This window comes from Physcomitrium patens, chromosome 13, assembly GCF_059467195.1.
Source record: "Physcomitrium patens ecotype Gransden chromosome 13, ASM5946719v1, whole genome shotgun sequence".
In the NCBI taxonomy this organism is placed as follows: domain Eukaryota; kingdom Viridiplantae; phylum Streptophyta; class Bryopsida; order Funariales; family Funariaceae; genus Physcomitrium; species Physcomitrium patens.
Genome location: NC_143422.1, coordinates 9,046,339 through 9,118,427, shown reverse-complemented (window position 1 = coordinate 9,118,427; position 72,089 = coordinate 9,046,339). Strand labels below are relative to the sequence as shown.

At 34.9% G+C, this 72,089-nt stretch overlaps 5 protein-coding genes and 1 long non-coding RNA gene across 10 annotated transcripts; 4 read left to right on the top strand and 2 right to left on the bottom strand.

Annotated features, from left to right (window-relative positions):
- Positions 1 to 14,089: 14,089 nt before the first annotated feature.
- Positions 14,090 to 18,261, top strand: LOC112290777 (protein DA1-related 1). 5 transcript variants are annotated; one of them, XM_090255300.1, is made up of 11 exons: positions 14,195 to 14,405; positions 14,630 to 14,856; positions 15,063 to 15,269; positions 15,373 to 15,583; positions 15,710 to 15,993; positions 16,125 to 16,208; positions 16,298 to 16,417; positions 16,625 to 16,840; positions 16,994 to 17,053; positions 17,161 to 17,243; positions 17,381 to 18,261. In XM_090255300.1, the coding sequence occupies exons 3-11, from the start codon at positions 15,081 to 15,083 to the stop codon at positions 17,718 to 17,720; spliced, it is 1,587 nt and encodes a 528-aa protein (XP_090111426.1). In that variant the 5' UTR covers positions 14,195 to 14,405; positions 14,630 to 14,856; positions 15,063 to 15,080; the 3' UTR covers positions 17,721 to 18,261. The 5 variants fall into 5 exon arrangements, with proteins under 5 accessions (XP_024393216.1, XP_090111426.1, XP_073394461.1 ...); XM_073538360.2 differs by having other exon boundaries at positions 14,264 to 14,405; positions 15,043 to 15,269; XM_024537448.3 differs by having other exon boundaries at positions 14,090 to 14,856.
- A 20,305-nt stretch (positions 18,262 to 38,566) lies between these two features.
- Positions 38,567 to 41,436, bottom strand: LOC112290260 (uncharacterized). Its single transcript, XM_024536372.3, has 6 exons — positions 41,238 to 41,436; positions 40,947 to 41,120; positions 40,172 to 40,293; positions 39,702 to 39,819; positions 39,374 to 39,584; positions 38,567 to 39,178 (listed from the first exon to the last, which is right to left on the bottom strand). The coding sequence occupies exons 1-6, from the start codon at positions 41,434 to 41,436 to the stop codon at positions 39,046 to 39,048; spliced, it is 957 nt and encodes a 318-aa protein (XP_024392140.2). The 3' UTR covers positions 38,567 to 39,045.
- Positions 41,437 to 51,825: 10,389 nt separating this feature from the next.
- Positions 51,826 to 53,121, top strand: LOC112290443 (uncharacterized). The gene is made up of 4 exons (XM_024536662.3): positions 51,826 to 51,866; positions 52,014 to 52,117; positions 52,348 to 52,504; positions 52,743 to 53,121. The coding sequence occupies exons 1-4, from the start codon at positions 51,845 to 51,847 to the stop codon at positions 52,778 to 52,780; spliced, it is 321 nt and encodes a 106-aa protein (XP_024392430.2). The 5' UTR covers positions 51,826 to 51,844; the 3' UTR covers positions 52,781 to 53,121.
- An 840-nt stretch (positions 53,122 to 53,961) lies between these two features.
- Positions 53,962 to 56,166, top strand: LOC112290442 (uncharacterized). The gene is made up of 6 exons (XM_024536661.3): positions 53,962 to 54,176; positions 54,499 to 54,546; positions 54,893 to 54,979; positions 55,104 to 55,184; positions 55,384 to 55,546; positions 55,862 to 56,166. Exons 1-6 carry the CDS (start codon positions 54,015 to 54,017, stop codon positions 55,927 to 55,929), a joined length of 609 nt encoding a protein of 202 aa, XP_024392429.1. The 5' UTR covers positions 53,962 to 54,014; the 3' UTR covers positions 55,930 to 56,166.
- Positions 56,167 to 58,174: 2,008 nt separating this feature from the next.
- On the top strand, positions 58,175 to 61,587 carry LOC112290441 (mannan endo-1,4-beta-mannosidase 4). The gene is made up of 5 exons (XM_024536659.3): positions 58,175 to 59,554; positions 59,671 to 59,868; positions 59,990 to 60,112; positions 60,250 to 60,473; positions 60,609 to 61,587. The coding sequence occupies exons 1-5, from the start codon at positions 59,144 to 59,146 to the stop codon at positions 60,964 to 60,966; spliced, it is 1,314 nt and encodes a 437-aa protein (XP_024392427.1). The 5' UTR covers positions 58,175 to 59,143; the 3' UTR covers positions 60,967 to 61,587.
- Positions 61,588 to 64,260: 2,673 nt separating this feature from the next.
- On the bottom strand, positions 64,261 to 65,580 carry LOC141046134 (uncharacterized). Its single transcript, XR_012218838.2, has 2 exons — positions 65,308 to 65,580; positions 64,261 to 65,055 (listed from the first exon to the last, which is right to left on the bottom strand). It is a non-coding gene; the product is annotated as an uncharacterized LOC141046134 (long non-coding RNA).
- Between the last annotated feature and the right edge of the window lie 6,509 nt (positions 65,581 to 72,089).

Genomic DNA, 72,089 nt, shown 5'->3' with positions numbered 1-72,089 from the left:
TCTTCTTTGTTATCAAGTCTTTCTTTTCTTTTGTCTTGAGTAGTATCAAACAAATTTTTCTTCTTAGTGTCATTATGGCAGAGCTTGTTGAAATGAAGAGTGCAATGACACAAATGCAAGAGCAAATGAGGGAGTTAATGCTTGCGATGCATCCTCTCAATTCACCAACACAGGAAAGAACAAGAATAGCAGAAAGTGGGGATATAGAAATGATCGGAGCTGCTTCAACATCTACAATAAATCACATTCCTTCTCCAATTGTACAACACCCTGTAAGCACTAGAGAACCAAGAATTGCCTTATCCGAGAAATTTGATGGTACGAGATCAAAGTTTCGAGGGTTCATCAATCAAGTACAATTGGCAATTAAACTTCAATCGCAAAGCTATCCAACTCCAGGATCACAAGTCAGGTTTGTTGGCACTCTACTTTCTGGTTCTGCATTATCGTGGTTTTCGTCTTTATTTGAACAACGAAATCTAATATTAGATAATTTGGAAGCTTTTTTGGTGGAGTTTTGATCTATATATGGTGAACACAATGCAATTCATGTTGCAACAAATAAGATCCGAATTCTGCGACAAAAAAATCGCTCAGTAACAATATATGCTTCACAATTTTGACAACTTGCAATTGACATCAAGTGGGATGATGTTGCATTCATCAGTCAATTTCTTTATGGATTGCAATACGAAGTAAAGGAACTGATGCTCAATTTACCTGATCCTCAAACTTTGAGTCAAGCAATCGATTTTGCGGTAAAATGTGATAATCGACTTTTTGAATTTCGATCTGAGAATCATTCACGGGAACCTCAACGTTATTACTCATTGGCAACATCAACATCTTTGCCAAACGTACATTCAAAAGTAGAAGACATGCAAATTGACGTAGTACGTTTTAAACCCCTAACTGACCAAGAAAAGATTCGTCGTCGTCAAGAAGGATTATGTTTATATTGCGGAGAACCTAAGCACAGTGCTCAACATTGTCCAAAGAAACGACGCAACTATAAAATGAGGGGTACGATGGTCAAAGAAGACAACATGTCAGAAAACGGATTCGTCCAGCTACAATAGGGACTGTGTAGCTGGAACCTTGTACAATTCCTAATGAAGGTCCTATCCTCTCCTCAGAACCCTCTCCTAGTTTTATAATAGACTTATATTTAAGACCTAAGAATTACAAAGCCTCTGCTTTATTAGATTCGGGAGCCTCAGCATGTTTTTTAGATGAACAATTTGTTAAAAGTCGTAAAATACCCTTTGTATAGAAACCTAAACCAGTACATGTAGAAGTCATAGATGGTCGTCCCTTGTCTTCTCGAGATGTCACCCATGAAACTTATCCTATAAAAGTAACAATAGACGGTCATGATAGCTACATAGCTTTTAATATAATTAAATCCCCGTCCAATCCAGTTATTTTAGGTTTATCCTGGTTAGAAAAATATAACCCTCGAATAGATTGGAATTTGCATAAACTTGACTTCTCCCAGAGCGTTATTAATAGTTCTACCAACCAAGTAAAAAATTATAAGTCTAGTATAGTAAAACCCGTATTGATGGGTGCAAAAGTATTTATACACACAGCAAAAGAAGGATCAACTTTTGCTATTTATGCTGCACCTATTTTTGAAAACGTAAAGACTTCAAGTGGCAATCCAAGTCAATATCAAGAGTATCAAGACATTTTTGAGAAAAAAGAATGCAGATATTCTTCCTGAGCATTGCTCATATGATTGTTCAATCGACCTCAAGGAAGAAACTCAGCCACCATTTGGACCAATTTACAGTTTATCGCAAGATGAGATGGCTGAACTCAAGACATATATTGACGAGAATTTAGCGAAGAATTTCATACGCCATTCAAAATCTCCAGTAGGAGCTCCAATTCTATTCGTGAAGAAAAAAGATGGATCTTTACGAATGTGTGTTGATTATCGAGGACTCAACAAGATCACAATCAAGAACAGGTATCCATTACCTTTGATATGAGGACTCCTTGACCAGTTGAATCAAGCTAAGATCTATACAAAAATAGATCCAAGAGGAGCATATAATCTAGTACGGATCAAAGAAGGAGATGAATGGAAGACTACGTTTCGAACCAGGTATGGACATTTCGAATATAATGTCATGCCCTTTGGACTCATGAATGCACCAGCTGCTTTTCAACATCTCATGAATGATGTATTTCGTGAATTCTTAGACAATTTTGTCGTCCGCTATCTAGACGATATCTTGATCTATTCTAAGAACGTTGAAGAACATGAAATACATGTTCGTCAAGTATTACAAAAACTTAGAGATGCAAGATTGTACGCCAAGATGGAAAAGTGTGTATTTCACACTACTCAAGTTGACTTTTTAGGATACATCATTTCAAATGATGGTCTCATGATGGATTCTAAGAAAGTCCAAACAATAATGGATTGAAAGATTCCAAGGACCGTAAGAGATGTCCAATGTTTCTTGGGATTTGCCAATTACTATCGGATCTTCATCAAAGATTTCTCACGAGTTGCAGCTCCACTTACACGCTTGACTAGTAGAGATAAATTCCAATGGAATCAAGAAGCGGAAGCAGCATTTGAAGCCTTGAAGACATTGTTTGTCTCTGCACCAGTCTTATATCGTGTTGACTTTTCCAAGGCATTTTTTATGGAAACAGATGCATCAGATTTTGCCTTGGGTGCAGTTTTATCACAAATGGGAACAAATGACAAACTTCATCTAATAGCTTTTCATTCAAGAAAATTCTCAGCAGCCGAGATCAATTATGAGATCCACGATAAAGAACTTCTTGCGATCATGGATTCCTTTCAAGAATGGCATCATTATCTAGAAGGCGCTTCTAATCCAGTCACTGTGTATACAGATCATAAGAACCTCGAGTATTTCATATCAGCACGCATGTTGAATCGTCGTCAAGCTTGTTGGAGTATGTCTTTGTCAAGATTCGAGTTCATTATCACTTATCGGCCAGGAAAACAACAAGGTTTATCCGATGCCCTATCTAGACGTTCTTATTTTACACCAAAAGAAGGAGATGCAACTTTTGAGCAACAAAGAACGGTCCTCTTGAAACCGGAGCAATTTCATCTCCGAGCAATGAAATCAACATTGACTGTTGATTCAACTTTTCTCAAGCAAATCCAGTCCAGTATGTCCTCAGACCCTCTTGTTCATGATATCAAGTATAATTCTTCCAAGTCTCATGATCCTTCTAAGTTTGAGTTCAAGAATAATCTATTATATTTTGAAGGATGCCTATATGTTCTAGAAGGAGAAGCACGTTTACGTGTTCTTCAAGCGCATCATGACTTTCCAGCAGAAGGGCACTTTGGATATAATAAGACTTTGGAACTCATATCAAGAGATTTTTGGTGGCCACAAATGTGGAAGTCAGTCAAAGACTTTGTACAATCATGTGATATTTGTTCAAGATCAAAAATTCCTCGTCATCGACTTTACGGACTTCTTCAGCCATTACCTATACCAGAACAACCATGGTCTTCTGTTTCTATGGATTTCATCACAGATCTTCCAAGCTCAAGATCTTATGATTCTATATTTGTGATAGTAGATCGTTTCACCAAGATGGCATATTTTGTGCCATGTACAAAATCTATCACAGGTAAAGAAACAGCTAAGCTGTTCATTGATAATATCTATCGCTATCATGGATTACCTAAAGATATCATATCAGATAGAGGAACTCAATTTGTGTCAAGATTTTGGAGGACCATTTTCAAGATTTTAAAAGTGGACATAAAGCTATCTTCGGCTTTCCATCCTCAAATTGATGGACAAACAGAGCGCGTAAGCCAAGTCTTGGAGCAATATTTAAGGTGTACTATCAACTACCAACAAGATGATTGGACAACCCTTCTGCCTTTGGCAGAGTTTGCTTATAATAATACTGTACATTCTTCCACGCAACAAACACCTTTCTTTGCCAATTATGGCTATCATCCACGACTTCATACTTTTGATTTTTCAAAAGTTGATAATCCTGCAGTAGAAGATATGACAAATCGGTTGTCAGAGTTACATGCAATAATGAAGACGCAATTGAAAGAAGCTCAAGAACTGTCAAGGACAAGAACTCGATGAAAAAACAGTTCAGACAAGTAAGCCTTCACTCAAAGAAAAGTAACAAAATATGAATAATAAGTATGTATATTGAAAAGCGAAACTAGAATGGCTATTGCCAAAAGAGAAGAAAATTAGAGACCCTTGAAACTAGACTAGAAGCAAGAAAGGAGTTGACAAGAATGAAGAAGCCTTCACTCTTGTCTCTATATATACTATCTAACTAGGGGCTACGTGGCGACGTTCTATAGGACCTCCAATATATGTTGACTTTGTAGGACACATGCCTTGACTTACAAGGCAAGTTTTTCTACGTGTGTGCCACATAGTTAGCTTGATGTTTTAGCTAACAACATGTGTGGCACATGGCCAACTTGTTGACCACGTTTCTAATCCAAAAAGTCAATTAAAGACACCTATGAAGTCAAAGCAGTATCTAGGAAGTTTCAAGGAAGCTTCTATATTAAATATTATACAATTAACTTACTTTTATCTACTTTTACTTACTTCTACCTATTTCTATATGTAATTATTAGCTTACATGATTATGGCCGTGACATTAGCCCCCCTTCTAGAGACGAGTTCCACGAGGAGCGGTCATCATATGTTGAAGAAATCTATGATGCGACTTATTGTATTCGCCACATACTCTGATCTCTGTTCTCTTCAAAGAAGATTGATAGGGCCTCTCAACCATCGGTAGTGTCCCATACCAGGGCGGGAAGACCACCCAGTTATTTGATGATTATTGAGGCCTTCGTAACTTCCTTCGAATAGAATATTCGGAACACCATCAGGAGTTGTTCCTACCTCTAACAAAATCACCAAACATCGAGAGTCCCTTCGCAAATCGTGATACCAAACGCGTTGTATCCCACCATTTGTTCGAGGAAGAACATGTCATTCTTGAAGATCTTCTTCTCGATTGCGTCGTCTTGAAGGTTGTGACAATCGTAATGTCTCATCCGGCGGGTCAGCAAACGAAGGTTCTTGAGTTGAATCCGCTGGTTGCTGGCTCTCCATCTAATTAGCGTCACAAATGCAAAGAAGTTACAAACAAGGATAGGAAATTGAATGTTATCTTGCCTCAATCTTGTCTCTTTTATAAGAGAGATTTTCATCTTGGTTTTGATGGATGTCGTTGATGAAAAACTTTGACTTTAGCTGATGTATTTCTTAGATTCCTGGATGGCTCCCATGTGCGTTCACTAATATCATATCCGTACCAATGAACAAGATATTCCAACTTATTTCGGCACCGCCTTGAGTCTAATATCTCTTCCACTTCAAATTCTTCATTATTATCTACTTCTATAGGAGGCGGTGGCATTTGTCTTCTTCCTTGTATATCCACTGTCTTATATGGTTCAAGAAGAGAGACGTGGGATACAGGATGGATCTTAATTGACTCCGGTAGATGTAACTGATATGCAACTGGGTTGATCTGTTCAGAAACAGAAAAGGGGCCAAGCCTATGATAGTCCAACTTCTCACAAGGTCGAGTAGTCTTGATATTGCGACGAAGTAGCCATACCTTATCACCCACGTAGATTTGTGGTTGCTCCTTACGATATAGATCTGCGTTAATCTTTTGTCGTTCTTGAGCTACCTTCAATTCCGTCTTGATTATTGCATGTAACTCTGACAACCAATTTGCCATATCTTCTACTGCAGGATTATCAACTTTTGAAAAATCAAAAGTATCAAGTCGTAGATGATAGCCATAATTGGCAAAGAAAGGTGTTTGTTGCGTGGAGGAATGTACCGTATTATTATAAGCAAACTCTGTCAATGGCAGAAGGATTGTCCAATCATCTTGTTGGTAGTTGATAGTACACCTTAAATATTGCTCCAAGACTTGGCTTACGCGCTCTGTTTGTCCATCAATTTGAGGATGGAAAGCCGAAGATAGCTTTATGTCCACTTTTAAAATCTTGAAAATGGTCCTCCAAAATCTTGACACAAATTGAGTTCCTCTATCTGATATGATATCTTTAGGTAATCCATGATAGCGATAGATATTATCAATGAACAGCTTAGCTGTTTCTTTACCTGTGATAGATTTTGTACATGGCACAAAATATGCCATCTTGGTGAAACGATCTACTATCACAAATATAGAATCATAAGATCTTGAGCTTGGAAGATCTGTGATGAAATCCATAGAAACAGAAGACCATGGTTGTTCTGGTATAGGTAATGGCTGAAGAAGTCCGTAAAGTCGATGACGAGGAATTTTTGATCTTGAACAAATATCACATGATTGTACAAAGTCTTTGACTGACTTCCACATTTGTGGCCACCAAAAATCTCTTGATATGAGTTCCAAAGTCTTATTATATCCAAAGTGCCCTTCTGCTGGAAAGTCATGATGCGCTTGAAGAACACGTAAACGTGCTTCTCCTTCTAGAACATATAGGCATCCTTCAAAATATAATAGATTATTCTTGAACTCAAACTTAGAAGGATCATGAGACTTGGAAGAATTATACTTGATATCATGAACAAGAGGGTCTGAGGACATACTGGACTGGATTTGCTTGAGAAAAGTTGAATCAACAGTCAATGTTGATTTCATTGCTCGGAGATGAAATTGCTCCGGTTTCAAGAGGACCGTTCTTTGTTGCTCAAAAGTTGCATCTCCTTCTTTTGGTGTAAAATAAGAACGTCTAGATAGGGCATCGGATAAACCTTGTTGTTTTCCTGGCCGATAAGTGATAATGAACTCGAATCTTGACAAAGACATACTCCAACAAGCTTGACGACGATTCAACATGCGTGCTGATATGAAATACTCGAGGTTCTTATGATCTGTATACACAGTGACTGGATTAGAAGCGCCTTCTAGATAATGATGCCATTCTTGAAAGGAATCCATGATCGCAAGAAGTTCTTTATCGTGGATCTCATAATTGATCTCGGCTGCTGAGAATTTTCTTGAATGAAAAGCTATTAGATGAAGTTTGTCATTTGTTCCCATTTGTGATAAAACTGCACCCAAGGCAAAATCTGATGCATCTGTTTCCATAAAAAATGCCTTGGAAAAGTCAACACGATATAAGACTGGTGCAGAGACAAACAATGTCTTCAAGGCTTCAAATGCTGCTTCCGCTTCTTGATTCCATTGGAATTTATCTCTACTAGTCAAGCGTGTAAGTGGAGCTGCAACTCGTGAGAAATCTTTGATGAAGATCCGATAGTAATTGGCAAATCCCAAGAAACATTGGACATCTCTTACGGTCCTTGGAATCTTTCAATCCATTATTGTTTGGACTTTCTTAGAATCCATCATGAGACCATCATTTGAAATGATGTATCCTAAAAAGTCAACTTGAGTAGTGTGAAATACACACTTTTCCATCTTGGCGTACAATCTTGCATCTCTAAGTTTTTGTAATACTTGACGAACATGTATTTCATGTTCTTCAACGTTCTTAGAATAGATCAAGATATCGTCTAGATAGCGGACGACAAAATTGTCTAAGAATTCACGAAATACATCATTCATGAGATGTTGAAAAGCAGCTGGTGCATTCATGAGTCCAAAGGGCATGACATTATATTCGAAATGTCCATACCTGGTTCGAAACGTAGTCTTCCATTCATCTCCTTCTTTGATCCGTACTAGATTATATGCTCCTCTTGGATCTATTTTTGTATAGATCTTAGCTTGATTCAACTGGTCAAGGAGTCCTCATATCAAAGGTAATGGATACCTGTTCTTGATTGTGATCTTGTTGAGTCCTCGATAATCAACACACATTCGTAAAGATCCATCTTTTTTCTTCACGAATAGAATTGGAGCTCCTACTGGAGATTTTGAATGGCGTATGAAATTCTTCGCTAAATTCTCGTCAATATATGTCTTGAGTTCAGCCATCTCATCTTGCGATAAACTGTAAATTGGTCCAAATGGTGGCTGAGTTTCTTCCTTGAGGTCGATTGAACAATCATATGAGCAATGCTCAGGAAGAATATCTGCATTCTTTTTTCTCAAAAATGTCTTGATACTCTTGATATTGACTTGGATTGCCACTTGAAGTCTTTACGTTTTCAAAAATAGGTGCAGCATAAATAGCAAAAGTTGATCCTTCTTTTGCTGTGTATATAAATACTTTTGCACCCATCAATACGGGTTTTACTATACTAGACTTATAATTTTTTACTTGGTTGGTAGAACTATTAATAACGCTCTGGGAGAAGTCAAGTTTATGCAAATTCCAATCTATTCGAGGGTTATATTTTTCTAACCAGGATAAACCTAAAATAACTGGATTGGACGGGGATTTAATTATATTAAAAGCTATGTAGCTATCATGACCGTCTATTGTTACTTTTATAGGATAAGTTTCATGGGTGACATCTCGAGAAGACAAGGGACGACCATCTATGACTTCTACATGTACTGGTTTAGGTTTCTATACAAAGGGTATTTTACGACTTTTAACAAATTGTTCATCTAAAAAACATGCTGAGGCTCCCGAATCTAATAAAGCAGAGGCTTTGTAATTCTTAGGTCTTAAATATAAGTCTATTATAAAACTAGGAGAGGGTTCTGAGGAGAGGATAGGACCTTCATTAGGAATTGTACAAGGTTCCAGCTACACAGTCCCTATTGTAGCTGGACGAATCCGTTTTCCGACATGTTGTCTTCTTTGACCATCGTACCCCTCATTTTATAGTTGCGTCGTTTCTTTGGACAATGTTGAGCACTGTGCTTAGGTTCTCCGCAATATAAACATAATCCTTCTTGACGACGACGAATCTTTTCTTGGTCAGTTAGGGGTTTAAAACGTACTACGTCAATTTGCATGTCTTCTACTTTTGAATGTACGTTTGGCAAAGATGTTGATGTTGCCAATGAGTAATAACGTTGAGGTTCCCGTGAATGATTCTCAGATCGAAATTCAAAAAGTCGATTATCACATTTTACCGCAAAATCGATTGCTTGACTCAAAGTTTGAGGATCAGGTAAATTGAGCATCAGTTCCTTTACTTCGTATTGCAATCCATAAAGAAATTGACTGATGAATGCAACATCATCCCACTTGATGTCAATTGCAAGTTGTCAAAATTGTGAAGCATATATTGTTACTGAGCGATTTTTTTGTCGCAGAATTCGGATCTTATTTGTTGCAACATGAATTGCATTGTGTTCACCATATATAGATCAAAACTCCACCAAAAAAGCTTCCAAATTATCTAATATTAGATTTCGTTGTTCAAATAAAGACGAAAACCACGATAATGCAGAACCAGAAAGTAGAGTGCCAACAAACCTGACTTGTGATCCTGGAGTTGGATAGCTTTGCGATTGAAGTTTAATTGCCAATTGTACTTGATTGATGAACCCTCGAAACTTTGATCTCGTACCATCAAATTTCTCGGATAAGGCAATTCTTGGTTCTCTAGTGCTTACAGGGTGTTGTACAATTGGAGAAGGAATGTGATTTATTGTAGATGTTGAAGCAGCTCCGATCATTTCTATATCCCCACTTTCTGCTATTCTTGTTCTTTCCTGTGTTGGTGAATTGAGAGGATGCATCGCAAGCATTAACTCCCTCATTTGCTCTTGCATTTGTGTCATTGCACTCTTCATTTCAACAAGCTCTGCCATAATGACACTAAGAAGAAAAATTTGTTTGATACTACTCAAGACAAAAGAAAAGAAAGACTTGATAACAAAGAAGATACTAAGAACAATATCAGTTTAGAAGTGGGTAATCCGCAAACTTCTAATACGCTTATGTCTTGTCAAGAGAAAGGGGTAATCCACTCTTACTCAAGAAAAACAAAGCTCTGAATTGTAAGTGTACTCTTGTCAATCTGTCAAGGACAAGAACTCGATGAAAAACAATTCCAACAAGTGAGCCTTCACTCAAAGAGAGGTAAATAAACAAATATATATATTGAAAGAGAAAATGGAATGGCTATTGCCAAAAGACAAGAAAACTAGAGACCCTTGAAACTAGACTAGAAGCAAGAAAGGAGTTGACAAGAGTGAAGAGAGCTTCACTCTTGCCTCTATATATTTTATCTAACTAGAAGCCACGTGGCGATATTCTATAAGACCTCTAATATGTGTTGACTTTCTAGGCCACATGTCTTTGCTTGCAAGGCAAGTTTTCTATGAGTGGACTACGTAGTTAGCTTGTCCTTCAAGTTACCAACATGTGTGGCACATGGCTAACTTGTTGACCAAGTTTCTAACCTAAAAGTCAACTATGGACTCCTATAAGGTCAAAGCAGCATCTATGAAGCTTCTAGAAAGCTTCTCTAGAAGATATTGCACAATTAACCTACTTTTATCTACTTTTACATACTTTTATCGACTCTTGTAGGTAATTATATGTATATCCGTGACACGATTACATCTATCGAAGGCTATGAAGATCCACCATGTATTTTATGTGTCCCTTCTTGAGCCATATAAAACAATGAATATTTTGGGAATAAGACAAATGCCACCTCTTCCTATAGAAATAGATAGTAATCAAGAGTTCAAGGTGGAAGAAGTCTTAAACTCAAGGCTGCGTCAAAATAGGTTGGAATATCTTGTTCATTGGTACGGATATGATATTACTGAATGCACATGGGAGCCATCAAAGAATCTTACAAATACAGCAAAGAAAGTTGAAGCTTTTCATCAACAAAATCCATCAAAACCAAGATGAAGAATAACAAATCTTTGCTATAAAAGAAATAAGATCAAAGGAAGATAACATTTTATCTTCTATCTTTCTTTGTAGCTTGTGTGTATTTGTAACGTTAAGGAGATGGAGAGCCAACAACTAGCAAATTCAACTCAAGAGCTTTCATTTGCAAATTTATCATATGAAACATTGCAATTGTCACAACCTTCAAGATGATGGAATCGAGATGAAGATCCTCAAGAATGATATGTCCTTCCTTGAATAGATGGCAAAATACAATGTATTTGGAATCATGACCTTTGAAGAGACTCCCGTTCTTTGGTGATTTTATTAGAAGTAGAAACAACTCCTGACGGTGTTTTAAATGTTTTATTTGAAGGAAGTTACGAAGGCCTCAACAACGGCCAAATAACAGGGTGGTCTTCTCGCCTTGGTATGGGACTCTATCGATGGTTGAAAGGACCTATCAACCATCTTCAAAGAGACCAAAGATCGGAGTATGTGGCAAATATAATTGGCTGTAACTTGGACTTTCTCAACATATGAAGATTGCTCCTCGTGGAACTTGTTTCTAGAAAGGGAGGGAGGATAATATTACTAACATATACATTTACTTCAATAACTATTTATATGATTATGTAGAAGTAGGTAAATATAGATTAATTTTATAAAGTCTTTTAGTGAAGCTTCCTAGAAGCTTTATAGACACAGTTTTGACTTTAGATGTGTTTGTAGGTTAGAAACTTGGCCAACAAATTAACCACATGTTGGTTGCTTGTGGAACAAATTAATTCCATATAATATCTTGTGGAACAAGCTAACCAAGTAGTACATACATAGATAACTTGCCTTGCAAGTTAAGACATGTGGCTAGCAAAGTCAACATGTCCTATATGACATCGCCATGTAGCTCCTAGTCAAGAGTATATATGAAGCAAAAGTGAAGCTTTCTTCACTCTTGTCAATGCCATTCTAGTCCTTAGTCTTATTTCAAGACTTTCTAATCTTCTTGTTTTTGCCAATAGCCATTCTAGTTAATATTATATTATCTTTTGAATGTCTTTTTAGTTCTCTTCAGTGACACAAGAGTGTATTGAGGATTCTCTTTCTTTGAGATTCATGTCCCTGATAATTATACAATTGTAAAGACAAAGTTTCAATAGAATCTTGATATTTTGTTTCTCAAATATGTTGTGATTGATCTTGGATATTTTTAGAATATTATTATAGAATTTATTTAAACAAAACTTAGATGTTGTATAAGTTTATATATATATATATATATATATATATATAAATTTTTTTAGTGTACATTATTACTTTATGTAGAGTTTCATCATTTTTTCGGATTAAATATATAATTCTTGTTTGGACAAAGAATATATATATATATATATATATATATATATATATATAAGATATTTGATTCACATAATTTTCTAATTTTCTAATCACAAAAAGTCTAAAATTTATTTTATTAAATAATTTAAAATACAACAGGTTTAAAATTATGAAAATATATTTAAATTAATAATTCTATTGTATTACTTGAAGAATAGAATAAAAAATAAACAAATAATTTATAGATTTTAAATCATATTTCAATAAACAAAAGATAACCTCTTAACTAATTGATATGTATAAGAAAGATATATAGTAAGCAACAATAAACAGCACTAGTAGCTAAAAAAATAAGATATTTCATAAATCCATTTGAACAAATAAAAATTTAGTATATTGTCAACAATATTATTCCTCAAAATATCAATAGCAACATGCATATTCTATCTTTTGTTGACTTTTCCATCCTACATAGTCATTAAAAATATTTTTCAAATATAATTATAGATATCCAAGTCAATTACATACTCCTTTACTTAAAAAACGTGTATACTTTACAATACAACTTTAATCTTTTTTGAAATTGTCTACTTTAGAAAATAACCTTTTCATTTTCCCTTTGACATAGTACTCATTAGAAGAAGAAGAACTAGAAGAAGGAAGGAAAAAAAAAAAAAAAAAAAAAAAAAAAAACTTTTAAACATATTATTATTATTTGTTATCTGCCAATAAATTAACATATTAACAACACACATCATCAAAAAATCACAATGTAAGAAAAAATGGACAATATTTTTTTTTAAAATGAAACAAATTATTAACTACTATTACTACTTCTACTGTGTACTTTTATGTAAAATTTGTATGCTCAACAACATCCGACTCTGCTAAAGCTCCATGCAATGATATGAAATCCGAAATTAGGGTTTCATGCAAATCAGAAAAATCAAGGGTGAGCGAACACATTTCACCGGAATCGGGAAAGCTTCCCTGCAAAAATGCTGGGCGCGGGCCCGCCTTAATCGTCGTCGTGGTGGTGATCCTGCGCGGACGACTCGTTCCATCGCCCGCGGCGAGGACGAAGGAGAAGAAGGAGAAGAAGCAGAAGCAAGCTTGCCCGCAACAAATTCCCCGCACCCACAAACACAAATCCATTATCCCCCCTCCTCCTCCTCATGGGCCTGGGTCTGCATCTCTGGGACCAACGGGACTTGGGTCCATGCAATTATTCTTCTTCTTCTGCTTCTGCTCATTCACGACCTGGTCACCAATTTTATTCACACTTATTTCTGTTGATTTTGAAGTTTGCGATCGATGCATTCTACGTGAAAACGACGAGGGGAAGATTAAAAAAAAATTACAAAAATAAAATCTGCACTCTGTTGACACTTTGGTAGTGGAATTCACCCGGTTTTTATTTTTATTTTTGTTCAGTATCAGTTATTTTCCCCTCTCTTTGATGCTGTAGTTGTAGTGTTGGATGTGAAGGTTATTGTCTGACGGATTCAACTGATCGCCCGTCGCCGAGATGTTGCTAGGGTAGAATGGTAAATCCTGCTGCGTGGCCTAGGATTGTGGGTTTCTTGTGACTGTTTTTAAAGGTTTTCGTTTCTTGGGTTTTGGGTTGGCTGCGATTTCACGTAAAGATAATGTTAGATCCGGCTTACGTTACAATCGTTGTGATGGTGGATGCGATCGGCTGTGTTGGAGGAGGGACAAGTGTCAAAGTCCATTTCGCCGGCTGTTGATGAAGAGGCGCATCGGGAGATCATGTCATGCGCATTTGAACGCCTCGTCTCTTGACCGCACCAGACGACTGGAGTGGACAGAGCGGGTTCCATTGGCTGAGATGCGTCCGTCTGTACTGCATGAAAGAAACGACAAGGGGTGCTGATCGCTAGTCATGTCCTTCTCACGTAATTTACGTCACGAAGGTGGTGGTGACAGGATTTAAGAAAGGCGAGAAAATGTGCCCCCTACTCCCTGACATTCTCGCAGAAAGAAATGGTGGTGAGAGATTGTAAACATCTCTGAGGCGACTCGCAAAAAGCATACCTACGCTTTACAATCATAGGCAGCGTCCGCCAACTCATTTTCCTCGCTCCGGTGGTGCGGACCTGCGTGTGAAGAAGGAGAAGTCATTTTAAAGTTCGTTCGCATCCTTCCCTCCGGCAAATTGCAACCCAGGACTCCGTTCCTCTCTGCGAATCGCACAATTTCTATAACCAGAAGCCCTGATCCGACACTCTTTGGCACATTCCCTGTTTGATTTCAGCTTGCTGGGTCTTCTTGCGCTTCCGCCTTCTTAGATTAGGTTGGCAATTTGAGAGCGGAAAAAATCGCTGTGTTTCCGATTTAAGAACACAACTACCGGGTCGGCAGGGTTTAGATTTCTAGATTAGAGGAATATTGAGGACATCGAGGTTGAGTATTAGCGCGTCTGATCTGAGTGCACATGATTCCTTCGGCATCAAATAATAGCTCTGTGGTAGAAAAGTTGCAGCTGGGTAAGTGAATTATTGTGGATTTTTTTTGCAGCTCGGGTAGTCAGTTTCTTGCGTCCGCTTTGACCGGAGGAGCCCTCGCGGACGTTCTCTATCCTTTGACCTGGTATTGATTGAATGTGGATATCGCGCTCCACGGTGAAGCGCTCGCTGCGGCGGTCTGATCGCGGCTCTTTCGCGCGCCCAATCTGATGCGGCCATTTGCCGTGTCGACGTTTGTTTAGCTCGATTGGAAGCTGGCTGCCTTCCACGCCTCTCTCGGTTAGTTCTCAGGATACCCTCTACCACGTCTAGTTATTCACACACCGTCACGTCTCCTTTCTAGGTTGTAGACATTGGATATTGTATGAAGCATCGTATGGGATTCGGCAAGTTATGGAGCAAATTAAGCCGAGCCACGATCCATGACTGATATTTTTGTGAGTTATCGATCAATCACCGGCACAGCTCCCCGTTTCGATTTTCAGGAGAAAGAAGGAGCTATCATGAAGTGGTTGGAGAGATTTCTTGGACCTTCTGATCATCGCCGATACGGCGACAACGAGTATTACGAGTATCCTAGAAACGGTGTGATCTCCTCGGGATCATCGTCAAGTGGTTCTGGGACTTGGGACAGTGGCCTAGAATCAGACTACGGCAGTTGTCGCTCATGGCGAGGTCCTTCTATCTTCGAGGTACTCTACCTCACTTTGTTGCTTTGAGAACTTCACAGCTCGACGTTTCTCTACAACGTCACGAAAATTCTAATACATCGTCGAAACATGCAAAATTCTACAGGATCCGTGTGCTGTTGACACGTTTCAGAACGTAGTTCCTGACCGGAGACATTCCTACGGCGGCGGAGGCTACTCGTCACGCGACACAAGCAAGTATGTGAGCCAATATGGTTCCACGACCGAGATTTACCATCCTTCAAGCGGGAGGTTCAGGCAATCCGGCTATGGCTATGGCTATGGTCAGAAAGAGCAGCCCCCAGCTTCCTACACAAGTAAACATTAAACCATGACTTTTCCATCTCTTTCTTTATTGGTGCAATTAGTTCGATAGCTCCAAACCATGGATTCCGGGTTGTGTTGAGGAGTTTTCACTTGCGCTAACGGCATTTAGGGTTTAGGAAGGTACAAGACGGAGGGTTATGACCGTAGCGAGGATCTAGCGAAGGCTTTCGAGGACTCTTTGCACCTTCGGTATCCAGCTTCGTATGTAAATGACGCCCCCATGGTTGCTCCTTTGCCGATTCCAGTCGCGGCCCCAACAACAAAGAACGTGGGATTGTCAACATGTGCTGGTTGTCACAGGACGCTCGGATTCGGAAGATTTCTGACATGTATCAATCAGAATTGGCACCCCGATTGCTTCTGCTGCAAATCTTGCCGCAGTCCGATTGTAACAAAGGAGGTAATCACAAATAGTTGTGGGATTAAATGAAATTCCTGTGACCTTCAATGAGCACGTCGCAAGCTGATAATCGATGATGGAGGAAACGGTCGTTTGATGTATCAAATATTGCGTACACTTGGGTTTTGCAGTTCTCCGTGCACGGAAGCGACCCCTATCATCGAGACTGTTACAAGAAGCTCTTCCATCCGAAGTGCGAGATCTGCTATCAATATGTAATTTAGACCTCACCTTACCACTTCCTTTCCATGCAATTCTCATGCTGAGCAGCGGAATCTCTTCTGATCGAGCTTCTTTGTTGTAGATTTCTTACAATGCCCAAGGGCAGATAGAATACCGTTCACACCCTTTCTGGAACCAGAGGTACTGCCCGTCCCACGAGAGAGATGGAAGCAAATGCTGTTGCAGTTGTGATCGCATTGAGGTACAATACAGCACCTTACCAAGTCTGGATTTATGCAGGAATTATTAGGGCTGGAAAGCAGATTTTATGAATTCATGAATCATCTTTTTGCTGGCTAAGGCCGCAATAGACCCACCGTTCAATAGACCCATCAATTATTTGTTCTGTTTATTTCATTTTCCGCGTAGTCTTTCTTTGATCAGTAACTTTGAAATGCTGAATCTGCAGCCAGTTGATCGACGGTACCAAAGCTTGGGAGATGGGAGGAAGGTGTGCCCGGAATGCATGGAGTCTGCAGTTATGACGACCAAGGATTGCCAACCTCTCTACAAAAATGTGTTGAAGTTCTACAGAGTGAACCTCGGCATGCCTATTGAACAAGATGTTCCGATGCTTCTGGTAGAGCGGGAGGCTCTCAACAAGGCTCGTGAAGTCGAAAATGATGTAAGTCTCTTGTCTCGTTGCAAAAACAGGGTCTAAAGATTCTCTCCCTTTCGTTTTCAATTTCTCGTTATTATAAGTGTCAGATTTAGGATTTTATTTCCCTGTCTCCATTTTTATAACCTGGATTTAACATGTTTCATGGTATGTATGCAGGGACACACTCACACTCCAGAAACTCGAGGCTTGTGTTTATCCGAAGAGAAAATTTTCCCAGTAAGACAACCACATCTCTTCAGATTTCGTCATGATGTATCGTTGGGTTCGAAGCTTATTTTTTTTCAGCTTCTTGTCGATTCCTTATGGTGAGACGTTTTGAGCAGGTCGTGGAAAATGGTGGCGAACCGAGGAAACTCACACGTCATTGCGAGATTACAGCCATTCTTGTTCTTTATGGCCTACCTATGTATGCTTCTATCCTTCGCTCTGATGTTCGAAACGGTGCTCAACACCCTAGACATTGACGAGCTTATTGCAGTGGTACAGCCGAGTCCATTTGAATTTAATTCCCAAGCGTTGACGACGGTTTCCTTGGGTGTGCAGGTTGTTGACAGGGTCCATCTTAGCACACGAATTAATGCACGCGTTTATTCGTCTCAACGGTCAATTTCCGAATCTGGAAAATGACGTGGAGGAAGGTATCTGCCAAGTGATCGCTCACATGTGGTTGAAAGCAGAGCTTGAAAACCTCACGCGACGAACTTCAGGTAGTGATGATTCATCCGTCAGCAAACGCTTGGGCGAATTTTTTCTGCACCAGATTGAGACGGACTCTTCGCAAATCTACGGTGACGGTTTCAGAGCTGCATCTAAAGCGGTTGCTGCATACGGCCTGCCTCGAACCCTCCACCACTTGCGACGCACTGGCGAGATTCTTCGCTAAGATGCGATCGATTTCAGGTTCTGTGAAACAATTTGTACAAATAGCACATTCTTTGTCGTCTCCGATTGCTGACCCTTGCAGCGAATCTTATTCGTGAAGATGATGCAATATCTCATGGAGACTTAGTAATGAACAGTTCGTTCATTTACCAACCAAAGAAATTACTTGTAGAGTGTAAAGTACTGAGGATTAGGGTTAAGCCTCATAGCCTCTATTGATTGCAGATGCGAGACTGTATACGCGAGACTTCGTATCCGAGGAATTTCGGTCTTGCATCTCGTCATGAACAGATTTAACTTGCAAAATGATAAATCAGATTTTGAGTATTTTTGTGCTGACGTTTGTGTGTTGGGGCATATGTTCGACTTCGTTTGGTACTTGAATTGCTTTAGCCGGTGAGTTGTGCTAGGGTAGTTGGATGATGCGGAGAGTGAGTTCACTGAATTAATTTTGGAGAATTCATGATGTTCAAAAATATCAGCGAATCTCTCGCCATTGTAGCCCTCGATCATGACTTAGTAAAAGGGAACTGTTAAACTGACCCACCTTTGCACCAAACAAACTGATTTGTATGTTTGTTCTAAAAGTTAATAAAATTTTGCACCAAAAATTGTTGTTTTACCATAATAGCCAATTTAAGAATTTTCTAATTATATATGGCTTAAAATAATAAATAGTATAAATAAATGAAAAGATGATACAAATTCCAACAATCATGACATGGTAGGTTAATATTTGCAAAATGATGATTTTATAATTTTTTTTATATTAGCTTCAATTATAAAATAAAATTTAAGAATACAATTTTTTTAAAAAAAATTATTGAAAATTATATTTGTAATAGAAAAGAAAATGTATTGAAGTAAATGTCATAGACATACATATTTATCTAGATTAAGGAAGTTAGATAGAAGTAAGTAGAAATAAATAGATTTAATATTATCTTGTAGAAAACTTCTTAAAAACTTTATAGACATGGATTTGATTTTATACATGTTTGTGGGTGATTAGTAGGTTGAAAACTTAGCCAATAACTTGACTATATGTTGCATATATTTGTTACTTGTGATACAAGTTGGTCATATGGTATACATGTAAAAAACTTGTCTTGCAAGTTAGACACGTATTAGATGTTATATAGTGTATTGTGGCATAGTTCCTAATTAGATCGTATATATGGAGGCAAGAGTGAAGCCACTTTTACTCTTTTTCAACACCTCTTTTGTTCTTAGTCTTCTTTTAAGAGTCATTGATCTTCTTATCTTTGGCAGTAGCCATTTTAATTTCAAATTATACCAACTTAAGGTGATTATCTATTCTATTTGACTGACATAAGAGTGTATTGACCTTTTTGTTCTTTTAGATTTGTATCCTTGACAATTTGTCAAGAATATTTATTTATTATTTTAATTTTTTAATTTTTTGGCCATAAATAAAGTAAAACAAAGTAGATTAGTAAAATAAATTTAATATAAATCTTAAGGAGAGAATTAAGAATAGTTTGTAACAAAAATTACCTTAAAAATCAAAAAATTCATACTCAAAGAGGACTAATTGTGAACTAGGATCAAAATTAGACCTCAAGGCATAAAACCACGCTCCTATGACAATTTTGGATTTTTTTTGTTGAATAGAGAGTGGAATTTGAGAGCACACTAAAGCAACTTTCTTTAGGCATTGATTTTTAGTGATTTGAGTTTTTAATAAATTTATAAGAACTTTGCAAAGTCACGGTTGTTTTAAAATAGTATTGATTTTAAAAAATAATATAAATGACTTATACTTTAGAGAATTTTGTGACATTAGTAGTTGATTTAAAGGTGAAAATTTGTAGTTATCTAACCATAGATGTAGTAATAGATTTTTTTAATGTGTGCAGTAAATTTAAGCTTGATTAAATGATTTATTTGAAGGTTGTTGAAATTTAAGTATATTGAGGTCTTAAAAATTGGAATTTAGAAGACCATTGAAGGTTTCTAAGATTTGTAGCAATCCATTAGTTAGATTGAAATAATAAAAAAAAAAACAAAACAAATTGTGGAAAACTTGATTTTCAATAATTTTGCTTAATTTGAGGGCAATTGGATGATAAAATCAAGAGATATTGATGCAAGGAAATTATCATCAGAATTGGAGAAGGACTTTGACTAATATCAAAGTAGATCATGAGGTTTTTCTTTCATTTGGTAAATTTGGTCTTTTTCAAAGTATTTGTACTTTTTTTAATTAAATAATTGAAAGATGTAAAAATTATAAGTTTAAACCAATAATTTAATTATTAATGAATAAGATATTAATTAATTATAGGATTTTATTAAAATTTAATTAATTTTTAATTAATTTTTTATTATAATTTGATTAAGATTTGATTAGGATTTGATTTGGTTAAAATTTGGTTAGAATTAAATTTTAAAATTTAAGATTTGATAAATATATAGGATTTATTCAAAGTGTATTAAAGATTATTTAAGGATTAATTTAAAATTAATTAAAATATGATAAGATTTATCTAGGATTTTTAAAAGTTTAATAGGATATTCTGAAGATAATTTAAAGCTTAGTTGAATTGTAGAAAGATATTAAAAGATATTCCTAAATATCTTATGTATAATTTTGGATTATAAATTAAACTTCAAGCGAAGTTCAAATTCTTCTATAATCAAATGCCTAGTACATTTTTATATTAGTTTTTACATAACATGACAACATTATTTTCATTCAACTTATACATTTGTTAAAGTTCTTTGTTTTAGATATGGAAGGAAAAATTATAGATGCTATACTTGACAAAAGTGAAAATAAGTTTGCAACTATTACAAATCTTTATATATTGTCAATACTCTCAGAATGAAAATCTCACATATTACCAACATCAACTATAAAGGTATTATTTTTATGACCATGGAAGAATGCAATAATGAAATTTAATTCATATGCCGAAAAATTTTACTCTTAAGAGAAGTATGTAGATCAACTTTGTAATTGAATCCAAGAAGTTTTTCTATTATAAATATAAGAGAGACAAGGATCAATATGATAGAGAAGTTTGATGGAATAAGATTAAAATTTGGAGGATTTTTACAACAAACTAATTTTTACTTAAAATTATATCTTTCTGTATTTTGTCATCGATTTATTCAAGTTGGATTTATAAGCATACTTCTTTTTGGAAGTACTCTCTTTTAATTTTCATCTTTAATGAAATAAGATTTGTGACTTATAAATAATCTATTGTCAAGGATAAGAACTTGATAAAGGCAAATAAACAAGTGAGACTTTTTTCAAAGAAAGAAAATAAAATAAAATAAAATAAAATATATATATATATATATATATATATATATATATATATATATTCAAAAAAAACTTGAATGGCTCTTGCCAAATGACAAGAAAATTAGAAATTCTTGAAACTAAACTAAAATAAAAATAAAAATGACAAAAATGAAGAAGACTTTATTCTTACATTTATATATACTATCTAACTTAGAGCTATGTGGTGACATTCTATATAACCTCCGAGACATGTCTAATTTGCTAAATATGTATCTTGACTTTTATGATAAGTTTCTTATACAAGCGCCATATAATTAACTTGTATTACAAGCTATCAATACATATCAGACATGGCTAATTTGTTAGCCAAGTGTTTAACTTATTAATCACATATAGATATGTATAAAGATAAAACTTGATTTATAGAGCTTTTATAGAATTCTTCTATAAAATATTATTAAATTAATCTATTTTTATTTATTCTTATTTATTCATATTATCTAGATAATTATTAGAATAAATATGTATGTTTAAGACATTTTCCTTCCTTCTAGGCATGAGTTCTATGATAAGTGGTAATTACATCTTGCTAAAGTTAAAGATGTGATAAATTACATTTGTCACATACTCTAATCTTTTTTTCCTTCAAAAGTAGTTGATAGATCTTTTCAGCCATTGATATTATCTCATTTGAGGGTGAAAAGACCACCTTGATATTTGATCATTGTTGAAACCTTTATAACTTTCTTCAAACAAAATGTTTATTATACTATCAAGAGTTTTTTTTACCTCCAATAAAATCACCAAATATTAAATGTTTCTTTTAAGGTCATCATTCTAAATGCATTGTATCTTGCCATCTACTCAAGAAAAGATATATCATTTTTAAAGGTCTTTACCTTGATTACATCATTTTGAAGGTTGTGATAGTCAGAATAACTTATCCAATAAGTTTGTAAACAAGAGCCCTTGAGTTGAATATGTTGATTGTTGTTTTTCTATCTTATTAGCATTACAAATATAAAAAATCTAGAATAAAGGATAAACAATAAGATGCAATTTTTAATAAAAATTCTTTCTTTTATACCAACTACTTGTTTGACTCTTTATCTTGGTTTTTATAAATGCTGTTGATTAAAAGTTTTGATCTTCTATCACGGGTATATAACTATAATAACTATTGCTTGCATAATATGAATAGGTAGAAGTAGGTAAAAATATGTAAAAATAGATTAATTTTATAATATCTTTTAGAAAAGCTTCCTAAGAGCTTTTTAGACATTAGTTTGACTTTACATGTATTTGTAATTGATAGGTATGTTAGAAACTTGGTAAACAAGCTAACCACATGCCACATGTATTGGTAGCTTGCAAAACAAGCTAACTATATGGCGTCCATAAAGAAAACTTGTCTTACAAGTTAAGATATGTGTCATGCAAAGTCAATGCATATTTGGAGGTCGTATAAAACATCTCCACATAAATTCTAGGTAGATTATATATATATAGAAGTAAAAGTGAAGCATTTTTCATCCTTATCAATTATTTTTTTGCTTCTAGTTTAGTTTCAAGGGTTTCTAGTTTCCTTGTCTTTTAGCAATAGCCATTCTAAATTTTTTTTAATATATATAATTTTCTATTTTTATTTCTTTAAAAGAATCTTATTTATTTATTTTCTTTGATCAATTCTTATCTTTGATAAATTGATAAGAGAATACTTACAATATTAGAGCTTTGTCTTTTCTTGATTACCTTTTTCTCTTCATAAGACTTAAAGGTATTACGAGTTGCAAATTATCTTCTTCTAGATTAATATTATTTTTAGCATTTTTTTCTTTATTTCCAAGTTTTTTCTTCTAGTTGTCTTGAGCAATATCAGACATCTGTCTTTTTTTAAGTGTTATTATAAAAAAACTTCTTTAAATGAAGAATGCAATGGCACAAATGCAAGAGCAATTTAGAGAGTTAATGCTTGCAATGCATCAACTCGATTTACCACCACAAGGAGCAAAGATATAGAGATGATTGGAGTTGCTTCAATATCTACATCAAATCATGTTTCTTCTTCTATAGTGGAATATCCTTTCAATATTAGAGAACCAAGGATTACATTGCCTAAGGAGTTTAATGTCACAAGATCTAAATTTTGATGTTTTATTAATCAAGTACAACTTGTGATTGAATTTCAAGTTGTACTTAATTCCAAAGCTATTGAACTCTAGTATTGCAAGTTAGATTTATTAATACACTCCTTTCACAATTAGAATTATCATGTTTTTCATCTTTTTTTGAATGATAAGATTAAAGATTGGATAATTTGAAGGCTTTTTTGGTAGAGTTTTCATCCATGTATAGAGAATATGATGCAATTTGTATAGCAACCAATAAGATCTATATCTTGTGACAAAAAAATCGATTGGTAACATTATATACTTCATACTTTTGACAACTTAAAATTGATATCAAGTGGAATGTTGTATTTGTTAGCTAATTTTTCTATTGATTACAATATAATGTAAAACAAATTGATGCTCAACTTACTTAATCTTCAAATATTAAGTCAAGCAATTAACTTTGCTTTGAAGTGTAACAATTGACTTTTTGATTTTTAATTTGAGAGTTGCATAAATACACCTCAATGCTACTATAATTCTATGGCAATCTCAATGTCTTCTCAATACATACATTTTGAAGTAGAAGATATATAAAGTAATGTAATACGTTTCAAATTACTTATTGAGTAAGAAAAGACTCATTATCATCAAAAAATATTATGCTTATATTGTAGAGAACCTAAGCACATTGCTCAATATTGTCCAAAGTAGCAATACAACTACAAAATAAGAAGTGCCGCTATCAAAGAAGATAATATGTCAGAAAATAATTTTTTTAGCTACAATAAGAATCATGTGGCTGGAACCTTACATAACACTTAGTGAAGGCCTAATTTTCTTCTTAGAATTTTTTCTTTTTTTTACAATAAATATTATTTTAGGACCCAAATATCACAAAGTCTTTGCCGTGTTAGATTTAGAAATCTTAATATGTGTCTTAGATGAAGAATTTGCTAAAAGACATAGCACATCTTTAGTGAAGAAAACTAAACTTGTTTATGTAGAAATCATAGATGGTTGTCTATTGTCTTTAGAAAATATTATTCATAAAATCCTCCTATAGAAGTAATAATTAGGAGACTCTTGATGTTTGGTGATTTTATTAGAAGTAGAAACAACTCTTAATGGTATTACAAATGTTTTATTTGGAGGAAGTTACAAAGGTTTCAACAATGATCAAATAATAAAGTGGTATTCTTTCCCTAGAATAGAATATTATCCATGGCTAAAATGACCTATCAACTTCCTTTGAAGAGAATAAAGATCAAAATACAAAGCAAATATAATATATTGCATCTTATACTTCTTGAACATATGATCATTGTTCTTCATAAGACTCATCTTTATAAAGAAGAATAATATCATGGATATATATATATATATATACTATAATTATTACCTAATTAATATGAATAGATAGAAGTAAGTAAAAGTAAGTAAAAATAGATTAATTTTATAATATCTTTTAGAGAAGCTTTTTAGAAGCTTCATAGACGCTGTTTTGAATTTACATATATTTGTAGTTGATTGGTAGATTAGATACTTGGTCAATAAGTTAACCACGTACCACATGTATTGGTAGCTTGTAAAATAAGCTAAATATGTAGCACTCATATAGAAAACTTGCCTTGTAAGTTAAGATATGCATTATGCAAAGTCAACACGTTTTTGGAAGTCCTATAGAATGTTGCCACATAGATCCTAATTAGATAGTATATATAGAGATAAAAGTAAAGCATTCTTTATTCTTGTCAATTCCTTTCTTTTTTCTAGTCTTTTTTAAGAGTTTTTAGTTTTCTTGTCATTTGGCAATAGCCTTTTTAATTTTTTTTTTAATATATATACTTCTCTATTTCTATTTCTTTAAGAGAGTCTCACTTGTTTATTTGCTTTTATCAAGTTCTTATCTTTGATACCTTCTCTACTATATTTCCAAGATTCTTTGCTAATTCTTATGTATATTTATTAATATCATATCTGTACCAAGAAACAAGATATTTCAACTTAAGTTAGTGTTGCCTCAAATCTAAAACTTCTTCTATCTTAAATTCTTAATCAATATTCACTTTTAGAAGAGATAGTCCCATTTTTCTTCTTGTAAGGATATTCATTGTCTCATTTTACTTAAGAAGAGATACATAAAATACAAGATGGAACTTCATAGACTTCAATAGATGTAATTGGTAAGCAATTAGATTGACTTATTTATATATAATAAGTGGTTCAAATCTACAATAATCAAACTTATCATAAAGGCAAATAGTCTTGTTATTACCACAAAATAATCATACCTTATTGCCAATATAGAATTAAAGTTGTTCCTTGCAATAAGCATTTGCTTTGATCTTTTGTTATTCTTGAGCTTCTTTTAGTTGTGCCTTTATTGTTATATGTAGCTTAAATGAATAATTTGATAAATCTTCAATCAAAAGATTATCAACTTTTAAAAAATCAAAAGCATCAAATTATAGATGGTAATTATAATTGACAAAATAAGATATTTATTGAACAGAAGAATGTATTATATTATTATAAGTAAATTGTGTCAATAGCAAAAGAATTTTCTAATCATCTTATTGATATTTGATGGTAAATATCAAATATTGATCTAAAACTTGATTCATCAACTTTATTTGTCCATTAATTTGAAGATAGAAAGCCAAAGATAGTTTTATATCTATCTTTAGTATCTTGAAAAGAATTCTCTAAAATCTTTATATAAATTGAATCCACTTATTTGATATTTTATTTTTAAATAATCTATGATAGCAAAAATTATTGTCAAGAAAAAATTTAGTTATTTCTTCACTTATGATAGATTTTGTTCATAATACAAAATAAATTATTTTATTCAAATCACCTATTATCACAAATATAGAGTCATAAGAACATGAGATTGAAAGATCCATGATAAAATCTATAGATACAAAAAACCATAGTTATTCAAAAATAAATAATGGCTAAAAAAATTGATAAGGTCAATAACGAGAAGTTTTTGATCTTGAATAAATATCACATGATTGTGTAAAATCTTTAACTACCTTCCACATTTGAAGCTACCAAAAATCTCTACATATTAGCTTCAAAGTCTTGTTGCATAAAAAATATTAAACTAGAAAAAAGTCATGACAAGTTTGAAGAACATGTAATTGTGTTTCACTTTCTAAAACATTTAAGCACTCTTCAAAATATAATAGATTTTTTTAAAATTTAAATTTGAAAGTATCATAAATTTTAAAAATAAAAAAAAATATTAATATCATAAATAAGAGGATTAAAAGGCACATTTAACTAAATTTAATTAAAAAAAAATTTAATCAATTATTAATGTTGATTTCATAGCTAAAAGATGAAATTTCTTTAGCTTTAAGAAAATGGTCTATTATTGATTAAATTTTGTAATTTCTTCTTTTGATACAAGGCAAGATCATCTAGAGAAGACATGTAATAAATCTTATTATTTTTATAGATAAAAATTGATTTTGAAATCAAATCTTAATAAAGATGTGCTCCTACAAAATTGGTAATAATTCAAAATATATATTGATATAAAGTATTCAAGATTCTTGTAATTTATATATACAATAATTTGATTGAAAGTAACTTCTAAATAATGATGCCATTCTTGAAATGAATCTACAATTGTAAGAAGTTTTTTATCATAGATCTTGCAATTGATTTTTGCTACTAAAATACTTTTAAAGTAAGAAGCTACTAGATGGAATTTATCATGTACTTCTATTTGTAATAATATAAAATCCAAATTAAAATTTGATGCATCTATTTTTATAAAGAATACCTTAAAAAAATCAACACAATAGAAGATATGTAGCAAAGTTGTCTTTAGAGCTTCAAAAGATGCTTCTATTACTTTGCTCTACTCAAGTTCATCTTTATATGTTAGACATATAAATAAAGTAGTAATTTTTTAAAAAATTAATAAATATTTGATATTAATTGAAGATTCCAAAACATATTTGACATCTCTTATTATTTTTGGAATCTTCCAATTCATGATAATTTAGATCTTCTTAGGATCAATCATAAAGATATTATTTGAAATGATATATCTTAAGAAGTCAACTTAAGTAGTATAAAATATATGCTTTTTCATCTTGGTGTATAGTATTGCATCTTTAAATTTTTGTAATACATGACAAATATGAAGTTCATATTTTTTTCTTCTTTTAGAATAGATTAAATTTTTGTTTAGATAATAGACAGCAAAATCATCTAAAAACTCTCAAAAGATATTAAATATTGAAAAGCTATTGGTATATTTTTAAGTCCAAAAGACATGATATTGTATTCAAAACATCTATATCTAGGTCAAAATACAACCTTCCATTCATCTCTTTTTTTGATGTATTTTAGATTAAATATTTTTTTGTAGATTTATTTTTGTATAGATCTTAACTTGATTTATATGATCAAGAAGTCTGAATGTCAAAGCTAGAAGGTATCTATTTTTTATAGTAATCTTGTTGAATCTTCAATAATTCACACATATTTATAAGGATCTATATTTTTTCTTCATACATAAGATTGGAGCTCTTGTTGGAGATTTAAAATGGCCTAGTAAATTTTAAGGCGAGTTCTCTTCTATATACTCCTTAAGTTTAGTCAACTCATAGTGCAATAAATTATAGATTGGTCCAAATGGCATTGGAGCTTCCTTTTGAAGATCAATTGAAAAATCATAGGAACAATTTTTATAAAGAATATTGACATTTTCCTTTTCAAAATCATCTTAAAAATCTTGATATTTGCTTGGGATGCCACTTGAAGTCTTTCTACTATTTGAAATATGTGACATAAATAACATAAGGTGATCATTCTTTTTCAACATGTAAAAAAGTACTTACACCTATATATATATATATATATATATATATATATGAATTTAATTGTATTAAAATTATATCTTTCTATTTGATTAATAACATTCTTAATTATATTTTTAAAAAAATCAAAACTACAAGAAATTCAATCTATTTTGAAGTTATATATTTTTAATTATTATAAATTTAAAATAACTAAATTGAAGGGAGATCTAATAATATTAAATATTACAAAGTATCATGCACATAGAATACAGACTTGATATCTACGAAGAAGTTCAAGAAGAATTGGCAAGAACTAGATTAATCAGATGAATACAGGAACAACACCAGAGAGGTGAGCTAGAGCTCCAAGAGATGTGTTGTCGAGACTGAAGAACTCTTCAGCCTCGATCCCAATATATACTCCTATTTAAGAAGCTTCTCAAGTAACTTCTACTAACTAGGAAGCTTCTAGAAGGTTCCAGAGACTTGATTCTAGAAGATTCTAGAAACTTATCTCTAGAAGGTTCTAAGGACTATGTCCCAAACATCTTCTACCAACTAAGAAGCTTCTAGAAGGTTCCAGAGACTTGCTTCTAGGAGGTTCTAGAAGCTTGTCTCTAGAAGGTTCTAGAAACTTGTCTCTAGAAGGTTCTAGAAACTTGTCTCTAGAAGGTTCTAAGGACTATATCCCTAACATCACCCCCTCCTTTAGCTTCGAGGTCTCTGAAAAGTAATGTTGTTGTCAATCAGTACCAACGCAAGAAAATGAAGATCTGTCGCATAACGTCTGCTATGAACTCCAACTGTTGTTCACGAGGTAAGTGGTTCATCGGCCCTTGAAGCCAACGATAGTGGCCTACTCCTTCAACTTCTGACCAAGTATGAACTTCCGTGTCTTCATTGTGAAATTGTCCTGCAAATATGCCTTCTGGTTGACCATCGTAAGCAGACTCGGACTCAAATACAATCACCAGTGATCGATTACTTGGTATCCTCCATGGTCGTCGTGGTGCACGTGGTTCTTTATCTTGGGGTCGCCTTTGTGAACTAGTTGGTTGAGATAATCTGACTGGCATAGTATCTATCTCTTGGCTATCCATATCAGAAGACCAAACTATGGCTACTGAAAAAATTCAATTTTATCTTGGAGAAAATAACTACATCAACTACGAATTTTGGTGGTGCTCTCCCCCTTTCTTATATTCTTAGGTGAGCAAGCTATAGAAAGAAGCTATTGTCGAACCGGCTTAGGTTTATGAGGATGTTGTTGATGAAACTCCTGTACCTTTTGTGGCACATTGGTGAGATTTTCAACTAGCTCCCACGTTCGCTCATTAATGTCGTAGCCGCACCAATGAACAAGATACTCCAACTTGCCCCACCTTCGCCGAGAATCTAAGATATTTTCAACCTCATATTCCTCGTGGTTCTCGATCTCAATACTAGGTGGTGGACATTACACTCTTCCAAGAAAAGATGACTCTCGATAAGGCTCTAACAAAGAAACATGAAAGACTGGATGTACCTTCATAGAAACTGGTAATTCCAGACGGTACGCCATTGGATTGATTTGCTTTTGGATGATAAATGGTCCCAATCTTTGATAGTCCAACTTATCACATGGTCGTTTGGTCTTGAAATTTTGTCAAAGAAGCCATACTTTATCTCCAATTTTGAAAGTAGGTGCTTGATTCTGAAATCTATCTGCAGACGCCTTGTAGGATTCTTGAGCGGATTGTAATTGAAGCTTCAACGTATTTTGAAGCTCTGATAGTTGTTTCGCAAATCCTTCAGCTGCTGGATTGTTATTTGTTGATGGACTCAATAAATCAAGCTTTGGATGATACCCATAGTTGGAAAAGAATGGTGTGTATTGAGTCGACGCATGGAGGGTGTTGTTATATGCAAACTTGGCTAGCGACAGATATGTGGTCCAATCGTCTTACTAATAGTTGATGCTGCATCGTAAGTATTGTTCCAAGACTTGGTTCACCCGTTCCGTTTGACCGTCAGTTTGAGGATGAAAAGCCGAAGAAAGCTTAATATCCACCTTCAGTATCTCAAAGAGAGATCTCCAAAACTTTGATACGAACTGGGTTCCTCGATCTGATACGATATCATCTGGTAGTCCATGATATCGATACACATTATCTAGAAAGAGCCTTGCTGTGACTTCATTGGACGTTGTCTTCTTGCAAGGGACAAAGTGTGCCATTTTTGTAAGCCGATCTACCACGACAAAGATGCTGTCAAATGAATTTGATGATGGCAGGTCCGTGATGAAGTCCATGGAAATTGAAGACCATGGTCGACGTGGAATCGGCAATGGCTGTAGGAGTCCATAAGGGCAATGTCGAGGATTCTTGGATCTTAAACAGATGTCACAGGAGAGGACAAAATCTTTCACATCCTTCCACATTTGGGGCCACCAAAAATCTCGAGAAATAAGCTCCAAGGTCTTGTTGAATCCAAAATATCCCGCAGCTGGAAAATCGTGGCGAGATTGAAGAACTCGGAGTCGTGTTGGTCCTTTTGGGATATATAACCGCTCTTCAAAGTATAAAAGATCTCCCTCCACCTTGAACTTATCGTCATTGGCATGCTGCTTAATATCAATGGCTACTGAATCTTCAATGGTTACGACATGTACCTGATTCAGGAAGTCAGCATCAATTGGCATAATAGTAGCGCAAAGCTAAAATTGCTCTGGCTTCAACAATGTCGTACATTGTTGATCAAACGCTGCTTCTTCAGCCTTTGGTACAAGATATGATCTCCACGATAAGGCATCAGATAGTCCTTGTTGCTTTCCAGGTCGATAAGTGATAATAAAATCGAACCTAGATAGCAACATACTCCATCGAGCTTGACGTCGATTTAGAACTCGAGCCGATATGAAATACTCCAAATTCTTGTGATCTGTGTATACGGTCACTAGATGTGCAGCTCTTTCAAGAAAGTGATGCCATTCTTGAAAAGAATCCATTATAGCAAGAAGTTTCTTATCGTGGATCTCATAATTGATTTCAGCAGTAGAGAACTTTCGAGAATAGAATGCAACTGGATGGAGCTTCTTATCTTCTCCCATTTGTGAAAGTACAGCTCCCAAAGCATAATCCGAAGCATCAGTTTCTAAATAGAAGGCCTTTGTAAAGTCGGAATGTACCAAGATTGGAGCCGTAGTAAATGCGGTCTTCAGGTTTTGAAACGCCTTCTCTGCTAGAGGTCCCCATTCCAGCTTATCCTTGCATGTCAACCGAGTGAGAGGAGCAGCAACTTGAGAGTAATTCTTGATAAAGATCCGATAGAAGTTGGCAAAACCAAGAAAGCATTGTACATCTCTAACCGTCTTCGGAACCTCCCAGGACACGATTGCTTCCACCTTCTTGGGGTCCATCTTCAAGCCTTCCGTAGTCGCAACGAACCCCAAAAATTCCATCTCTATTTGGTGAAATAAACACTTTTCCAACTTGGCATATAATCCTCGCTCGCGTAGTTTCTCCAATATGAAATGAACGTATTTTTCATGCACTTCCTTATTTTTGGAGAATATCAAAATATCATCCAAATAGATGACAACAAAATCGTCAAGGTACTCTCAAAAAATATCATTCATCATATGTTGAAAGACCGCTGAAGCATTGGTAAGACCAAAGGGCATGACATTATATTCAAAATGGCCATACCTTGTACGGAACGCTGTCTTCCACTCATCTCCTTTCTTGATTCGTACAAGGTTGTAAGCTCCCCTTAGATCAATTTTTGTAAAGATCCTTGCACGTTCAAGTTGTTCTAAGAGACCAGAAATCAAGGGTAACGGATAACGATTCTTCTTTGTTACCTTGTTGAGGCCTCGATAGTCCACGCACATCCGCAATGAGCCATCTTTCTTCTTCACAAATAAGATGGGTGCTCCAGCTGACGATTTTGAATGACGGATGAAGTTCTTGGCTAGATTCTCGTCGATGTACTTCTGCAACTCCGCCAACTCCATCTGCGATAGATTGTAGATTGGGCCAAAAGGTGGCTGTGCTCCTTCTTGTAAGTCTATGGCGCAATCATATGGTCTGTGTTCTGGTAGCATGTCGGCATTTTTCTTTTGAAACACGTCTTTAAAATCCTTATATTGCTCCGATATACTTGCTGTCGAGATCTTCTCCCCGGTAGTTGGAGCCGCATAAATGACAAATGGTGTGCCTCCCTTAGACAATCTTATAAACGTTCTTGCTCCAATAAATAAGGATTTCTCTATTCAGGATTTTCTACTAGGCTTGCTCTTGGATGGTTTTGTGGGAAAGGTCATCTTCCGCAACTTCTAATCTATGGATGGATTATGCTTTTCCAACCAGGAAAGACCAAGAATAATAGGATTTGATGGGGTTCTAATAATATTGAAAATAATATGACTACTATGGTCTTTAAACATCACTTCTATAGGTTTTGATTCATGGGTGACACTATTAGACAATAAACGTCATCCATCTATGACCTCAACATGGACAGGTTTGGATTTTTGTACTAAAGGGATCTTATGACGCTTTGCAAATTCTTCGTCTAAGAAACAAGCAAATGCTCCTGAATCTAATAATGATAAGGTTCTCAGTTTCTGAGGGCCAATAAGTAAAGGGATTGTAAAACAAAGGGCAGGTTGAGCGGAAAGAAAGGAACCTGGATGTTGTTGCGATATTTCACTGTCCAGCCGCACGGTTCCTATTGTGGCTAGGCATCCTCGTTTTCCTGAATAAACGCACCCCTAGTCTTGATAATACCTCAATTTCGCTTCTTGGGGCAGTTTCCGACTTTGTGGCCTTCTTCACCGCAATACAAGCATAGACCTTCTTCCATATGCCACTTTTTTTCTTCTAGAGTAAGAGATTTGACACGTACCGCATCAATTTGCATGTCTTCTACCTCTGAATGTGAATTCACGTTGCTTGCCGATATAGGTGGGGTGTGGCGAATCGTATGTTGTCTTGAACGTTGGTCTTGGCAATGTTGGAATAGACGGTTATCGCACTTCACAGCTTGGCTAATAGCTTCGTTGAGCATTTGCGGATTAGAAAGAGTTAAGAGCAAATCCTTCACATCATCCCTTAAATCCCAATAGAATTGACTCATCAATGCTTCTTCGTCCCAATTGATGTCGCATGCTAATTGCCTGAAGTCCGATGCATAGACTGATGTAGAACGCATCCCTTGTCGTAGTGATCGGATCTTTGTTGTAGCCCATCGAACCTTGTCGTGTTCACCAAATGCTTCCGCAAATGCCTCCAAAAAGGTTTCAAAGTTGTTTAATATGGACGATCGTTTCTCAAACAAAGGAGCAAACCATGATAGAGCTTGTCCTGTAAGTAAGATTCCAACAAGCCCAACACATGATTCCTCCGTTGGATAGCATTCGGACTGTAAAACTGTTATCAACCTGATTTGGTTGACGAATCCTCGAAACTTGGAACGTGTACCATCGAACTTGTCCGGAAGGCTAACTCGGGGTTCCTTATGTTGTAGAACCAGCGGTGCTTGTTGAACCTGAGACAAAGTTGCTTCTCCAAGTATAGAAGTTTGAGGCTGGTGCAACCTAGATTGTGCCATCCCAGATGCTCCATCATTATGAAGCCTTGCCATGACTCCTTCAATCTCTGCAATTCTTTGCGATAACGTAGCAAGGGCATTCATGATAGCATCTAACTTGGACTCTGAACTTTTCGTCATACTAATGTCTTGGCCCCCGACCATTCTAAGAGAAGGACAGAAATGACTCTACAAGAAGACAATATTGGTTTAGAGGAGGGTACTCTGCAACCTCTAAAATGCCTTAAGAGCTTCAAGAAAAGGGATAATCCGCTCTCTCCAAGAAGAATAAGACTCCAATATTGTAACAAAAGAAGTATCTGTTTAGAGGAGGGTAATCCACAACCTCTAAAGTGCTAGTACACTTCCAAGCAGAGGGATAATCCACACTCTAACAAAGAAGAAACTAGCTCTGATATTTGAGGTGAGTGAAGTCTCGACAAACTGTCACGGACACAGAATACAGACTTGATATCTACAAAGAAGTTCAAGAAGAACTGGCAAGAACTAGATTAATGAGATGAATACAAGAACAATACTAGAGAGGTGAGCTAGAGCTCCAAGAGATGTGTTGTCGAGACTGAAGAACTCTTCAGCCTCGATTCCAATATATACTCCTATTTAGGAAGCTTCTCAAGCAACTTCTACCAACTAGGAAGCTTCTAGAAGGTTCTAGAGACTTGCTTCTAGAAGGTTCTAGAAACTTGTCTCTAGAAGGTTCTAAGGACTATGTCCCTAACACAAAGCTACTATGACTATTAATTGTTACTTTAATAGAAAAGATTTTATAAATAACTTCTATCAAAGACAACAAACGACTATCTATGACTTGTACATAAATAAGTTTAATTTTATTTAGTAAAAAAAATCTATATTATTTAATAAAATTTTCATCTTAGAAATAAATTGAAGCTCTTAAGTCTAAAAAGGCAGAGGCTTTGTGATATTTAGATCCTAAATTATCATCTATAATAAAACAAGGAGATGATTTTGAAGAAAAAATAAGACCTTTATTAGGTATTATACAAGGTTTCAACCACACAATCTCTATTATAGTTGTATAAACTTATTTGTTAACATATTATCTTCTTTGATATCTATATTTTTTATTTTGTGGTTGGGTTGCTTATTTAGACAATATTAAGCAGTGTGCTTAGGTTTTCTATAATATAAAGACAATCCTTTGCATCAACAACAAGTCATTTCTTGCTCAATAAGAAATTTGAGACATACCACAGTAATTTACATATTTTCCACTTCTAAATGTATGTATTGAAAAGACATTGGTATTGTCATTAAATCATATAAATATTGGAGTTTATTTATGCAACTTTTAAATCAAAATTCAAAAAGTCAATTATTATACTTTATAGCAAAGTTAATTGCTTGATTCAATGTTTGAAGGTCTCATAAAGTAAGCATTAATTTCATTGCCTCATATTAGAATATATAAAAAAATTAGTTAATGAATGTAGCATCATGCTATTTAATATTGGTTGCAAGTTATTAAAACTATAAAATATATAATATTATTGATTGATTGTCTTATCACAAATTATAGATCTTATTGATTACAACACAAATTACATCATGTTTTCTATACATGGATCAAAACTCTGCCAAAAAAGCTTTCAAATTATCCAATATTAGATCTTGTTATTCAAAAAAAGATGAAAACAATAATAATGCAAAACTTGAAAGTAGTGTTTAAACAAACGTGACTTGTAATCTTAGAATTGAATAGTTTTATGGTTGAAGTTCAATTATCACTTGTACTTAATTGATGAATTTTCAAAACTTTGATCTTGTACTATCAAACTTTTTAGGCAAGGTAGCTCTTGATTTTCTAATGTTTAAATAATATTCTACTACAAAAAAAGTAACATGAGTTGGTACAAATATTGAAGCAACTCCAATCATCTCTATACCTTTATTTTCTATCAATCTTATTGCTCTCTATGGGAGTAAATTGTGTTGATACATTACAAGCATTAATTTCTTCAATTGTTCTTGTATTTATACCAATGCACTCTTTATTTTAAGAAGCTTTGCCATGATAATACTAGAAAAAAATAGATGTTCAATTTTGTTGAAGATAAGTAGAAGAAAGAACTTAAGAACAAAGAAAATACTAAAAACAATATCAATATAGAAGAAGGTAATCCAAAACTTCTAATATGCTTATATCTTATGAAGAAAAAGAAATAATCTACTCTTAATCAAAAAAAAAAAAATTCTGATATTATAAGTGTATTCTTGTTAATCTGTCAAAGATAAGAATTTGATGAAGGCAAATAAACAAGTGAAAGTTTTTTCAAAAAAAGATAATAAAATAGAAATAAGTAAATATGTATACTCAGAAATAAATTAAAATTTCAATTGCCAAAAAACAATAAAACTAGAGACTCTTGTAAATATATTAGGAATAAGAAAAAAATTGATAAAAATGAAGAAGGCTTTATTCTTGCCTCTATATATATTATCTAATTCAAAGCTATGTGGCAACATTCTATATGACTTCTTACACATGTCTAATTTGAAATACACATATCTTAACTTATAAAACAAGTTTTCTATACAAGTGTCATATGATTAACTTGTATCACAAGCTACCAATACATATGATATGTAGCTAACTTATTGGCGAAGTATTTAACCTATCAATCACCTGTAAACACATGTAAAGATGAAATTGTATCTATGAAGCTTTTAAAAAGCTTTTCTATAAGATATTATCAAATTAATCTATTTTTACCTATTCTTACTTATTCATATTATCTAAATAATTATTGGAATAAATATATATGTCTATGATATCTTTATTCATTCTTTCTAGTATTTATAATTAAATTTAAAGAATGTGATTAAAAAAAATTTAATAGATATCAAATTCTTATATTTACAATAATAATTATGTTTAGCTATCATATATACTACTAAATTCCAAAACCTTACTTATAATATAGATTTGAATGACAATATTTTTATTCGTTTATTTTGATATGGATTAAAAAAAAAATTAAAGACTTATTATTGACAATGCCAAAAACAAACTCATTGAAAAAAATTATTATTCAAGCCATTGCATACAATAATTTATTTTTTAAAAGCCACTAAAAACATAAATATGATTGAAGAAGAAGACATCAAGTCATAATGACAATTCTTAAGTTTTCAAAAACTTCTTCATCAAACCCAAAACCTGTGCAAAATATTATAATATTTTTCAAACCTCTCTCACTAAATAAAAAAATAATTAAAGTTGTTGAGAAGAATTGTACATATATTGTAGAAAACCTAAGTACAATACTCAATATTGTTCAAAGAAGCAACGGATTCAAAAATTGAAGAATGTAGTTGTTAAAGAAGATATTGATAACTAATTATAAATAGAAAAATGGTCCTAAAAATTAAAAATAGAATTTAAAAAATTCTTCATATTTATAATATTATTCATATAACCATACAAATCAAACTATTTTTATTATTCTTTTCACTTATCAATAGACATTTTAAATCTAATAGAATTATTTTATTTAACACTTATGGCCTTCAAAAAATAAAATACTTTTTTAATGAATCTTATTATCCATTTATGTTAGATTATATGTAATAAACATATCAAATACATCTTTAAGGCACATATTCTTAAAATGCCCTTATCTTTCACCTTCCAAGACTATAATTCCACTTCATATAAGATAGAATCAAAACTCATAATTTTAAAAAATTGTAGTAATATACAAATGAAATAATAATAATCTTTAAATAATAATCTTTTGACGTCTAATTGAACAAAAAGATATTGTGAAGGACATAAGATTCACTTGGTCTAACTTTATTAAAATTAAATTATAATTAAAATTCTTAGACCATAATAAAAATATTTCCATTAATCAAGAATATCTTTATTTAAATAGGCCAAAATATCATGTAGAAGGATTCTTAAATTCTTTTTGAGTAGCTTCAAAAACAGTGCCAATATATTTTAGAGATAAAAACATTAAGATATTTTTGGAGCTAATAAATAAACTTACTTTCAATTCAAAGAAATATTATTACTCTTTAGGCATTCAATTGATGACTTATATATAAAAATGGATAGATGTATGATTGGTAGGAACTCAATTCTAATCAACTTAAGTAACAACAAATAAATTTCAATCCTAAATCGAAATTTTTTCTTAACTAATTAATAAGATGTTTGGTTTCAATTCTATATATGATGAAAAGAAATGTTTTTTTTGGCTCATTCAATATAAGGATTTAATTATAAATAAAAAACAAGTAAAGCTAATCCCAATGTTAATACTAAAATAAAATATGGTCAAGTTTTATTGAATGTAGACAAATCTTATAAAAAGCTACATATAACAAGTTAAAAAATTACTTAACCACAAGAAATTTTTCCTAAAAAGTAGAACAAAAGATGGATGAAAATAACATAATTAAATCTAAATCTAATATGTAAATAAGTTGGATCTTGAGAATATAAAGATAGTGGCTTAATAATGCATGATATAAAGAAACAGTAACACAATTTTTTAAACATATATAATTTATTTCTCTTTTTTCTTTTTTCTTTTTTCTTTTGTTAAAAGGTGCTAAGACATAAGCAACTTTGTGTAATTAATTTTTATACAATCTAAGCAATGATTATACTTTGTTTTGTGTCGTATCAATAATACTAATAATATAATAATAATAATAATAATAACAACAACAACAACACACACGTCCTTATGAATCCATTCACTAATCCATTCACGAATCCAATGTGTTCCTCTCCTACCCTCTACACAAATTCGCGAAGAAAAAGCCTCAGAATGTGACCACAAGAAGTTTCTAAAACAGTGGGTATCTGCACACTCCCACTCACATACTCTCCACCAAACATCGTGTAGATTCAAGCAGCAACCTTGTCGATTTTTATCCTATACACGCAATAAATGGACGTGACCAGCTCAGAAAGTCAAGTGTGCTACAATTTCATCGGCAACACATGCGCAGAAAACGGCAAGTTGTGAAGGATTCACGGTGAAGATGACACTTGAAGCAGTGAAGTGAATGAGCACCAAGCAGGTGTGGAATTTTAGAAACGGTGGCGTCACATGAGTTCAGACAGGAAAACAAATCCGGACAGATCTCTGCTCTATACACGTCAAAAGCATGTGGACATGGGCTGGTGATAATAACCGCTTAAGCACCACCCACTTGTCGTAGGAGCTCTGAACTATCCCCAATCTATGCATCAGAGAGTAGCATCGACTCAAGTGGCTTTGAAGCGTTTGGGTCTTTGACGTGTAAACAGGAAGGGAAGAGTACGTGGTCCAAAAATAAGACATCGCTTGGTATCTTAGAAGAGGGATTTGGATATGTATATATATTTCCATCGACACAAGTGTTATACAATTGGCTTGGGTATTGCGGTTCTCAGATTCGAATCCAGACTTGCAATGCGCTTAGAAGACATGATCGAGCTTCAGCCCTGGATTTGCCGGAGTAAAACAAAGTACGATTCAGAAAACAAGCTTGCTACTAAGCTTGGTTTGGATCCAAACCAAGAGCGGTGAGGATCTCAGCGTTCGTAGGCTGATCACCGAAGTCCTTTTGGCGGTGGTCGAGCAACAGCTCTCCTCCCTTGGCCATCACAAAAGTTGCTCCCAATTGCCTGCAAAGGCGACACACTTCTATCAACTTCGAAGAAAACGAGCAGCGAGTTTTTTTCATATCAACGCAAATGAATCATTTCACTCCTGTGCGCACATGTGACATTTTGCTCGGAGCACAAGTATGAACTCAGATTGCTGTTTAGGGAGGGCAAAGTTTCATGTTCAATAGGAACAGTGCGAGTTTGATCACGCACCTGCCGTCGCCTTGGAAGTTACCAGGCGTGTCCTTGGTTTTCTGAGCAGCCTCCTTGACGGATTTATTCGCGAATAGCATCATGAATGTTCCAACCCATCCCACCTTCGTGAGCGCCAGGGCTTTGTGTATCTTCTTCTCGTTGTCAATGTACAACTCGCTTTTCCAGTAATTATTCTCTTCAAATTCCTCCAGGCCAAACTTCTCGAGACCTGCGCGCAACAACAATGAGTGTCGATGTAAAGATTGAGATGTCAACGTAGAACATGTCTCTCTATTTCTTCGTGAAGTGATCAGAGGTGTGATAGTAATGGAATTGAGGAACTTACCGATGCCCACAACGCGGACGTTGTTAGCCTCCAGTTGAGAAAGCATTTTCGCCATTTCAACAGACTGGCCTCGACAAAGCTGACACCCGAATCTTCGAAGTACGTGCAACACCACGGGCTGATGATGGCAAGATTATCACGGCACTATTGAGTTGGTCTCATATCAATTCGAAATCCGTTAAAAAAAATCAAAAAAACAAAAAAAACAAAAAAAACAAAAACAAAATCTATCTCAGAATATTACAAATGATGCAGCTCTCTTCTTACACGATGTCAGGCGTAAACATCAAACCCTGATTTCCATCGGCGTAACGAGATATAAAAAACACTCTTTAACTCGACACGAGAATCTGAACATTCTGCAATTTTGTTATATACATTGCAGTAATGGCGTGTACTCTTAAGTGTAGTTGAGAATCGGGGGCAAAAAACAACGAGTAGGTAACGTGAAAAAAGGAGACTGAAAATACCTGATCCTCCCAGAAGGAACTCAACTTCACATTTTGAGAATCTCCAGGACCGCGGATCTTTTCCACCTCAATGTCCTTGAGCGCATCTGCAACAGCCCTTGAGCCTTTCTCGGTACTCATGACTGCATACACAAATCCAACCGAAAACGAAATGGAGATTAGCTCTGAGGCCTCTGATATCTAAATAAAACAGCAACAAAGCCAGCACAAGATGGCATTCTCATTCTCCCACTCACCATCCTCTCCAAAACGGTCTAGAAAGGACTCATGAAGCGAAATATTCGTGAAGGAAAAAAAACATGAGTTAGACCTCAGATGCAGATTGAAAACAAGGACGTAAACAAACCCACGCAGACAGAAAATTATGCGGGGCGTATTAAATCCTCCAGAATTGAACTTAAACAATACAATTACTAGACAACTCATGCTCTGGAAATAACACTGCTCACAATACAGACCTCAAAATGGTAGCAAAAAACTCGAACACACAGCCAGACACTAATCATAGAATTCCTCTCAAACGATGGACCTTCAACAAACCGAGCAAAAACCACCGTCGCATACGACACTCGACAATAACAAGGAGAAGAAAACAAAACAAAACAAAAAAAAAAAAACACGGAAAGGGATGCAGCGCTTCACCGCGCAGTCGTCTCGCGCGCTCCCGAAACACACCACGACACAAAAAAGCGCACGCACATCATCGAACACCGAACAAACTCAACAAAGGCAGATATGCATCACAATCAATTCCACGAAGAGCAGCGACTCGCACCGTAATCCTCCTTACGAGACAAAATTGGCTGCGAAACTTGGTTGTAGACTGTGGGTTTTGCTCCAGCAATGTAGTAGATTGAGGAAGGCAGTGTGGCTGCTACAATCCAAGACCCAAACCAAACCAAACCAAGACGGGATTTAATCTTTCCGGCCGTGGATGGTTTTAAATACCCTCCAGTCCCCACGAGGATTCCCCATAAAACTCATCGCAGCGGCCTCAGATCCGACGATGGCAGCGAACGGGGAGAGGGGAAGCGATGCGGGTGCCCCACTTTTATGATGTTCTCACCTGCCGGAGTTCTGGGTTGGCCAAAGGTGCAACCTTTTCCCTCGAAACACGAGGCTGTTCTCGCCCCGCGGGGCGTGGCAGTGGCTGCTGACACCAGCGCTAGCCGTTCTAGGCCTTTTTGGGGACAGCGGTGTGAAAGGGGTTCACCGTCCGATCCGACCATTAATCCCTCGCTTGGGTTCCGTTCACACCGCGTCATCAATGCGGACTCATTAGAGGCTCGGTCTTGGGGATGGAACGGCCATAGGTCCTCATAACTCTCGACCCTTGACCGTGCTTTTCAACAAGACTTTGCTGTCCTTGTATTGCTGCGAGCCAAAAAACTGTCTCTCTCTTTGAGTATAGTGTAGAATGCTAATAGTGTAAACGTAGTGTATATTTACTATGTTTTATGTATGTATATACACACACCTTTACATGTATCTTTCACATCTTATCTTCTCCTTTTTATTTTTTTAATTTTGGAGTGCAAGTAGCAATGTCGGATCACCCATTTTTTCTCTATACACAGTCTAATTATATACATTTATAATCAGGTTAATTAGAAAGTTGTATGTAAGCAACAACACATTTTCCTAGGCAATGGTAATGGTGGTGTTATTTCAAAGCAAATAAGTTAGCCAACCCATTGTTGACCACCCTCCTATTTCCAGCCTATAGGATGGAATATTTTTGTTAGTTCAATGACTTGTTGTTGACTAGGTGTGACATTTGTTGATCAGAAATAGGTCAAGGGTTGGTTAAAATGATGTTAAGTTGTGATTAGAAATAGGTCAAGGACTGGTTAAATTAACAACATTTTTTATCACAAAAAAGTGTCACAAGATGGAGTGGGAGTTTTCTGATATAGGTGGCAGTTGTTGATTGGTTGGAGTGGAATGATAACACAATTAGGTGCCACACTTCTTAATTTTGTAAAAGTTGGATTCTCAATTTTGTAATCTACCACTAGTCAAAATTAGTTTGGCCTATATGTTGGAAATGGATTGAACAGAATCTTCAGCTAAAACATTTATGTGAATTCTATTTTTGGGCTGAATTGTGTGAAATCACTTGGAATGGTCCTGATTTCTATTTCCCTACATGGAGATATGTTTTCCATTTTTACACATATAAATATATTCTAAAATGTTTAAGCTATCAGAAATGGATTGGCTACCTTAAACACGTGAAAACCCTCACAAACTCCATTAAGATCAAAAGTTTCTGAATTTCACTGAAGAAGGGATCCTCTACCAAGTGAATCTGCACTGGCGCTTCAAACGTGGCTCTGCAACAAAACTGACACCACAAAAGCAATAAGCAGAAGAAGAAGCACACGATGGATGATGAGGCAGACTCTCACCGACAAAAAAAAAAAAAAAAAAAAAAAAAAAACACAATTTCCAGCAACCATTGATGGCTTTTAGGGAAGAAGAAGAAGAAAAACTCCATTTGTGGGGTTCATTCAGTTTGGTTGATCTACTCACTCATCCATGGAAGTCCCTCTTGCAGTTCAGAACAGCTACGCATTGAAATACTTTGAGAATAATTACTGTGGCAGAAATGGGTATATATATATAAAAGTAAGTGTGTGTTTGTGTTAAAAGGATTATACATAGGTTTTAACTTTTTGAAGTTCATGGATAGATAACATTACAAATAAAACGCATTGAAATTTTATGTATTTGGTATTTCTATATATATTTATTATCTTCTTTTGGCTGTATTTGAGTTTTTCTTGTCTTTCATTTGTTATAAAGAGAAAATGTTTAACTAGGTTGTTGAGTGGAATTCATCATTAAAGACAAAGAGAAAGAAACAAAGAGAGTTATTGTGGTTCCATCCCATACAAACAAGCATCCTACCTATTCACAATTCCTCTTTACACTTGAACTCTAGGTTAAAAAATAAAAATAAAAACGTTTTTTTTTTTTTTTTTTTTTTTTTTGGTTTTGTTTTTATTTTCCTCTTTCTTTTTTCTTTTTTTTTTCTTTCTTTTTTCTTTTCTTTTTCTCTTGTAGATAAGAGTTAGCAAGTACTATTATAAACACTACAAATATTTTTCATTTTGCATAACCAAATTGATGAAGGAATTTTCCAAAGTTTATGAACATCATTTCTAGAACTACTCAAATTTTTTAGAGATGGTTTGATTTCGGCCTTTAAGCAGGAATATATGAATGATATTCTGTCTAGGTTAAAAAGAAGAATTAAAAATTGGAAAAAAGTCTTTTGCACTGTTGATACTAATAATGAAGCTTGAGATCTAAGTTGGTGTTTGTCCAATCATTTACTTTTTATAATTTTTTTCCGCAAAATTCAACTATTTAAAGAATATATATATATATATATATTTATATATGCATACATGTGTATTTAAAATTATAATTATTGAGGTCTGCAAAGATCCTTAATTATTAAATGATTGCAAGGTTATATTGAAGAGTTTTAAAACTGTTCCAAAAAGGTTGGCAATTTGAATCCCAACTATAAAAACCTGACCACGCTTGATTTAAAACAAATCAAAACAAAATAATAATAATAATAATAATAATAAAATAATAAAAAAGAAAGTGCATTGAATGGGGCATTGAAATGTATAAGAAAAAAGTGCATTCAAGAAAAGTGCATTGAATCCCGGCATTAAATAAAATAAAATAAAATAAATATTATATTAATATTGAATATAATATAAAATTTTACAGAATATATTTATCTTTTGATATTTTTAAGCTTGGGAGTTTTCTAATTTTTTTATATTTTTTTATATTTTTATAATTTTTAATGCATGCATGATAAGAGTCATAACTTCTAAATCATACATGGTTGGTTACTTTTTTGATATCAGAAATAGAGATTTGAAAGAAATTAAGGGTGAAATTAATATTAAAATTAACTACTTAAAGGATTTTAAATATCACTAAACCATCATCTAGAGATATTTTTATACCCATGTATGTATATATAAAGAAAAAAATTTATTTATCTATTATGAATAGAAAACATGTTAAATCTGTTTTTTTGTGCAGTGTTGTTACAATCCATATTTTCTGAAAAAAATCTTTGAAACTTTTGATTTATTTTGTTTTAAATATTTTGATGACACCAAACTACCAATTTAAGAGTTACAATTTTTAAAATTTTAAATGCATGTAACCATTAAATTTTAGAAGTTTGGTTGTAGCCAACTTACAATTCAACTAATCAACTATCTAAAAATTGCAATAGTTTGTGTGATAATTATCAATCTAATATCCAACTTTAAGAACCATTATTGAATTTTTTTGTTTTCTAAATTTTCCTTCTCATTTGCTAGTTATTTAACATCCTCTTTTTATTAGAACTTATTAATATATATAGTAAATTATTTTTAATCCATTATTTATATTTACATACATACTAGTATATTAATTAGTTAAGATGTTATTAATTAAATTTTGCTTCTATTAATTAACTAATGGTCTTGTTTCAAAACTGGAAAACTATATATATATATATATATATATACATATATACATATATACATACATATATACATACACAAACACAAATAAATTGAATTCATACAAATCTATTTTATGACGATTATATATATGTAGATATATATATATATATATATATATATATATAGTTTACTTTTTTTATATTGCATAAAAATTTAAAATGTGTATCTATTTTTTATATATCATGTCATTTTAAAAAGAAAAATTTACCATTAAACTATTCACAAAGAAATGTGAGATATGTATACAAAATAATTAACTACAATTGACATCTAAATTATTTATTTAAAGAGATTAAGAACATTGCCAAAAGAAAAAAATGATGAGGATTCTAAGATAGTCTAATAATACAAATTTTACAATTTATTACTTTTCAAGGTAAAATATAAGAAATACAATTTTAATTATTATAGTCGCTCCAAATGTAGGAAGCAACAAAGAGACATAATTTGCCATAAGTAAGGCACAAGTAAATAGCCATGATTTTATTATTATTATTTTTTATAGATTTAGTCAAAAAATATAAAACTAATTCCACTCTTGTGAGCATGAAAACACAACAAATCTTTTTAATCCAAAAAATTAAAATAACACTTTAAAATATAAAAAATAGATTCAACTATGATCAAAAATAAATTCTACCACTACCAAAAATAGATATAAGAAATGAATCTTTAATTTATATAAGAAATCTAAATATAATAATTAGAATTTTAAAAAATAAAAAATTTCTTGTCATAAATAAAAATAAAAATTAAAAATAATAAAACTCGAGTTATAAAATTAGAATAAAAAATGACTCAAAAAAATATAAAAATATTGTGCCTCACAACTAATGTTAACATTTGGAGAAGATAATTATCTTCAAAATCAATTGTAAAGATATAAACATGAACTTGGAATTCATAAAAAGACTTTAAAAGTGTTGAGAGCATTAAATGTAGCCGACACTCTCCATAATATTTATTGTAGTCTACAGTATTACTATAGCTACAATATTTAGAATATAGTGGAGAAGAACTGTTTATCCTCTCCTCTTCTCCTCTTGTATACGTGACACAATTAGATCAATATATTTTTTGGGTGAAGCTCTATTTCTCTCCTTAGAAACTTTCTTGTGTGTCAGTGTATTACTTACTACTACTCTTGTATCTTTCTAAACATTCTCAACACGTTATCAATACAACTCTTCTACACACTATCACAATTTTTTTTGCTCTAGATTTAATTCTTCAAACCTGTTGTTACTCTTGCTCCTTGTCTGACTCATGATCTTGCTGCACTTTATGCTGGCCCCTCACATATTAGCTACTTTCTTAGAGCACTTGTTCTACTTTCTGCCCTGCTTGCTTAGAATACTTGCCTAAAATACTTGCTTCAGCCCAGCCTCCCTGTTGCGCTCCATGCCTATCGCTAAAGATTTGCAAAATTGTCGCCAAATAATTGCTGACCCCACCACTGACCATTGATCTTGCCACCTTGCCACTGTTGCTACCATGTCGCCCTATTGTCGCTATTGCCTGTTGTCCTACCACTGCTGCCATTGCTTGCCGCCGTCGTTCTACTACTGCTCTGCTACCACAATCCACAACCTTATTTTAAAAAAATAAAAATAAAAATAAAATAATTAATATTTTTGATTTTCAAGTTCAATTTTATCATTTTATTTGACTTTATATTTTAAGGTATATTTTACTCAATTTTTTTACTTGATCTTGTATTTTCTTTATAGATTTATTTATAATGAATGCTTCAACATCTTCAACTGCTTCTATTATGGTTCCAACTATTACCAATGTATCCCAACATTTTCAAGCTCTTTTATTTCCACTATTGAATTTGAATGAAAATAATTATCTATTATGGACAAAAATAGCAAAAATAAATTTATTTATACTACAACTCTCAGATGCTATTATGTTTAAAGAATCTTCTATAATAAGTATTTCTATTCTTCTTGCTATTCGTTGGAAAGCACTTCTTTTCTTTCATCATCATTTTGTACTTGCATTACAATATCAATATTTGGAAATGGAAGATTTTCTAGAACTTTGGAAGAATCTTAAATCCAGATTTGATCATCAAAAGACCATTTTCCTTCCACGTTCACGTCATAATTGGAAACATTTACGTGTCTTGGATTTTTCAAATTTAAATGCATTCAATAGGGAAATGTATAGTATTGTCTCACAATTACGATTATGTTGATAAAGCATCTCTGAAGAAGAAATGATTGAAAAAACCCTCTCTATATTTCTTCTTGTATCTGCTCTACTTGCACAATAATACATGAACATGAAATTTCAGTGACATTCTGATCTCATATCCTATCTACTTCTTATAGAGAAGCAAAATGACATATTCCAATACAATGCGGAAGCTCATCCTATTGGAACGACAGTTCCAGAATCTCATGCACTTAATATTTCAAAGTCTAAGAAAAAATTATATAAACATGAGAAACGTTTATCTATGACTACCTTCATAAATATCAAGGTAGTCATAGTTATGACCGTTTCTATCTATATAGAAAGAATAAATATTTTACTATTAATTATAGTAGAAAACAAAAATGAGAGATGTATTCTTACTATAAATATAAAATGATTGGATATTTACCACATGCATGGTGTACTTTAAAATATTTTATTAAAATATTCCAAAAAAATAAGAAACTACGAGCTGAGACTCATGAAGTTCATACTATGGATGCATCGATGGATTCAATTGGTGCTGATGACTTATAGGCTTATATGAATGACAAAACCTCTAATGATGAATCAAATGATATGCTCATTGATTTTGCAAAAAGACATACTATCTTGCGGGATAGATGATTTTTTATTGAAAAATCTTTAACTTAGAAAACTAAAAATATGATGACTATGGCTGGAGCAAATCTGTTTTGTTTCCAAGAGGACACTATGATGGTAAAATTACCTGCGGATTTCATCATAAAATATAAACATGTGATGTTTCTACCTTCAACACCTCGGAGTTTGATCAACTACCGAGATGTGCGTATTAATAGTTATCACCTCTTCACCGCCATTTTAAATTGAAAAGAGGTTTTGGTTCTTATGAAGAATCATAAAGTTGTTGAAAAAGCTTTTGCTACAGAAAATAGTTTATACCGAATTGCGATTCGGCCTCCCATTATATTTAATTTTTTATCATCTATCACAGAGAGTCGTGCTTCTCTCTGGCATGGATGATTGAGACATCCACACTCTACATTATTTAGAAAGATCATTCTATGTATAACTGAGTATAATTTAAAGCCTGCGGATGTAGACTCTATGGAATTATGTTGGGCATGTGTGCAAGGTAAGATAATTACTCGGCCTTCAATTTGAAAACTCCCACAAGAATTACCACCAGTGCTTGAAAGATTGCATGGTGATATTTGTAGTCCTATTAATCCAATATCGGGACCATTTCATTATTTTTTGGTCCTTGTTGATGCATCATGTAAACAATCACATGTTTCATTATTATCAACTTGAAACATGGTGTTTGCCAATCTTATATCTATGATTATTTGTTTTTAGGCACATTTTCTTGATTATCCTATAAAAAAATTACGTATGGATAATATAAAAAAATTTGCATCAAAGTCTTTTGAAGACTATTGTATTGCAATAGGAATTGAATTGACATATTGTGCTCTATATGAATATGCTCAAAATGGACTTACAGAGTCATTTATAAAGCGTATACAACTTATTACCCAGCCACTCTTCCTTCACGTAAATTTCTTTCATCTATATGAGATCATGTAGTCTTATATGCTATAATATTAATATGCCTCCACCATTCTTCTCTTGAAATTGTTTCACCACATGAGCTTATTTCGGGTCGTATTCCAAATATATTTCACTTACAAGTATTTGGTTGCCGTGCTTGGATTCTAGTACCAGAACCTCAATGGTGTACCATTCAATCTCATCAACAAGAAGACATATATGTTGGTTTTGATTCACCAAACATTATTTGTATTATTGATCTATCAACTGATACATTATTATATGCATGTTTGTAAAATTGCCATTTTGAAGAAAATATATTTCCATCTCTTCAAGGAGGAATATCCAATCAAAAAAGAAATAAAGTACTTTTATTTGAAGCATCGGAAATGATTACAATGAATCTTGATCCTAGAACATCTTTAGTAGAAATTGAAGTCGCTAAGATTTTGCATCTAAAATGGATCGCAGATGAAACACTTGATAGCTTCAATGATGTACCTAGAATTACAAGAGTTCTTATTAATGAGGCTCAGAATGCACCTACTTAGATTGCAGTGCCATTGACTACAATACCTCAAGTTATAACAACAATAACTAAAAGAACTTGTGGATCAGATAAGTAACCACGTAAAAAAAAAGCTATAATATTGACTAATCTTGGTATTATTTCTCAAGAAATTATCGCTCATCTTGCAAGACCACGAATTCATGATGATATATCCATACATAATGTACCTTCAATTCATGTGAAAAAGAATCTTGGAATTAGAAGAAATAAGAAAAAATTGAGTAAAAAAATATCTATTTTGTATTGTGCTATAGATGATATTTGGAATAGACCATCTATTACAGTAGATGAATCATTTGCATGTATGATTATAGAAGCCCTTTCTTGCAAGGAAGACGATCTTAAACCTCAAACCATTAATGAGGCGATGCATTGCTTAGATTGGTCAAAATAAAAAACTGCTATTCAAGAAGAGTATGTCTCTTTACGTAAGAAGAAAGTCTTTGGTCCAATTCTAGACACTCTTATATCTTGCCTAGTGGGATTTAAGATGGTATTAATATGCAAGAAAAATGCTCAAGGCCAAATAACCCACTATAAAGCTTGTCTTATTGCTTAAGGATTTACTCAACGATTTGGCATTATTTATAAATCCACATATTCTCCAATCATGGATTCAATTACATTTCGATATATTATTGGAATAGCAGTTCATGTCACCCTTGAGATGCATTTGATGGATGTAGTAATTGCAAATCTTTATGGTTTTCTTGATGCAAATATTTATATGAAAGTTCTACCTAGTTTAGAAATAGGAACTCCAAATGGACCTGCTCCAAGTCAATATTGTGGTATTAAATTATATAAGGCCTTATATGGTTTAAAACAATTAGGATGCATGTGGTATCAACGTCTTCGAGATTATTTAATTACACATAAGTTTGTAAGTGATCCACTAATCTCTTGTTTGTTTATTAAATGAGATAAAACTCGTTTTGTGATCATTGTTGTATATGTTGATGATCTTAATCTAGTGGGTACTACATCTGCATATATTGTAGCTACTAACCTACTTATATATAAATTTGAGATGAAAATGCTAGAAAAAATAACTTTCTGCATTAGTCTTCAGATTATGCATCTCATGGATGGTAGCATTTTTCTCTATCATCTAATATATATTAGACGAATCTTGCGAAGATTCAATATGATTGATACTTATCCATTGTCCATACTAATGGTTGGACGTGGTCGTGATGGTCGTGATCCATACCGTCCATGTGAGAAGGAGGAGGAAATATTGGAAGATCAATATCCATACCTTACAGCGGTTGGAACACTTGTATATTTGGCTACATCTACAAGACCAAATATTGCATTTGTAGTTAGTGTTCTTACAAGACATAGTGCACGTCCAACACTATGACATTAGAATGACATCAAATATTTATTATGTTATTTAAAAGGTATTGAAGACTTGGGATTATACTACATACAATCTACATATCCAAAATTGGTTGGATATTGTGATGGGGGATATAAATCTGATACTATAATAGCTAAATCTCAAACAAGTTATGTATTTTTAAGATAGAAACTCCAATATTAATGAAATCAGTGAAACAAACAATAACTGCAAGTTCATCCAACCATGTAGAAATTATTGCCTTACATGAAGCATCTCGAGAATGTATTTGGTTGCGATCAATTGATAAATTCATTCAAACAACTTGTGGATTTTCATATGATGATTCTCCATTTATATTACATGAAGACAATAGTGCTTATATTGCACAAATGCAAGTTGGTTTCATTAAAGGTAATAGGACAAAGCATATTGATCTAAAGTATTTTAGTTATATTCATGACTTGATTACTGATCAAGCACTTATAATTAAGAAAATTGAATTTGCAAATAACCTTGCCGATCTCTTCACCAAAGCTCTCCTATTGTGCAACCATCATTGATTCACTTTTGACATTGGTATACAACGACTTGCTTTTCTTAAATAAAAAAATTAATGAACTCTTTAAATAATTAAAGAAAATAATGTTGTACTCTTTTTCCTTCATCTATGGTTTTGCCTTTAAATACAATAAGGTTTTCTTAGATAAGGTTTTAATGAAGCAATAATTGTTGATCTTACAAGATTACAAAAAAATATAGATCATAATTCTATACAAATTTTATATTATGTAAATATTATGATGAGCGAGGAAGAGTGTTGAGAGTATTAAATGTAACTGGCACTCTCCATAATATTTACTATAGTCTATAGTAAATACTATAGCTATAGTATTTGGAATGTAGTGGAGAGGAACTGTTTATCCTCTTCCCTTCTCCTCTTGTATACATGACACAACTAGATCAATAGATTTTTTGGGTGAAGCTCTATCTCTCTCCTTAGAAACTCTCTTGTGTGTGAGTGTATTACTTACTACTACTCTTGTGTCTTTCTAAACATTCTCAACAAAAAGTAAAACAATCTCACTGCTCGAAAGTAGAAAGTAAAATATTTGGAGCTCATTCTGCACAGAATTGTACATGCTTTGTACATCTACACCTATCATGGATCAGTTAAACTTCGAAATTCTTAGATATAGCTTCGATATCTGCCCTGCAGTGAAATCCACAGAAATTTCAACGCTGCACTGATTCGTGAATTGTCACTCCACGGATCCGGTGACGGTGTGCTCTATTACCGTGCATGGCCTTGATGAACGTGGACGGACGGACGGACGGACGACGACGAATGATGACGAGTTATGTGGACGGATGGGCCCCGATTCGTTTCGGAAGTTCCTTTGTATCCCCCGCCTCAAGCAAGTGTGTGCAGTTTGTTCGTGGTGTTGCGGAAGGCAACGATGGCAGGCTACGTTCAATCAGGTTTGTCAGATCCTGTTTTTTTATTTTTGTGAATCTGGTTCGATATAGTTCTAAATTCGGGTTGTGAACGGCCTTTTGTACGCGATGAAACTGGTTTGGGAGGTCGCTTGCAATATTTCCAGTAACTTTTGGGGTTTCACTTTGCAGGGGAAGTTCGTGCCAGAAGATCACCATGGAGATTGAGTATCATTCCTGAAATGTTTTCTGCTCTCATCGCTCTCATAATATCTTTTTTCAGCACCATGTTCTCGGTTAGGGTTTTTTCTCACCACTGAAGCTTAGAATTGAACATTTGTCGGTAATTGAGTGATTAATGATTTGTTGGGAATTGAACGTTGTTGATGTACAATTGGTGGTCTGTTTTAGTAGTGATTGTGCAGACGATGGAGATATGTGCACAAATGTGTTCTGTTCATTTTTATCTTCAGTATGTACGTGTCTCGCATTTTAACGCAATTCGTGCATTTGTACGAGACCACAGTTGGACGCGCACCGATCCTACGGTAAAAGACCGGCTAGCGGGGGAAATTCCTTCGGCGGTGGTTCTGGACCGGGAGGCCCTGGAGGATCTGGTGGAGGTGGAGGATATGGTCCACGAAGACCCCGTGGCTTGGATTCCGTTCGCGGTGTTGATCACAGTATGCTTCGAAGCCCTAAATTTTCTGGTGACTAAGTCTTGATTGAACCACTGCGAGTGTATGAGGACACTGCAGTTTCTATAGTCGTCATAGATGCGTGGAGAGTTTACATGCTGGACTTCAGGATTGCTAGGTTGCAGTCGCAACTGACTGAACTATTTTCTGAGGGTGTTGCGTTTGCGAGTATACATTTGTGAGTGCAGATTGCCCTTAACTTTTTCTTTGTTGGTTCTTGCAGGTGCGCCTAGTCCTTGCGGGTCTTGCTGTGCAGGATAATTTTTCAAACACACACACACAAAGAAGAAACATCCGTGATAATTAAAAGCCCTAAGAAAACAGACTATCTGTTGTTCTGATACCCAGTTTCTTTAGCCTGTTAATTACAATCAGTTAGTATATTTTGGTAGGGTTTTATATCATTAGATTTGAAGCCCTCGGATGCGTTGCTGCAGGATTCGTCTTGGCGGACCCTGCTGGTTTATACGTATTTCCCTTGATTATGCATCTGTAACTACATATAGTTTTGTGCATGCTACGCCCATTTTGCTTCGGCATAAGAACATTCATGCTTTTCTCCCCTCCAGCAATGGCAATGAATGTCTCTGCATTAAGTTGAACACCCGTAGTATTGTGAACTCTGGTTCTGTAGATGTTCTCGTCTGGATTACGAGGCCGAGTTGAAAATCATTTTCTCAGTATGTTGCGTGAGGAACAGTTCACTCCTGTTAACATCATTCCCTGGAAGCCTCTGATCCAGCTGCATACGCTGGAATGCCAGCTCTTGTGATTCGACAATATCATACACAAGGCTCTTGACTTGATCAAGGTAGTACGGTACTCCTCCACAGCGCCGTCTTTAGAATGCTACCACAAGTCGAATTTTTCTCTAATCATGGTCTCCGATTCAAGAATCCTTGCGACGCCTCCTTCCTTGAGCTAGTGCTTGGAAGACATCTTTGTCCATTCGGAGGTAACTTTGTGTGCGGTAAGCCAGAAAGTGATATCGCAAGCTCGATTGTATCAATCTTCGCGCTTGGAGAATATGGGCTTGAACGAGACGCCTCAGACAAAGTTTACTAATTTGCGAGCGTGGAGTTGATTCCAATGGGCAAGGTTCGGAGGAGTGCATTCGTTACACCTAGAATCTTTTCAATGAGTGGCAACCTACATGGGCAGTGGCATATTTCAAGCCACCTAACATCGATTTACCTCGCTGCAGGATCTTGCACACCGGTAAGAAGAGGAGCACATAATGAAATAATGAGGCTCGGCGTGGGATCTAAATGGGATTTGAACCAGAATCTTACCGGGAGTCTAGATGCGGCAGGGTCGTTGCCTACTCATCCTTCTCCTCTTCGTTATCGTTATTGTCATCCAATTCGTGGTGTCAGGAGACGCGGCCCCTCGATGTGCATTACTCCCTCATCTGGGTTAGCCACCTCTTGATAACAACGAGAGCAGCAGCTGAAGTGCAGTGAGCTATCGCGGGGAAGAGGAGCAGTGGAGAGTCATGGCAACGATGGCGACCGCAAACCCTTCACAATTTAGGGTCGATTCGATCCGGAGCTCCACGTTCTTCAATGCTGGGCGGTGCCAGCTCTCCGCCCGTTGCACTGCTGCCGCGTCTCTCCGCAGGCCCGTGGTTCGGCCCCTTCGCGTCAATGCAACCCAAGTACTCTAATTCTCTTTAAACTCTGAGGGCTTCTTATCAAATTGTATTAGCGGGTTCTAGATTGCTTTCCCAAGCCTAACCTTAGTGTCTTACAGTTGCGGCTGACAAGTCTCTGTCACATTTCGGCGCCATTGAGGTGAGCTCAGGTGTGGTTGGATAGCTAATTCTCTCTATATGCATTGTGTTCCTAGAATCAAAGAATCGGGCAGTCAAGTAAGTGTGAAATCCCTAAGTCCTTTAGGATAAGGTTTTGTTTGCACGTGCTACTGAGCCACAGAATATGTGAGAGTGCTCTCTTACGGTGAAGATGATAATGCTGCAGGAAAGGAGCTATGTGATGGTCAAGCCAGACGGTGTACAACGCGGCCATGTAATACACTCTCTGCTTGTTTTCTTCTTGTTATTTCCAAAGCTTCGAAAAGATTTCAGTGGGTATGGACATTCGCACAATGGGTAATAGTGGGGTGAAAGGATAAGCAATTTCCTGAACATTCATTTTGTGGGTTGGATTAATAGCTCTTTCTCTGTGACGAATGATGATTAAGGAAAGAGTGCCTTAACGACAAGCTGTGCATTGAATTTGTACAAAGATTAGTGTACCACACTAGGGGTGACTTACAAGTGGTTGAATACCGAAGTTCTCAATTTCAAGTTCGCAAGAATGGATTCAATGTGATAGGAATCCACTGAATTTTCTCTTGTACTGTTTCTGGCAGGTTGGCGAAATTATCTCGAGGTTTGAACGGAAGGGCTTTCAACTCATTGGACTCAAGCTCTTCAAAACCCCGAAAGAACTTGCAGAGGTGAGCATTTCATTCCGGCACAATTACTGGTCACGTGAATTTAATGGTGATGAAGACGGAAAGTCGATTACAATGATATAATGTGAAGAAAGAATCGTATCTCAATTCTCTTGGTGGTTTGCAGGAGCACTACGGAGAATTGAAGGAGAAGCCATTCTATGGAAAGCTCGTTGACTACATCATCTCAGGCCCTGTTGTCTGCATCGTATGATTTCATTTTCTATATCTCCAATTTGCTTTCTTAATGCAAGTGTGACCTAAATGAAGGTCGACTCTCTGTCGTTGGCTTTAATGGATTGGTTTTAACTGTTGTGGAGTCAACAGTTCATAATCTTCCTCAAAGACTAAATGTGTGTGTGGACTTGGCTCATCACGTGTGTGCTGTCCACCGAATGGGTTTGCAGGCTTTGGAAGGGCCTGGAGTGGTGGCGTCGGCACGGAAATTGATCGGCGCAACCAATCCTTTGAACGCTGAGCCAGGCACCATCCGTGGTGACTTAGGTATCGAAGTAGGAAGGAATGTTGTCCACGGAAGTGACAGCCCTGAGAATGGTCTCCGGGAGCTTGGTGAGTTTATTCTTCAATGCCTCTTCAGCAATCACCACACTAAGCAAAATTTATCAGAGTTGGCTAAAATACTTCCGAAAATTCGCACTAATCGAAACTTACATACTATTCAAAAAGATCTTTAAGATGTGATGATTGTCTAAATATTGAAATGCAAAGATTGACAATCCACCCAATCTATGACCTACATTGTGTGTGCTTTTACGTTCATGATGGTTTGCAGCGTATTTGTCTATTTTTGTGTACATGACTCTATCCTCTTGCACTTGCCTGTCTTCGTTGACCTGATAGTTGATGTGATTTTGGGAATTGCAGGGCTTTGGTTCGACCAAGATGAGCTCATCGAGTGGGAACAACACATGACTCCGTGGCTGAAGGAGTGAAATTCTCTTTCAAGCTTTAGCACAGTTGCAGTCTTGCAGAAGGAGATGGTCTTAGAGGATCCATCTCATTCGCTACCGTGAAAGGCATAGAATCGATTTACTTTCAGGCAAGTAAAATTCCAATCGGCATCTTTGAATGATGAGAAAAAGAAAAAGAAACTATTTGAGGCTTGTATGAGTATTGTTCGTGCACTGCATTCAAAGAGCTTCACTTATCAAAATTAAATGATTCCATCACTTAGTGCTCTATCCCTAGGGAACACGAACACGAAATGGCAAGGATGTATCTAGCGTCTGCTTTTTATTCAGTAGCATGTGTGATATCTGCTGTTAAAGACTTATCAAATTTCAGTGGAATCAGCGGCACACGGAATCCCTCTCATCTGATTCTCATTGTTGACGAACAACTCAAAAACTACGTGCTGCAAGATCTTCAGTTAGGGAGTCGGATGTGAAATCTCATTTCAACGAAATCGGGGTTTTGACAGCAGATTCTGACACCAAAGCAGTGAGTGCTATCTATGCATGGAAGTAGGGCAATATGGCTTTGATTCACCCTTAAGTCTAAAACCAGATTGATACCAGCATTGGGTTACAATTTTAGTTACATCTATCCAACTGGGCAGATCGAGAACGCACAAAATAACAAATTGCTGCGTTGATCTCGTACTGAAAGCGAGCAATTCCTCATGATAGATTTTATACTTGTGCAGTGCGCACCACAATTGAAGGCATGCCACGAGAAAATATCACACGAAATGTCGTTATCGTAGACCTGTTCGTAGAATGCAATGTAAGCATTGCCAAGCAAGACAGATGCATGAAACAAGTGTGTTATCGTGTGTGGAGGATGCAAGACAGTACAACGATCATGAGCTAACGACTATGTTCTATGGTTCACATGAGGCTAAATCGATGGTTTCCCATACTGAGTTTCTTCGTCGCTCCAGAAGGCGAGGCGTGAATGTGATGAAGGCCGCTGCGAAAGCAGCAGCTCTGGAAACCAAGCTCTCGTCAAGTTTGTTCTCAGAAAGCAACTTCCCTCATCATGAGTCAGTATGCGCATGGTCTACACACAGCAGCCGAGAAATCACGCGACTTCTGTGCCGATTAAGAACGTCGACCAACTGAATCACAACGTGAAAACGCTTGACTTTCGGTGACCGATGTATGTACTTGTCAGATCATTCGTTCTGAATGTATGGAAAAAATAAAATAACGTTGCAATTAGGCTTGGAATCGCTTGGCAAGTCTGTGATTGTCACAAATAAAAAAATTAATTAATTGATAATTAAACTTCTGCACTCTTCATTTTCGTGCTAGGATTCCATTCAAAACTATCAGGTACAACGTTGTGACCGAAATTGAGAGTTACTCCAGAAGCTAAAACTGCGCCGTCCGCTGTGACGTGGGCTATGGCACTCCGAAATCACAAACTGATTCTCACTCGAATGTGGAATCGTCAGAATGAGATCAGAACACGGCTGATTCAATTTTATTCAAGCGAACGCATCTACCCCACAAGGATTACTTTGCTTCCACGGAGTATCCCTCGAAAGCTTACAAAATCCCTAACTACACACGCGCAAAGAAATAATAGCTGACACATGTGTACGACGGCTAGGGTTACATTCTTCCCGTTCTTTGCATCTCGAACTCAATTTCGGTAACTTATTACGATGTGCTGAACAGTAAAATCACATTTGAAGCAAGCAAACAAAGGCACGGAAGCAACGCAGTAATACCCATATGATACGCAAGAAATAGTGCGGTTCTCGGTCTCAAGCACACTGACATTCGAAGAGGTCCTGATATACAAATGTAGAGAATATCAAAAAATAAAAAAATTTATTTGAAAAAAATAACGTGAAATTACGCCGCAATGCTCTGCAGATGCATGATGTGGAAGTATGTACGTTTCATCATGAGTAGGAGGTTTGATTTGAATCCATGCGCGTAAATTCCGCCGTCGACGTCAAGTGGGGGCGCCGCTCGATTTAAACCCTGCAACCTGAATCTCACGTCCTATGTTGTCCTGAGGGTATTCTAGCTCAACCTTGTATCTACAGCTCACAAATCACCTCTCATTCCCCACAGTTTTCACCTCATTTTGTGACTCAGCGCGCTGCGCAGTAAGATTTCTCCATCAAGTTACATGCTGTGGTGGGGACCTCATTCTTGCGGCGGTAGTTTGCCATTTTGGTTCCAGTTGAAGCACCTCGCATGAAGTTTGCTCTTTCGGCCCTGAAAACTTTCGGCTGGAGGATTTAACGGAGAATTCTCAACGAACTCCGCCACCTGATAACCAGAACATATTCTTGACATTGACGGATACAAAACATGAATAATTGAATCATGAATATCAGGTAATGTGTTTGCAGATGAGTTTAACTCATTTTAACAATTTCAAGAGACCACGATGAAGCAGGGACGAATGCAACCTCCAGCCAATTCCTCGTTTCTTATTACGATAATTCCTTAGTTGCGTCAAAAAAACAAACGGACATTGGTAATGTTTACCGCCCTTCGGCTGCTGTGGGTTTGAGTACAAACTATTGTGAAGTAGGAAGATCCATAACCTGAACCTAATGACGAGTTACCGAGATGATTCTAGTTAATGCGAGCCTAACATCACCCTGCCAGGCTAAAACCAAATCGTCTGCAGGAAAATGGGTTGTCATTACAAGTCGACCAAGGGACGTCGCCGATCAGTGACCAGATTTTCGGGAGATGACTCGTGACCCGCTAAAATAACCTGACGAGATGACAACTTACCTTCGAATCGTCCGCACATTTCCTACGACTATATAGTTTGATGATACCCCTCTTTCCTTGACCTCATCACTCCATCGTATCAGTGCAGCAGATGCCCCCGCATGTGTTCATGCGATTCACAGGGACTATAGGCTCCTCAAGCTGAACTCATCACAGTGGATTCTTTTATGTTCTCATGACTTGATGCGAGAGTCCCTTGGCGTCCGGATTGTATCAGTTGTGCACATCACAGGGACATACTTGTAGTTGAATCGAAGGTTGCAACATTACGAATAGAATCTCTTTGTCAGGTCTGGAGCAATCAGAATTGAGTAATAGATGGCTCGGTGAACGTTTGGTAAGAAATCGTCTCCTACGGCAAAATTGTTGCACTCGGTGGTTGAGCACCACGCTTGTCACGAATCTCGTGAAAGTTGGTCGCTGGTTTGGATCCTAATCGATGGTTACTGCGACAAACAAAGCAGCCATGGGAACTTATCTACCTGTCAAGCTCTACCACTCTCTCGTGGCTTTTCTCCTCCTTACGTCTTCGTGGAACTTCTGCCATGCAGCTCGACAGCTCCAGGATTCCGTGTTTGCGAGCACGAAGCTTGTGGGGTCCAGTTTTGTACAAACAAGCGGCCAGAGATTTGTGTTGAACGGGAAGTCATTGTTCGTGAACGGTGTCAATCTCTACTATTTGATGACTCGAGCATCAATGCCCGATTCTAAACATCTTGTGAACGACATTCTCCAAGAATCAGCCAGTGTCGGTGTCACAGTTGTTCGTACATGGGCATTTGCAGACGGCGACAGCGATCAGCACTACCTCCAAGTGCGACCAGGTGTTTACAACGAAGCCGTGTTTCAGGTAGTGCGAACCATCTTTGCAACTCATTCATGTCACGTTCAAAATTACTCCCCCCCTCTTGATTGAATCGTCCACAATTTGAACTGTCTCTTATATGACCGTTGTTACATTCATAGGGACTCGATTATACGGTGTCAGTGGCCAAAAAGCTTGGAATCCGGTTGATTCTGAGCCTTGTGAACAATTACGCCGACTACGGTGGACGACCTCAGTACGCATCATGGGCACAACGATATGCTGGAAAATGGAATGCTAAAGCTGACGATTTCTACACAGACGCAACTATGCGTGGATGGTACCAGAACCATGTGAAGGTATGCATTCCTCGCTCATCTGATTTCCTCAGGGTATCGGAGTTCGACCTGCAGAATCGTTTGCAAATGATCAGACGTTTTTTAACGTGATGAGGCTTGTTTCCCTTTTCTGCGGATGCAGACAGTGCTAACGAGGGTCAACACAATCACGGGAGTAGCTTACCGAGACGAACCTGCAATTTTCGCTTGGGAGCTAATGAACGAGCCCCGCTGCGAGTCGAATCCTAGTGGGTATTCTTTGCAGGTGGGTAAATGTAATAGTTTTCAAAGTATTCCCCTGAGGTCATCATCGGCAGGGTCCATGGTCTCTCATTTCCTAGTTTCATACTGCACAAGAGATCAGTGGGGTGCGGATTCTGAATTTCTGTGCATAGCTTGCAGCAATGGATACGGGAAATGGCTGCTTACGTGAAGTCTCTGGACAAAAAGCATCTGCTAGAGGTTGGACTGGAGGGCTTCTACAGCTCCGTTGTGTCTCCGAACTCTGTCTCCTCACAGAGCGCCAACCCAGCTACTTATGCCGCTCGATTTGGAACCGACTTCATCCTCAATAGCCAGCCCGACAATGTTGATTTCACGACTGTGCACTCCTATCCTGATAACTGGTAAGCACGCTGAGCTCCTCTGTATCGAATGGAAGTTTTCGTTCAAAGCGGTCTGAAGGTTTAGCGTCAATGAATCGCTTGCCATGACCTGAGGTCATCTTACTCACAGGTTGTGCAATTTACATAAATGTTTAGGATCCCCAACCACTCAGAAGATCAGAAGAGAGCTTTCATGGCCTCGTGGGTAAGGACCCACATCAATGACGCCAAATACAGGTTAGGGATGCCGGTTTTGTTCGCCGAATTTGGTAAGTCGGACCGCACGCCAGGCTACAGCGAGAGTGTGCGAATCACCGCGATGACTGACATGTTCAACGCCGTCTATGCATCTGCAAGAGACGGAGGCCCTGCCGCAGGCGCACTGGTCTGGCAATTTGTACCCAAGGCCCTCAAATCGTCGCTTCAAGATGGCTACGCAATGGTTCTGAATGAGAGCCCAGCCGTGGCGTCTCTCATGCGCATGCAAGCTTCCCGGTTGTCAAATCTGTGGTGAGCAATGTTCCAATCCGTGGCCGCAGTCCCAGATATCTTGCTTCTAGGATGGAAGTACACTGCTGTCGAAAACATTCCGCTCGCAGACAGCCGTGGAATAGCAGAAGATTACACTTTACTCAGCTCATCTCTCAAGATTGGATCTCTGCATTGTTTTTACTAAGTTTTGTTAGATTTTGACTCTTGTTTTCGCCACAAGTAATCGGTTATGGCTCAGACTAAGTTGCGCCATCTCTACGTTACACCAAGAGTATGCAGATAGGGAATTCATACGTTTCGTAGTTTCATGATACCCAGATGGATGAAAGGTTGAACAGTGAGCTCCGAACCGCTCTCTGCCCATCTCCTTCTTGAGGTTTCGCCTGAGTGAAGCTGCCTGTAATTAGTGATACTATGATTTATGTCAGCTTCTCTACGGAACTCGTAGAATCGCAGGAGAGTTGAATGTAATTGACATTTTGAGGGAAGAGTGTGAAAGAGTTGTACGTGACTAGAACTGGATGGGTTAGGTCTTCGTTCACCTGGAGAATTTTTTTGAAGAGTAATGTTTGTCGCAATATATTCGTATGCGTTGTACTAAATCTTCAATGAATTTGAACAAGTTTGTTTGAGGATTCACACATCTGTGAGTTATGTGCACTTTTTTGGGGTGAGAGCAAATGTCTGAATCTAAGCGATGAATGCACAAAACAAGCCTGTCCATACATGGAGATCTTGTTGAATCACTGATGTTGTGTTCGGGTTCTTAGAAAGTTCTTAATTGACGAGGTTATCGTGCTAAATAACACGAATTTTCTCCAGCAAACAGCTCTGTAATTGCCTCATTCAGGACCTGTGAGTTTTCCACATCAATTGAAGGCAAGAATTTGCCGTCAAACTTAAGTTACGAATACTTTATTGCGTACGACATGCATCCTTATACTCCGGGGTAAGATTGTCCAGAATCAAAAGTAAACATTTGGTTCAAGTCCACAATAAGAATTAGAAATAAATCAAGGTGGAACATCTGATCTCTTTATTCATGTCAAGAAGACGAACTGATGTGCTGCATCGGCAGTATGAACTATTTCTGGGTCTGATGGACATTCTCGGAGCATATATCGAAGAAGGCTTTGATAATCTCAGAAAAGGCCCTGTTTGCAGGAATTCCACTAAACAAAGCATCTGAGTAAAGCCTACCGTCATATCCAATCAATATTTTCAACTCCCATGACATCGTTCCCTTGTTGTATAAGAGAAACTCTTGTTCGGAGCAGCAGTTCAATTGTGCATAGCTAACTCACCAAGCAAAGCCATTCTTCTTCTCAAAGCCAATGTTGTTGGAAACGCTGGTCAGAAAAGTTGAGATACTGCGTAAACAATTGTGATGCAGGTCGTAATCTCGTACGATTCCCTTCTGGATGTCAACACTCTCTTGAAAGTAAAGACAGAGTGTTCATGAGGTGAGAACACGGTACGCTGGAAAGAAACCAGAAGGAATCATGCCAATGACGTTGGTGACGGTGATCATGGACGCCAGCGACGACTAGCTGCTTTTGAAGGAGCACAGACTGCTGATGTCACAACACAGCAACCGTGCATTTCACATTTTCCGTCTACAGCACTTACGCAACCCATGTAGCGATTCCGGAACCATCTCAAAGCGGTATGAACCAAACTCCTCTGCTGCGCCTTGAAGTGCTCCCTGCTAGCTTCTACAGGTTGTTGCAGTTTTGGTGGTGGTGGTTGTGGGGGCGGTGGTGTTTCTACTCTTATGGGAGACCTTGAGGGGTTGAGGTGGTCGCTTTTCTTGCTGGACGCAGGAACGTGCGTGTAGTTTTCTGGAATGTCGGACAGATTGATGTTGCGTCTGGACTTCCTCTCCAAGCTTCGTTTCGCTTGAAGTCCGGCCTTAGCTGTCTCCAGAATTTTATCAACCTCATCAAACGTCTCATCGTCCCCGTCGTGGACTTTAGTAGACATCTTGAAACTGAAGATAAGTCAGTATCCACCTCACTAACAGTGAAAGGTAGTGAAAAAACGCTGATGATCTGCAAATATCGGCTACCAAAGGAAATTAACAATCACACAGCAAAATAGAGTTGCCGATTTGCGTAAACTCAAATTCAATCTCAGTGAACGGGCAGGCGGCTCCTCACATCACTATGTTCAACTATCACCCAGCCTCATGTTTTAAGCCCCAACACAGCCATCTCAGAGATGACCGTTCCTTTCAGACCTTGGGTCATACGACTTTAAGAAAGCTAGGCTTTTACTCTCAGAAGGTACTGGTTCTAGCACCCGATCGGAGCTGTAAGGAGGAACACATGTTCAGAATCCGGATGCATCCTGAACAAGTGCGAATGAAGCACTTCAATATCAGTGGAACTAATTCGCTATTGGGCTGTATGTTCCAAAACTAGGGCATGATCTCTCTCATCCCAACAGGAAGATGCCTGAGAACAGCCTACCATTGAACCGCCAACATCAACTTCCCTCCTGGCTAGGAGAGCTGGAGAACTAGACAGCAACGAGGGATCTGCTCCCAGCATATGAAACCAAGAAATTGCAACCCTCTCCAAACGTACAGAGGCATAAGAGTCGAATTCATGTGACTCCCAGAGAATAGCACTGCAGGTGAGAGAGCTGCCCAAGTACTCTGACAATACTTAAAAACTAAGACCCCACCTGGAATTTGCATCATCCAACTCCAGACTTCTTTATTAACTTCCTCTTTGTGAACACGCTGAATTATTCTCCATTGAAGGTAAACTCCACAGTTTCATTGGTAAATTGGTTTAGTAGCATTCCAATGCATGTCCACACACGTCGCATGAGTTTGTGCAGCTTCCAGTGCGTAACTCTGTAACTCACGAAATCATTTGCGAGGGCTTTCAAGGCATAAGAAGATCTATGGTAAGTCAAATATATTATTTTGAGATTAGTCAAATGCCAGTCTGCAGCTGCAAGTTGTGCGTACTTGTAGCTGCATTCAAGGCCTGAAAATTCCACACATGAGCTGTAGCATGTTGCCAGACCTCTCCAGAACTTGTTAATGCTCTGTCGTGGTCTGAAGGCTCCTTTGCCGGAGCTCTACTGTACAGTAAATGCCCATTCGTCTCACAATGCCTACTCACAGAAATTCTTCAGTGAAGTTTCATCAGCGTGCTGCGGAAGCATGTTTAAAGCGATCATGGGTAGAGTTACCGACACAGAGAAGTTCATATCACTCAAGTGGCTGTGAAAAAATCCGTCAAAAGATATGCCCCTGTGTGTTCATCTGTATAATCCTCACGTCTCGGTATCAATTTCAGCATTTCAACCAAGGATTAAAATGATCAGAAATCTTATTAATTTTTTAAACACACTCTAAAATCACGGCACGGAAATGATGTGTGCGCTTTTCCATTTCAAGAGCTTTAAAATAGAACCTTCTGTGTCATACCAATAGAACACCTAATTACATACGTTGAACACCCTAATTATTGTCCTTATTCAAGCGGTATTTCAACTTTTGCTTTCTTTCAAATAACGAAGCATGTAGTAATTTCTACAATACTAATTTTTATTTTTTGTTAGATCAGTCATAATTTAGATTTCTCTGGAGCGTTAGCAAAGCGGGTGCAAACCAAGGCTACAAAAACTCCTTCCTCCAGAATCAACTTGGAACCGTCCCACGTTAGTATCTTCCAAAATGGCATCTTCTCCTTTCCTGAGGCGACCGGCTTGTTGACTGCCCACATTATCTGCCTCCTTGGATCTGAGCCCACCACCTGGAGGTTCTCCTGGAGAGCTTTCTGCCATCACTTCCGAAACCTCCCTCATGATATCCTTCCACGAAGCCTTGAGTGCATCTCGATAAGCGCTTGCACGTGTCATAGAGATACATTGCAGGCCAGGTTTTTATATGCTCAGCTGCCCTCTGCACCCGCTCTGGCTGCCAAAGCTGCACAACCCAACCAGGGTGACACCAAATCCCCTATACTGGTCATGTCTCCAGAGACCACTGTCCCGGCCCCATAGCTGTATACGCAACAGTACGGGACTGTTCCACACACGGAACACAATTACTCGTCATTTAGAGTGGGTGGTCCTCCTGCTCGCTGGAGGTCTACAACCAAAATAGCAAATTAAAAATTGAAGTCACCAACCAGGTCACTGAAACACGAAACCCTAAAACCACCACACTCAGCACTCTAAAACACTGAAGCGACCATGACAAATAAAAACACGTATACATATCCGCAATTTGTAAGACCAGCAGTTGAGTCCCGCAACCCGCCGAGAATTCTAGCGACAATCCCCCACCAACTGCAACGAGAAACAAGAATTTGATACGGCTTGCCAGGAATGCTGAACTTACAAAGCTGCTCGAAAATCCGCCTGGTTCGCGCACCAGGTGCGGATTGTTGTGGGTTTGTTGCGAGCGTGTTGGTATTGTGTTGTCGTGGTGTCCGTGTCGAGATGTGATCGTTGGGGGTTACTTTGAAGGCGCGATCTCGCAGCTGAAAAAGGCAAGCAGAAGCAGCATCTCGTGGCGCTCTCGAGCACATGGGAAAGGCCTCGTGTGGGAAGATTTCGACAGAAGGCATTGATAATTGCATACATCTCTATATCAAATAATGTGTATGTGCATACACACTCACACACACACACACATATATATATATATATATTTATATACATATATTTATGTATATAAAACCACACGTACACATCCACACTGGTGGAACCGTGTGCCGTTACACAAAATTTTGCAGGACAGTGATCGTGGGAATTTAAGACCCTCTTCATGTCTCTTACATTATTTGTTCATGATTTATTCATCACATGGTCATTTGTATATCTTCATTTTTGTTTTTATAGTTTTTATTTATTTATTTTTCTTTTTTATATCTTATTTTTTTCTAAGGGGTAGATGGGGTCTACCTGAATGATTTGACATAGAAATAAAATAAAATAAAATAATGGATATTGATTGGTTAGACTTGTTGTGGTAAATAGGGGGCATTTGTGACTACAACCTCACTTTGAAAAGTCCTGGTATAAAAGTTTTACAAAGATTTGTCTTTGGTGATGGAAATTTTTGAGATTTTGAGCAAAGTTTCTTAAGCACAAAGCAAACTACACAAAGTTTCTTAATTTCAAACAATCAAAAGGTTTAATAGTTAGAACCTATCACCTTCTATTTCAAATATAAAGACTTTTTTGGCAAATTTTTATTTTTATTTTTTTATTATTTATATAGATATTTTAACTTGTTTTTGGTAATATTATATTTTTTAAGATGTATATTTAAATCATAATTCTAATGCAATATACTTTTAAATAAATAAAATATGTTTTTTAATATATAATAGATATAAAAAAATGAAATATAAATTTAGGCACTTTTAAATAAAAAAATTATAACTTAGAATATTAAAAATTAAATTTTAAACAAACTTTTATTTTCAATGTCATGAATAAACTCAAATGTATTTGTTTTTGATAATAGTTTTCATTTGAAAAATAATTTTGTTACAATTTGATTTTAGAACAAAAAAAATTATTTTATTACAACTTATAAGTATTAAATATTGCATTATTTTATTTTTTAAAATTTTACACAATATTTTTTAAATTATTATATTCTAATATTTGATTGTTTACATAAAAATTGAATTTTCTATGTTGTTTATATAAACTTACATGCATCATATGATTGTACAAAAGTTGTAACTGCCTTCCATTTTTGGAATTGCCAAAAACCTCTTGAAATTAAATCCAACGTCTTGTTGTATCCAAAATGTCATATAATTAAAAAAAATTTAATGAACTTAAAGAGCATATAATTGTGTTTTATATTTTGGAACATATAATCCTCTCTTGAAATAGAGAAGCTTGTTATTGAATTCAAACTTAGAAGTATTATGAGATTTAGAAGAATTATTCTTCATATCATGTATAAGAGGATCTGAGGACATACTTAATTGAACTTAATCAAAAAAATTTGAATCAATAGTTAACATTGATTTCATTGCTTAAAGATGAAATTGTTCTAGCTTCAAAAGAATTATTTGATGTTGATTAAAAGTTATATGTTTTTTTTTGGGTACAAGATAAGATTGTTTGAAAAAGGTATTTGATAAATTTTTGTGATATATATAAATGATTATTTGATTAAAAGTATCTTTTAGATTACAATACTATTCTTGAAATGAATCTACAATTGCAAGAATGTCTTTGATGAGGATCTTAAAATTAATCTTAGCTACTAAAAAATTTCTTTAATGAAAAACCATTAGGTGAAGTTTGTCATTTGGTTCCATTTATACTAATATTTTACCTAAAGAAAATTTTGATGCATATGTTTTTATAAAAAATACCTATAAAAAATCAACAAAATATAAAATTAAGATTATAATGAAAGCTAACTTCAAAGCTTAAAATTTTGTTTTATATTTTTTATTCTACTTAATTTTGTCTCTACAAGTCAAACATGGAAGTGAAGTTGGAGCTTGAAAAATATTCTTAATAAAGATTTAAAAATAATTAGCAAATTTTTAATTTTTTTGATATTTTTTATTATTTTTAGAATCTTTTAATTAATGATATTTTTGACGTTTTAAAGATCTATCATAAGACTATCATTTAAAATGATATATTCTAAGAAATCAACTTGATTTTTATAAATTATTTATTTTTTCAACTTTGTATATAATCTTGTATTTTAAAGTTTTTGTAGGATATAATAAATATAAAGTTCATTCTCTTTGGTATTCTTAGAGTAAATAAAAATATTATGTAGATAAAAAAATATCAAAATCATCTAAAAAATTCTCAAAAAATATCATATATTACATGTTAAAAAATAGCTAGTATATTTATGATTCTAAAAAACATGATATTATATTTAAAATACTTTTATTTACTTTAAAACATTTTCTTTTATTCATCTTTTTTTTTAATGCAAACTAAATTATATATTTTATTTGAAATTTATTTTAATATAGATTTTTGCTTAATTTAATTATTCAAAAAGTATTGATATCAAATATAAAAAATAATTATTTTTTATGATAATCTTATTAAATCCTAGGCAATCAATACACATCTATATTGATCAAATGTTTTTCTTCATAAATAAGATACAAGCTCTTCTTAGAGATTTTGAATGTCATATGAAATTTTTAGCCAAATTCTTATTAATATATTCTTTCAATGAAGTTAACTTATTTTGTAATAAGCTATAGATTGGTGCAAATGGCAATTAAGCTCTTTCTTGAAAATCAATTGTAAAGTATGTATCATAGACATACATATTTACTCCAATAATTACCTACATGATGAAGTAGAAGTAGATAAAACTACATTAATTTTATAATATCTTTTAGAATAGGTTCTTAAAAGCTTTATAGATCTGGTTTTATCTTTACTTGTATTTGTAGTTGATTAATACATTAGAAACATGGTCAATAAATTAATCATTTGCTATACATATTGATAGCTTAAGAAACAAGCTAACTATATAGTACATATATAGATAACTTGCCTTGTAAATTAAGACATGTCTCTAGTAAAGTCAACACGTGTTGGAGGTCCTATAAAACATAACGAAATAGCTTCTAATTAGATGATATATACAGATGTAAGAGTGAAGCCTTCTTCACTCTTGTCAATGCCTTTCTAATCCTTAGTCTTATTTTAAGTCTTTTTAGGCTTCTTGTCTTTGATAATATCCATTTTAGTTCAATATATTATTATCTTTAAGTTATTAAAGAGGACAATGTATTAAAAAATATGTTTCTTCAATTAAAATAGAGACCATGCAACTAAAATCTTATATAATTCTTAATAAAATTTATATTCTCTCCTCAGATTCTATATCTTATTTTACAATATAAGTTTATTTAGGGCCAAAAAATCACAAAGTCTTAGCCTTAGTAGATTCAAGAGTCTTAGCTTATTTTATAGACAAAGACTTTGTCAAAAAATAAAATATAATTTTAATTAAAAAACCAAATCTATGCATATAAAAGTAATAGATGGTTGATTATTGTTATTTGGAGATATTATATATGAAACTATTCCTTTAGAAGTAGCAACTAGTGATCATAATAATTTAGTAATATTTAATGTGATTAGATCTTCTTTTAATCTAATTATTTTAAGAATGTCATAATTAAAAAAGTATAACCTTCAAATATATTGGATTTCTCATAAACTTGATTTTTTCTATAGTTTAGCCTAAGATTCTACTAGATAAGTAAAAATCCATAAGACTAATACATTCAAACCATTATTAATAAGTGTAAGAACGTTCATGCATGCTGTAAAAGAAGAATTAACTTTTGTTATATATGCCATATCTATTGTTGATGGAAAAAAGATTTCAAGTACCGTTCTAAGTCAATATCAAGATTATCAAGTTATTTTTGAAAAAAAATGTAGATATTCTTATAGAGCATTATTCTTATGATTATTCCATTGATCTTAAGAAAGAGCTCAACTATCATTCAAACTAATCTATAATCTATTACAAAATGAATTAACTACACTCAAGGAGTACAATAATGAAAATTTGGCTTAAAACTTTATATTCTATTTTAAATTTCTATCTAGGAGTCATATCTTATTTTTAGAAGAAAAAAATGGATCTTTACAGATGTGTATGGACTATCAAGAATTCAATAAGATTACCATCAAGAATAGGTATCTTCTATCTTTGATTTCAATTTTTTTAATCAATTGAATCAAGCAAAGATTTATATAAAAATAGATCTACAAGAAACATATAATTTGGTATACGTTAAAAAAAAAGGTGAATGAAAAATTATGTTTCAAATTATGTATGGATATTTTGAATATAATATTATGTCTTTTAGATTCACAAATACATCAACAACTTTTCAACATTTAATAAATGATATCTTTTGTAAATTTCTTGATAATTTTGTTATCTATTATTTAGAGAATAGCTTAATCTACTCTAAAAACATAAAAAAACATGAAGTTCATATTTGTCATGTATTACAAAAACTAAAAGATCTAAGATTATATGCCAAAATAAAAAAGTGTATATTTCACAATACTCAAGTTGATTTCTTAGGATACATTATTTCAAATAATAGTCTTATAATAGATCCTAAGAAGGTCCAAACTATCATGGATTAGAAGATCTCAAAAACAATCAAAGATATGTAATATTTTTTGAAATTTACTAATTATTACAAGATCTTTATCAAGAATTTTTTTCAAGTTCCAACTTTTCTTATATGTTTGACATGTAAGGAAAATGAAGCTGAAGTAATAATGAAGCTGAAGTATCTTTTGAAGCATTGAAAATAATATTTATTTTTACACCAATTTCATATTATGTCAATTTTTCTAAGGCATTCTTCATAGAAATAGATACATCAAATTTTTTTATAGATGATATTTTATTATAAATAGGAATGGATAATAAGCTCCATGTGGTAGCTTTCTATTTCAAAAAAATTTTAGCAATCAAAATTAACTATAAAATCCATGATAATGACCTTCTTGCAATCATGGATAGCATCATTATTTAGAAGGCGCATCAAGTCTAGTCACTATGTATATAGATCACAAGAACCTTAAATACTTAATGTTAGCATGTATTTTGAATCATTACTAAGCTTGTTAGAACATATCTTTATGAAGATTTGACTTGAAGATCACTTATCAAGTCAAAAAACAACAAGTTTTGTTAGACATATTTTTAGACATTCTTATCTTGTACCAAAAGAAAGAGATGCATCTTTTGATAAAAAAAAATAATTCTCTTAAAGTAAGAGTATTTTCACCTTTGAGGAACAAAATCAACATTAAATATTAATTCAACCTTTTTCAAGTAAGTTCAATCAAGTATATCTTTTGATTTTCTTATTGATGATATTTAGAATAATTATTGTAAATCTCATAATTTTTCTAAATTCAAATTCAAAAATAATCTATTCTATTTTAAGTAATAATTATATATTTCAAAAGGTGAAGCACAATTATATATTCTTCAAGTTTGTCACGACTTTTTAATAATGACACATTTTGGATATAACAAGATTTAAAAAAAAATAATTAAAAAAATTTGGTGGCTTCAAATGTGAAAGGCAATCAAAGACTTTGTACAATCATATCATATTTATTTAAGATTTAAAATTCTTCATCATCAATTTTATAAACTTCTTCAACTATTACATATTCCAAAACAACCATAGTCTTTTGTTTCTATAGATTTTATCATAGATCTTTTGACCTTAGATTTGTATGATTTTATATTTTTGATAGTAAATCATTTTATAAAGATGGCACATTTTGTACTATATACAAAACCAATCAGAGATGAAAAAATGGCTAAATTATTTTTTGACAATATCTATTGCTATCATGGATTTTTCAAGGATATTATATTGGATAGGAGGATTCAATTTGTATCAAGATTTTGAAGAATCTTTTTTAAGATTTTAAAGATGGATATAAACCTTTCTATAGCTTTTCATCTTTAAACTAATGGGCAAATAGAATGGATGAATCAAGTTTTGGAATAATATTTGAGTTGTACTATCAATTATTATTAAAATGATTGAGCAATTCTTTTGCCATTGGCATAGTTTGCATACAATAATTTGATACATTCTTCTATTCAACAAACACTTTTATTTGCCAATTATGGTTATCATGCATGACTTGATACTTTTGACTTTTCAAAAGTTGATAATCTTGTGACAAAAGATTTAGCAAATTGTTTGTCAAAACTACATGCAATAATAAAGGCACAATTAAAGAATGTTCAAGAACAACAAAAGATTAATGGAAATGCCTATTCTAAGGAACAATTACAATTCAATACAAATGATAAGATATGGTTATTTTGTCGCAATATCAAGAATAATTATTCTTGTGACAAGTTGGACTATAGTAGGCTTAGTTTTTTTTTTTTTTTTATTTGTAAACAAATCAATCCTGTTGCTTATTGATTATATCTATCAGACTCTATAAAGATCCATTTGATGTTTTCACATGTCTCTTTTTGAGTCATATAAGATAGTAAATATATTAAAAAGAAGACAAATACCACCTCTTCATATAGTAGTGAATAATAATCAAGAAGTTGAATTGAAAGAAGTCTTAGATTCAAGGTGG

Excerpts from the sequence above, each read along its gene's own strand:
- LOC112290777 (XM_024537446.3), top strand. The coding sequence starts at position 15,000 with ATGACTGATATTTTTGTGAGTTATCGATCAATCACCGGCACAGCTCCC. Across the intron at positions 15,270-15,372 it reads GAGGTCCTTCTATCTTCGAG|GATCCGTGTGCTGTTGACAC; the intron begins GTACTCTACCTC and ends AAAATTCTACAG. Across the intron at positions 15,584-15,709 it reads GCCCCCAGCTTCCTACACAA|GAAGGTACAAGACGGAGGGT; the intron begins GTAAACATTAAA and ends TTTAGGGTTTAG.
- LOC112290260 (XM_024536372.3), bottom strand. The coding sequence starts at position 41,436 with ATGACGCGGTGTGAACGGAACCCAAGCGAGGGATTAATGGTCGGATCG. Across the intron at positions 39,820-40,171 it reads GTTCCTTCTGGGAGGATCAG|CCCGTGGTGTTGCACGTACT; the intron begins GTATTTTCAGTC and ends TGCCATCATCAG. Across the intron at positions 39,585-39,701 it reads CGTCCGCGTTGTGGGCATCG|GTCTCGAGAAGTTTGGCCTG; the intron begins GTAAGTTCCTCA and ends TGTTGCGCGCAG.
- LOC112290443 (XM_024536662.3), top strand. The coding sequence starts at position 51,845 with ATGGCAGGCTACGTTCAATCAG. Across the intron at positions 51,867-52,013 it reads GGCAGGCTACGTTCAATCAG|GGGAAGTTCGTGCCAGAAGA; the intron begins GTTTGTCAGATC and ends TTCACTTTGCAG. Across the intron at positions 52,505-52,742 it reads CGTTCGCGGTGTTGATCACA|GTGCGCCTAGTCCTTGCGGG; the intron begins GTATGCTTCGAA and ends TGGTTCTTGCAG.
- LOC112290442 (XM_024536661.3), top strand. The coding sequence starts at position 54,015 with ATGGCAACGATGGCGACCGCAAACCCTTCACAATTTAGGGTCGATTCG. Across the intron at positions 54,177-54,498 it reads TTCGCGTCAATGCAACCCAA|GAAAGGAGCTATGTGATGGT; the intron begins GTACTCTAATTC and ends ATAATGCTGCAG. Across the intron at positions 54,547-54,892 it reads ACGGTGTACAACGCGGCCAT|GTTGGCGAAATTATCTCGAG; the intron begins GTAATACACTCT and ends TGTTTCTGGCAG.
- LOC112290441 (XM_024536659.3), top strand. The coding sequence starts at position 59,144 with ATGGTTACTGCGACAAACAAAGCAGCCATGGGAACTTATCTACCTGTC. Across the intron at positions 59,869-59,989 it reads GGTACCAGAACCATGTGAAG|ACAGTGCTAACGAGGGTCAA; the intron begins GTATGCATTCCT and ends CTGCGGATGCAG. Across the intron at positions 60,113-60,249 it reads CTAGTGGGTATTCTTTGCAG|CAATGGATACGGGAAATGGC; the intron begins GTGGGTAAATGT and ends CATAGCTTGCAG.